The sequence below is a fragment of the Streptopelia decaocto genome, assembly GCF_964273445.1.
Source record: "Streptopelia decaocto genome assembly, chromosome: 20".
NCBI lineage: Eukaryota > Metazoa > Chordata > Aves > Columbiformes > Columbidae > Streptopelia > Streptopelia decaocto.
The window spans coordinates 1,247,517-1,308,464 of NC_138675.1; the positions used below are offsets into that span (position 1 = coordinate 1,247,517).

A 60,948-nucleotide genomic window follows, 5' to 3' on the forward strand; every position below is an offset into this window, starting at 1 on the left:
TTATTGACGATTTAGATGAGGGGATTGAGACCATCATCAGCAAATTAGCTGCTGACACCAAGTTGGGAGGGAGTGTCAACCTGCTGGTAGGCAGGAGGCTCTGCAGAGGGGTCTGGATAGACTGGAAAAATGGGCTGATTCCTATGGGATGAAGTTCAACAAGGCCAAGTGCCAGGTCCTGCCCTTTGGCCACAACACCCCCTGCAGCACTCCAGGCTGGGCACAGAGTGGCTGGAGAGCAGTCAGACAGAAAGGGACCTGGGGGACTAATGGACAGGAAGCTCAACAGGAGCCACCAGTGTGCCCAGGTGGCCAAGAAGGCCAATGGTGTCCTGTCCTGTATCCAAACCAGCGTGGTCAGCAGGACAACGGCAGTGATCCTTCCCCTGTGCTCTGCATTGGGGAGGCCACACCTGGAGTGTTGTGGTCAGTTTTGGGCCCCTCAGCTCAGGAAAGAGATTGAAGTGCTGGAGCGGGTCCAGAGAAGAGCAACAAGACTGGGGAAGGGACTGGAACACAAGCCCTATGGGGAGAGGCTGAGGGAGCTGGGCTTGTTCAGTCTGGAGAAGAGGAGGCTTAGAGCTGAGCTCAGCACTCTCTAGAACTACCTGAAGGGCAGTTCTAGCCAGGGGGGGATTGGGCTCTTCTCCCAGGCATCAGCAATAGGACAAGGGGCCATGGGCTTCAACTCTGCCAGGGGAAATTGAGGCTGGAGATGAGAAAGCAATTCTGTGCAGAGAGAGTGGTCAGGATTGGAATGGCTGCCCAGGGAGGTGCTGGACTCGCTGTCCCTGGAGGTGTTTAAACTGAGATTGGCCATGGCACTTAGTGCCATGATCTAGTCAATGGACTGGAGTTGGACCAAGGGTTGGACTGGATGATCTCTGAGGGCTTTTCCAACCCACTCCATTCTGTGATTCTGTGATCTTCCCTCCTATATCTACAGCTTCCACCAAAGGAACTCAAGAAACTCAGCATGCGATTTACAGCCTCGAAACCACAGCTTTTCTGCAGGAGAGAAAGTTAGTATATGGAAGTTTATCAGCAAATGCCTCTTGAACCAAGAATTAGAATTTTCAAAGGGAGTTTTCAGGCTGTTTCTGAAGACAACAGTTCAGGCACCCTGTTGGACTGCAGAAAAGTTGCTTGTCAAGCTACTGTCCAGGAAGGAAGTTGTGCAGAAGATTAAATGTGGCAGGATTATAGATGCCTTCGAACTTGAAACTTGGCTATAGAACAAGAGGTCCAAGAAAGACCACGGAAATACAGAACATGCTCAGAGCAGTGCCGGAGGTCAAGGCACTGTGGTTCATATGCGGCTCAGATGGAAGAGTGAAAGAAAAAAGGAACACAAATATTCGTGTTGCCTCGCAGAATTAGCAGGGGTAACAGACCTTGCACAGACAAGCCATCTGAGGCCAGCCACAGGTGACACCAGCTTGCAGCCACTTCCAAGGACACCATGAGATGTTCTGGAGTCTCTACCTGCAGCAGGACATTTAACTTATTTTGCACAGTAACAACACTCTCCAGCATGGAGGGCTACAGGAGATGCATCTCAGAAGGCTTGATGGTTCAGCTTTCTACTGTAGAGCGAAGTCCTCTCTCCAGAAATTCAGAGGCAGGTGAACTCAAGCACTTCATCTTTTGCTTCATTAGCAATGATCCACGCTTCCTTCCACCTGGTTTGCCTTGTTTTGGAGCAAAAGGCTTGTTACAGGTCCATCAGTAGACATCACTAGATCTGCGGTAATAAAACAAGTGGAGAAAGAGCATGGAAGAGGACATCTTTCAGCCCCAGGGCTGCAGAAGCTGGTGTGATGGTACCACATCTTTGCTGTTTCGCCGAAGCCAAGAGAAGACACCAGATATGGATGGGAAGCCGGATGAACAAGTAACCAACGGGGCAAAAGAAGGAAGACAACACACAACCCCCCACACAGCGAGGAGATCACACTCCAAAGGGGACTGCGACCACCGTGGGACAGACAGGACCCCCAGGATGCTCTTAAGAAGAACGAACGTGGAGGTGAACATGGGGAAAGGCAGAGCAGCCCAAGTGAAACAGCAGCAGTGGAAGCCCTGCAGCTCGCTCATTTGGGACTTGGCCTGGCGTAAGTGCTCTGCTTTCTGCGGCCAGCTGGAAAATCTGCAGCCGTTTCATTTCCACCAAAAACTCGGAACATCTGGGAGGGCCTCAGAGCTGAACTGGATGCAAAATAAATCAGTCCTTTGTGTCTTTTTTTCTCAATAAAGTCACTTTGCCATCTCAATTTTCCACGTGCTGCAGCTCGGAGAAGCCAGGCTGATAAAGAAGCTCGCTGGGGTGATGGTGGACGTCGGAGTCCTTGCTCTGGGCTGCCTGCAGATTCAGTATGTCAACACACCAGTTACACTCCATTCTTGGGCTTCTTCCTTTTATCTTCCCTTGGTTAGATAAGACTAGTGTAGATCATAGAAGCATAGAATCACAGGATAGTTTGGGTTGAAGGGACCTTCCCAGCTCCCCCAGTTCCCCCCTGACGTGAGCAGGGACATCTTCACCAGCTCAGGGTGCTCAGAGCCCCGTCCAGCCTGGCCTGGGATGTCTCCAGGGATGGTTCAGCCACCACCTCTCTGGCCAACCTGGGCCAGGCTCTCACCACCCTCAGGGCCAACAATTTCTTCTTGATGTCCAGCCTGAATCTCCCTCCTTTAGTTTAAAACCATCACCCCTTGTCCTATGACAACAGACGCTGCTCAAAAGTCTGTCCCCATCTTTCTTCTCGGTGTCTTTTAAGTATGAAAAGGCCACACTAAGGTCTCCCCAGAGCTTCTCTTCTCCATCCAAACCCCCCAACTCTCTCACCTGTCCCCCAGCAGAGCTGTTCCAGCCTCGGGTCATTGCTGTGGCTCCTCTGGCCCCTCTCCAGCAGCTCCATGTGTGTCTGTGCTGAGGACCCAGAGCTGGACCAGCACTGCAGGGGGTCTCACCAGAGCGGGGCAGAGGGGCAGATTCCCCCCAAACCTGCTGCCCACAGGGCTGGGGATGCAGCCCAGGGTATGATTGACTTTCTAGGCTGCAAACACAATTGTAGATTGTTGTACCTGCAGACCACGCAGAGGCTTGGACATCCCGGTCTGCTTGGTGAGCGTCAAAGGCACAGAAGCCCAGAGAAGACAGGGCAGCCATGCAATGGGAGGGGATCTTCCAATACCACAGCCACGAGAGAGCTGCCAACAGAAAGGCTTTAACAGATGAAGACACTGGAGGTGACAACGTGCCACCTAGAGGAGCAGCGACCAGGAAAAAGATGTGGCTGAGGAGGCAGATGGAGGTTTTGGAGCTGGGGAGCCTGTCCAGGCAGGAGGCTCAGGGCAGAGGCAGCAGAGGTGCTGCGACTTCCCCAAGCCCTCTCCGAGTTTCACAGCCAGCACAACCTGGAAACTTCCCAGACGCAGGCAAACAGCCCAGGAGAAGCTGAGCTGTGGACTAGTGAGGATGATGCCTGGAGATGAAGCCGAGGTTGTAAAAGCCAGTTAAGGGTGAGGGCAGCGGGACAAATCCACTTGAAATCGTCCTGCGTGGCTCTGCCACAGGCCAACAGCAGCTCGTTGGAGCTGCCCAAGCTCTCCCAGCAGAGCCATCTCCCAGCTGCATCCCCTGCATCTTATAGAATCACAGAATCATTTTGGTTGGAAAAGCCCCTCAAGATCATCGAGTCCAACCATTCCCCCACCCCTGGCACTACCCCATGTCCCCGACAACCTCAACTCCGTCTGTCCAACCCTCCAGGGATGGTGACTCCACCGCTGCCCTGGGCAGCCCATGGTATCAGGACCCATCTGCCTGTGTGCTTCCCCATGAAGAAGGTCCTCCAGCGCTATGGAGGCAAGAGCAGAAGCAGATGCTTGGCTGGGAAGGTGGAGAGCAGTTGTCTTGTTGCTCAGCCCATCAGAAGTTTGTGGGGAACTGATTCTGCCGTGGGGCTGAGGACCCGCAGCCCAGCACACTGGAGTAGGAAGGAATCACAGAACCACAGAACAGTTTGGGTTGGAAAGGACCTTCAAAGGCCATCTAAGGAAGGATCCCAGCGCTCGATCGCGGGTGGCACTGGGCGTTTCGCAGGTCTCCGAGCACAGCGGCCGTTTCCAGGGATGTTCTCAGCCAAGGTAACAGACTCTGCATGTTTTTCCAGCCAAACCAGCTCGGGAGGGTCTGTTCTGTGCTCTGATACAGCAGAGGCCCTGAGCTTAATTCTGAAAGTACAATAAAAATCCCCTCTGATAAACAAATTCACAACAGTCTTAATAATGCCAACCCCTTTTTTTTTCCTTTGTAGCAACCAATGGGGAAACCACCTCAAGCTGTTTTTTCCCCATCCTATTTCTGTCTCCATCTCCCATTTCCTTCTATCCAATATTACCTTCCAAATTCCAGCTCTGATCCTTGGATAATTCAAACATATTGCATTGCTTTACAAACTGTGTTATTTTATCCCTTTCACCTGCCACTTTTCTTTTAGATAAACACTCATAGCTCCCAACATATCACTTTAACTCTTTGACCGTCACTGGAAATTGAACCAGCCGAGACTTTCAAGGGGGAAATTCTTTCCTCTCCTTTTCTTCTCTGTTTTGTGTGTTAAGCCAAGAAAAAGCTCACCTGCCTTAGTACTGTCTTCAGATCATTTTACTTAAGCTCTGCCTAATAATTTCACCAACTTCTGGGGTTATTGTATCTGTCCAGGCCGGACTTGTGGTGTAAAGCTGTCTTAATCACAGCTCCTTGTTGACAGTTACTTATTTCCTGCCCCAACCACCACCTCTGAGGGTCTGAAGACCCCGGGCTGTGTGCAGGACACCAGATTTAGACACAGATGTGTCCCCGGCACAGCCGGGAGCTGACACATCTCACACCCGTTTCCCATCGCGATGCAATGGGCACGGACAGCACCGTGAGCAGGAGCTGAGCAAAACGCTCACAAATGAGGAGCATTTTCCTGGTGCCTCGTCCTCGCTGTTGAATTTGAGCTGGAAATTGCTCCAGCATCACCCCTTGCACATGGGCAGTGTCCTGGAGAGGCAGAAACAAGCCATGGTAGAGCTGGGGAGCAACAAAAACACGGGGCAAAGGTTGCAAGCTAGAAATCCCTTTTTCTCCTGCAAAACAAAAATCAGGAGCCCCTCACTCATCATCCTCATCATCCATCATCCAGGGATCCCTGTTCACCCCCCAGATCCACCTCTAGTAATCATGGGATCAGCTAAATCACCATCCTTAAAACACCTGATCTTCTAAGTCTTCCCTACTTTAGCCACCTGAAAATGCATTGCCTCTTCCCAAACTCCTTCCTTCAGGATGCTGGACAAAAGGGGTTTTGGTTGGAGTTTTCTGGGCAGCACCTCGCACAGGGCCCTGCAGAGCTCAGCGCCGACCGCGGCTCAGCTGTGCTGACAGGAGAACAGCATCAAACATCCCCAGCAGCTGGACCCACGCTGCGTCCTGCTGAGGATCCCTCCTTGGCCAAGTGCCCTCAGCGCTGGGCCAGCACGGCCTGGGCCTCTGACCCCACGGACCACCAGCGTGTCCTCTGCTGGGTGTCATCCCAGTCCAGATGGGCTATGGGCACATGTCGAGCATGGGGTGGGTGAGGTGGTGTGGAGAGAAGCTACTTGGAGCACAACTTCATTCCTCCTATGAGAAGGGATCTCCCGGTACTTACGGGTGGATGCAGTGCTTTCATGGAGTCACAGACTAGTCTGGGTTGAAGGGCCCTCCCCAGCTCCCCAGTGCCCCCCCTGCCATGAGCAGGGACATCTTCACCAGCTCAGGTTGCTCAGAGCCCCGTCCAGCCTGGCCTGGGATGTCTCCAGGGATGGTTCAGCCACCACCTCTCTGGCCAACCTGGGCCAGGCTCTCACCACCCTCAGGGACCACAGTTTCTTCCTCATGTCCAGCCTGAATCTCCCTCCTTTAGTTTAAAACCATCAGCCCTTGTCCTGTCACAACAGGCCCTGCTCAAAAGTCTGTCCCCATCTTTCTTCTCGGTGTCTTTTAAGTACGGAAAGGCCGCACTAAGGTCTTCCCAGAGTCTTCTCTTTCTCTCAGCTTCCTCCTGGGCCATCTTTACCATCCTTCAGACATCATTTTTGGGGAAAAGAGCCAAAACACGACTGTCTTGGGAGGTCCCACATGAACTCAGGCTGTCCTCCTGGCCCCAGCACTCCACCACGCACCCATGTTGCATCCCCTTCCCACCAGCACCACCCAAAAACAGAACTTGAGAGCCACCAGTGGGACCAGATGCAGTAAAGCTGGTTGCAAACACCTCACAGCTCAGGGGGGACCCTCAGCCCTCCCAAAACTGCTGCTGGCTCCCTCACCATGAGCTGCGGGAGGTGCCTGGGTTAACAGGGCTGCTCCATGGACACCCACCCGCTCGGCCCTGGGTCACAGCCCATCTGTGTCGCAACATCTCTCTGAGTCATCCCTTTCCTACTCGTCACCAAAAATGGCCTCAAAGTTTGCACAGATGGTGCTTAATCCCCATTTGGACAACGGGCGTTCGGGTTTTTAAAGCACAATTACTAAAGGAAAGCAGGGAATGGGGGGGGAGGGGGCCGGGCAGGATGGAGCCAGAAGTGCAGCAAGCCGGGCCATGCTCAGCACCCAGCAGGGATGTGGACGCTGGACAGGCAGCTTTGTTTAGCCCACAGAGGCTCAAAGCAACAGGCAACGCTGAATCTCAGAGGGATGAGGACCAGGGGACTGTGTCCACCCCAGGGACCTGGGGTTTCTTTCCCGGAAGTGGCCTCGAGCCCTGTCCCTGCATATCACCCCGGGGTTGCCATGGGTCAAGAGCATGGTCATGGCTGCATGAAAGGCAGTGGTAGGGTGGGTGGCCTCTTCCCAAGGCCAGGAGAGCATCTGGCAGGTCCTCCTTGCACCCTGGATCCCACCCACCTCTGAGAAAGGACACCCCATCCCACCACCGATGGACAGCTAATGCTGTGCTGAATGTGGCCTCTTTGACGGGGAGTGACGCTGGACGGCGCGGTGTCCAGCCTGCAAAGGGAAACCCCCAGCACCCTGCGACACGCACCCAGGGCTCGGGTGCGCGCACGGCCGGAGGTCCCAGAGACGCCCTGTAGAACACGCAGGATGGTGTTTTCCAGGCATCTCCTCCTGCCTGTGCCCGGCTGGACTCACATCGCAGGGGGGAAACGGAGCCCTTGGTGCCCCCATCCCAGCCCCATGGCTACAGCAGGACCAGGTACCGCCAAGGGACGGGGATGGAGGGGTCAGCCCATGCCTGAGCAAGAGAAGCCCTTCTGTGGGGCAAAATCCTCCCTTCCCACCATCGGTCCCGCCAGCTGGAGCACTGGGGGATCTACAATCAAGTGTGAGGGCAAACCTGAGCTGAGACAAGGCAGGGAGAGTCAGGGGGGCTCAGCTCAAGGATTTGGGGCAGGAAAAGCCAATTCCCCACCAATCCATAAAATCACAGAATGTCCCGAGTTTGAAGGGACCCATAGGATCACGGAGTCCAGCTCCTGTCCCTGCACAGGACACCCCACAGGTCACACCGTGTATCTGAAGACGTTGTCCAGTCTCTTCTTGAACACCGTCAGGTTGGGGCCGTGACACCTCCCTGGGGAGCCTGTTCAGTGTCCAGCACCTCTGGGTGAAGAACCTTTTCCTCATGTCCAACTGACCCTCCCTGGCACATCTTCTGCCGTTCCCTGGGCTCTGTCACTGTCACAGAGCAGAGCTCACCCTGCCCCTCCTGCTCCTGCTGAGGAACCTGCAGCCCATGAGCTCTGCCCTCAGTCTGCTCTGCTCCAGCTGAACAAACCCAGGGACTCCAGCCGCTGCTCATACACCTTCCCCTCCAAACCTTCACCCACCTCACAGCCTCTTCTGGACACTCTCCAGTAGCTTAATATCTTTTTTATACTGTGCCACCCAATTCCCTGTCTCCAACCCCAGAGAGATGATGTGGGGTGGATAAGGGGGTTGCTCTCTCTCCATCACATCTCAGTCCCAGGGCTCCCAAGCAACTGGGCGATGGCTGAAAACCCTCCACTCCCCACAGATGAATTGGGGCTGACGCAGCCAGGAGGGGCGAGATATCGAGTCTGGAGAGCCCCAAGCGAAACAGCAGAGCCAGCGGTCCTCAGCGGCTGCCCTCGCTGTCCCCAGCTCACGTCCGTGTCCATTTGACAGAGCCCCACGCTCCAGAAGCAATTAGCAGCTGAGTTGAACTAATTCCCCACGTGGCGGGTCCAACACAAACAGGGCGCTGGCCCACGCCCCACACCCCCGCGCGCATTCACCTCTGTTTCGGAGGGCCAGGGCATCCCTGCCAAGAGCAACACAAATAACCCGCCGCTTCTCCGGGTTAAGAGGCAGCCCTGGAGGGCTGGAGCTTGGTGGCCGGGGCCGCGCGCGCTGCTGCCGGCAGAAAAGCCGCCTCTGTTCCCGGCGGGGTCAGGATGGAGGCAGGCAACAAGGGTTTGTGTATGCGGTGCCCGTCCCGGGGGAGCAGAGGTGCGAGGTCTGGGGGCGGGCGGCGAGGGAGCCCCAAGCCGGGGAGCGGGGGCTTCGGGGTGGAGGGGAGAAGGTACTTGCAAACAGCACCTGCGGGGTGTTTGTCGGCCCCGCGGAGGCTCCGGCAGCTGAAATAACAATGTGGGGAAGGGGAGGGAAACGCTGCTGGGCCCCCTCACCCCAGCGTGGGTCCCTACCACTCGGCTCGGGCACCGCCGGCACACAGACCGATGGGATGGGCCACCACGGGGACTTCTGTGGCCAGGGATGTTCCTGGGCTTGATAACAGCCCCAGGCTGGGTTTTGGGACTCAGCCAAGGGCTCCAGCTCCTGTGTGAACATCACGATGCTGCAGCACGAGCAGGGCTGCCAGGCTTTTCTGAGGCACGTTGTGATGCTGGATGGAACTGGTTTGCAGAGTTAAAACAGGGCCCCGTCTTTCCAAGGAGAGAATGCAGGACGTATTTTGTGACAACGACAGAACCCAGGCTGCCCTCCGGGAGAAAAACCCACTGACAGCTGAAGACAGGAGGGGAGATGGCAGCAAATCCCCACCGTGGCACAGCAGCCTGTGCTGGGCCAGTGCTGCAGGGAGCCCTTTGGCACAGGACACCCTCTGCAACCCCACAGCCCTGAGCAGGACAGGTCTGACCCACCTCAAATCCTGGGGGCAGTTCTGGGCCCCTCACACCAAGAAAGGCCTTGAGGTGCTGGAGCGAGTGGAGAGAAGAGAACGGAGCTGGTGAGGGGCTGGAGCACAAGTGTGATGGAGCGGCTGAGGGACCTGGGGGGTTCAGCTGGAGAACAGGAGCTGAGGGGAGACCTTCTGAGCTCTGAACTGCCTGAAAGGAGCTTGGAGCCAGGGGGGTCGGGCTCTGCTCCCCAGGAACAAGCGCCAGGAGCAGAGGAAACGGCCTCAAGTTGCGCCAGGGGAGGTTGAGGTTGGATGTGGGAACAATTTCTTCCCCAAAGGGCTGTGGGGCATTGGAACAGGCTGCCCAGGGCAGTGCTGGAGTCACCATCCCTGGAGGGCTGGACAGACGGACATGAGGTTCTCAGGACATGGGGCAGGGACAGGGCTGCGTAAGAGTGGGACTCGATGGTCTTGAGGGTCTTTTCCAACCACAGTGATTCTGTGATTCTGCAAGCCCTGACACTGAGACAGCCCTGGGGCAGCCGCCCAGCACCCTCCAGGGTGTCGGGAACAGCCGGCCGGGTCACGGCAGCACCGAGCACCGTGTCTCAGCAGGTACAGGGGATCCCCAGTGGCATCACAGAGTCTGCGACCCCATGTGCCAGCTCAATGGTCACGGCTCCTGGAGCTGGGGACGTGTTTCTCCCACCCAGGACATGTCTGCGGTCACGCTGGGAGCACCCTCTGGAGGAGAGGAGGTGACAGCTGCGTCACTGAGCTTCCACTCCGAGCCCACAGCTCCCATGTGTGGCCAAACCGTGGGTCCCTTCAGGTGCACTGGGACATGCCCATCCTGCCCATACCCACCCAACCAGCCCCACAACCCAGCAGAGGGGTAACACATGCCACCTGTGGAAACCAGGCTCGCACAGTCTGTCCAGGCAGGGGGACGGACATCTAGAGTCACAGTGCACACACAAACCCTTGGCTCGGTCCCCTGCTGTGAGTGGACGCCTGTCCGGTCCCTGGTCTAACGCATGGCCGAAGACCCCCCCACGGAGCAACGCCTGGCTCCGGACACGTTCCCACATGCTCTGCAAAATCCCAGCGCTGCCCTGAGCAGGCGATGGAGAGGTCTTGGGGTCAAGCCATTAAGCCTCCGATCTGTTTAAACCCTTAAGCTGTGCTGTGATCTCGGCCAGGCAGCCCCGTGCGGGAGCCTGTGGTGGGGTGAGCACTCAACCAGCGACAGCTCCTGCACCCCTCCAGGGATGGTGACTCCAGCACTGCCCTGGGCAGCCTGTTCCAATGCCCCACAGCCCTTTGGGGAAGAAATTGTTCCCACATCCAACCTCAACCTCCCCTGGCACAATTTGAGGCCGTTTCCTCTGCTCCTGGCGCTTGTTCCTGGGGAGCAGAGCCCGACCCCCCTGGCTCCAAGCTCCTTTCAGGCAGTTCAGAGATCAGAAGGTCTCCCCTCAGCTCCTGTTCTCCAGCTGAACCCCCCAGGTCCCTCAGCCGCTCCATCACACTTGTGCTCCAGCCCCTCACCAGCCTTCTCAGCTGCTGCCACGTCCCCAGGGTCTCACGCTCAGCAGGGTGGGCAGGAGGAGGAAAGGAGCAGCCATAGAGCATGAAGCACACCCTGAGACAGGCCATACAGAGGCCACACCAGTGCTGGCTCAATTTGGGAACATCGTGGGGGCAGGAGAACTCCAAGGAGAACTCCGACCAGATCTCCACCCTACCCACACAGCATCTTCAGGGAGAAATAAAGAGTCGGGCCAAACCTCCAAAGGCCATGAATGAACAGAGCCTGACCAGAGCTCCATTCCCGCTGGGTCTGACCCAGCACCCTGTGCCAACAGCGCTGCGGCCGAGTAGACTGACCCCAGCACCGCCCAGCCTGCGGACACAACACGCCGAGTGTATTGTCATCCACTGATGTCCCTTGAAACCAGGGACCTGTCACAACCACTGTGCAGGCTCAGGAAAGCTTGGATATACCCAGGCTTCCATTTAGTCTTGGCTTCTGAGCTGCCAGCACTTCCCCAGAACAGCAGAGACCTCCCCAGATGGTCCTTTGTGAACCCAACACGCCAGGTCTGAGCCTCCAGTGGTAGCCGTGATGTGGATCTCTGGTCCTCCAAGCTCTGACAGCACCCAGAGTGGCCAAATCGACTCTGTTTTCCCTTGCAGCAACATCATGACAGATGTAAGCACTCGCTCTGCCCCATCTGTGCCTTTCCCAGCCCTCGGGAGGGACGCAGGCCAGGAGCCAGCGCTGGCACGCTACACCAGCAGGGTCAGGGGCTTTTTGGATGGGACAGTGTCAAAAGACCGACAGACCCAGCTGCATACCAGAGCCCGGGTTCTCCAACCTGCTCCCACGAGTGAAAACACCGTGACACAGACCTTCCCAAAACAGCACCTTGGCCCCAAGATGTCCCCATGGGTCACCAGAGCCAGCAGAAGCTCCTTCAGTGTGTTTGCTTTCATGTTCTGCTCTTCATCCTCATTCTCCAAGACTCCAGGTCCCAGTGCTGGACACACACACCACCCATGGGAAGCTGCAGGATTGCGTGGACACCCGGGGAGCAGCCCCGGTCCCCCCAGCTCTCCTGGGGTGCCACACGGAGCCTCGACACAGCTCCAGCGAGGTGGGACCCGCAGGGTGCACCGAGCTCCCTCCAAACCAACGTTTGCTGACTCCACCCGACACGGTAATAAAACGCATCTGGCACAGATGGGAAATAACACGGCTGCAGCTCTTGGGCTTCATTATCTGCACGCGATTAGATCTCCCTCCTTGAAGGCGGCTGAGGAAGGGGCTGACTTTGCTCACGACGCCTGCGCAGAATGAGCCTGGAGCAAGTCCTGGCTCTGGGGTTGGGCTGGGACTCTGGCTGGGCTCAGCAAGGCGGGAGCCAGGGTCACCTGCACCCCAAGGACCAACAGCTGCCCCAAGCACCACTGCATCGGCTACGCACACGGGCAAGTCCTTGTGCAGATGGGAAAGGTGCTGAATGCCCCCTCCCCTCACAGCAATGGCACCGCTGAGTGACCCAAAGTGACCCCAGAGACTGCCCAGAGCTCCACGGGACAGACACCCTGTCCCCCTTCCCACCCGCCACCCTGGGGCTCTGCGCTTTGGGAGGAGTGTCCCAAACCTGAGCTGACCCCACACCATGCCCCACAGCAGCCACGTCCGGCCCCATGGCCCCTGCGCCCTTTCGCAGGCGACTCCCGCGGGATCCGAGCAGCAGGTTGAACGAGCAACACGCATTTTGCAGGGTCCTGTGCTAATTTTTAAACACCGTGATAGTAAACTGAATTATTAGCAGGGCGGGAGCCTACCCCGTAAACTCAGTTATCTTCAGCAACCAAACCTGCAGTCTCCGCAGAGAATGAAATCAGGTCTGTCAGACCAGGACTATTGTTTTCGAACCCAACTTGCCGTGGGTCGCAGGAGGGGAGAGGAGGCAGAGATCCGAGATCACCCATTGTCTGAGCGTGTTTGTCAAAAAGAGTTTGACAGATTAACCCGTCCTGGAGCCAGAGCAAAACCAGGAGGGAGCAGAGTAAGGGGCAAACACTTAAAAGGAGGGAGGGGGAGGCAGAATCACGATGCAGAGGCGCCGTGCGCAGGGCAGGGACCTGCCGCAGGGTCCAGGAAGGACCTGGGCATAAAGGAGATGCCCGCAGCACGGGCTGAGGCTTTCCTGAGTCACGGCCAAGTTCAGCAGCGCACACCGGCGCTGTGTGCAGTGCAGGCACGTCCTGCTGTCACCGCGGGCACATCGCTCGGCCCAGAGCCTTCCCCGCTCCTCCTGGGGGGAGCAGGGACCCGGACACCCACCGCGTGGCAGCGGGCAGCCCCGGGCGAGTCACCCCCCATCACGTCTCCAGACGGGGCTCAGGAGCAGGACAGGCTTGGTCAGGGCACGGGGTCAGAGCTCACATTTCCAAAAGCCGCCTCGAGCAACACAGTCCCGTCTCCAAAAGCCACGCTGCTTTCTAGGCATGGCGGCTGAGCCCCGGACAGACACCACGGCCAGATTTACCAAGATATTTCAGCCTCTCAAGATACAGATTAAAGCCTTGGAGGGGTTTTCGGAGGCACCTCAGCACCTGCATCCATCAAGCTCCTGTATTACTGGGGCACCTGGGAAAAGTCTCCTTGGGCGGCCGCGTCCCCAGGTTCTCTGTGCTGCTGGGGCGGCTCTTCCACACCCATGAGACACGTCGGCCCGGCAGGTTCGAGCTCCCTCGCTCTCAGGACACAAAAGACGCTCCCACCGCTTCGCTGAACCCTCAAAAGAGAAGCCCCAGCGCACAAACCTGAGCAGCATCTTCCCTTAAAACAGAAGGTGAAAAGGTCCAGCAGCCAAAACTGGGCAGAGGCAGCAGCCCGGTGGTTGTGTCCTCCCTGGACAGGCTTGTCACATCCGCCTCCGCAGCTTCTTTCACCAAAGAGCCACAGAATAATTTTGGTTGGAAAAGCCCTTTAAGATCATCAAGTCCAACCATTAACAATCTCGCTGTGCAGCTGCTGGAAGGATGATGCCTGATCTCAGCAGAAAATGGTGGCTTTTGTCTGGAAAGCTTTTCACAACATTTTACACAAATTTAAATTCAATGTTTGCATGCTCACTAGTATGACATTTTAGAGCCCCTATTACGCAGAATATTTAAATTGCTTTTAACTTCACGATGCCAAGAACATTTAGAAGCGAGTATATTCATTAATATGAACTTCAGGATAGGCGAAACTACTTCATTTATCCACATTCAAACTGGAATTAAATTAGTAAAAGGAGACTCATAGGGACCTCATGCTAACAAAGAAGCAAAACCAGCCGAGGTTCCCCAAGGCTGAGAGGCCGGGGGGCACAGAGCAGCACTGAGGGGACATGGACAAAGCAGGATGGGGCGTCTGGGCAGCGTTGTGCTTGGTACAGGCTGCCCCAAAACCCAGAGCCGGGCACTGAGGGGCTCAGCGCTTCCCTGTGCAGGGACAGCTCAGGGCGCTTGGGCTGAGCTCAACGCTGAGCCAGGGACACGCAGGGAACCCAGTGCAGCCCGGCGGAGCCAACAAACCCCACGAGCCCCCTCGCCTCGCTCCTCGTCCTCCTCATCCTCTCAAGATCCACCCGGAGAAGCCAGACCCGCAGAGCCGGGTGCTCCGGCAGCCCAGCTGGACGCGGCTCATCCAGCCGTAAACAGCTCTGCAGTTTCTACGCTCCCCGGTACCGATGTTATACAAAGGAGCTGGAAATGTAAATGATCGCGCTGGACCTCCAGCCGGTGGCTGCTGGTGCAGACGGCCCCGGCAAATAAAAAACACGCTCTTTCCAGCCCACTCCCTGGCATGGAAACAAGGCCTGGCTCAGCCCTGAGCCGAGCAGCAAAGCTTTTACGTGTTTGCCATCTAGTGGGCTTGGGAAAGGCTGCAGAGAGGAGCTGCCCCATAACCCACAGCCTCACCGGGACCCGCACCAGACCCCTGGGGTTCAGGGAAGCCCAGGCTGGTCGGGCTGCAGGAGCTCTGCAGATCCCCAGCCCAGCCCTGCCAGCGCAGGGTCACAGAGCAGATCACACAGGTGGGTCCAGGGGGTTTGAATGTCTCAGAGAAGGAGACTCCACACCCGCTCTGGGCAGCCTGGGCCATAGAGTCACAGGATTATTTTGGTTGGAAGAGACCCTTGAGATTATTAAGTCCAACCATAACCTAAATCTAGCACCAACCCATGTCCTGAGAACCTCATGTCTGTCTGTCCAGCCCTCCAGGGATGGTGACTCCAGCACTGCCCTGGGCAGCCTGTTCCAATGCCCCACAGCCCTTTGGGGAAGAAATTGTTCCCAAATCCAACCTCAACCTCCCCTGGCGCAACTTGAGGCCGTTTCCTCTCATCCTGTTTCTTGCTGCTTGGGAGCAGAGACCAACACCCTCAAGGTACAGAAGTTTCTGCTCATGTTCAGATGGAGCCTCCTGTGTTTCAGTCTGTGCCCGTTGCCCCTCACCCTGGCGTTGGGCACCATGAACAGAGTCTGGTCCATCCTCTGACACCCACCCTGAGATATTGATCCATTGATCAGATCCCTCTCAGCTTCTCTTCTCCAGCTCAACAGCCCCAGCTCTCTCAGTGTCTCCTCATCACAAAGATGCTCCAGAGCCCTCAGCATCTTTGTAGCTCTCGCTGGTTCTTCTCACCCAGCCCAGCCTGGCCAGGTCTCTGATGGCAGCGCAGCCTCTGCTGTGTCAGCCCTTCCTCCCAGTTTGGTACCATCAGCAAACTGGCTGAGGGTTCACTCAGTGTCTTCATCCAGGTCACGACTCATCTCACTGTGCACTCATCCAGCCCAAACGGGTCTGTGTGCTCACCCTGCACCCCACGGATGCTCTGCCATGGTGCCGAGGCCGCGGGCTGGACCGGGACCTTGCGAACCACCCGCTGCTCAAAGACAAGACAACATCCATGGGGTGAGGGGTCGGTACCTACATGGAGCCTGGAATCCACCACAGGACACATCACGCAAAGGCAACGATACCGCCTGCGTTACATCTGCTTCGTCTGTTCACGGAAGAGGCTAAATACTATTTTTAGGAATAATATTTTCGTTTTGAAAATCAGCGGTTTCAAGGGAAAAGAGCTTAACATTTCCAGCATGCTCCCAGCCAGCTGGGCTGCTGGCTCCATTAAAAACCATTCGGGCTGTGTGGACCCACACGGGCCCGCTGCCCCATAGCCCACTCGAGCGCCTTTAGGATTGTAAAGAACAGGGGACATAGAAAGAAAGAAAAACACACGACACCGTGTAACGGCACTAACAAGTAAACTGTTTGAATTTTCACCCGAATAATAATTCCTAAAGAGGGAAAACAAAGTTTGTTCAGCTGTAGTTAAGGTTGAGCAAACATAACACTAATCACTTTTGCTTCGCCTCTTGGAAAAGGCTCTACAAGAGCAAAAATACAACAGTACCAACTCTCAGCCCCTGGGAAAGCCCCAAGGAACCAGTGCCCTTCACTCCCCGGGTTTAACCAGAGCACACGGCCAGCTCTCCCCACACCCGCTCCGGAGCCTGCAGCACATTTTCACCCTCCAAAAGGCTCCAACCATCCGAGAACCCCCAGGAATGGGGTGCACGACTGTTGGCCGAACCCACGTCACACTGAGACTGGTTGAGAAGGCTGGAGCACACGGGATCTGCTGCCCGGCCACGTCCTGATGGGACTCGCCAGCATCTCTCCACGTTGCTCCATCAAACAGGTCTCTCTGGGGACGGGGAGACCCGGGAAGAGGCAGCGCAGAGGGACCGAAGGCAAAATGGGGGAAGAGGAGGGAAGGAAGCTGTGGTGGGAGGGATCGATGGAAAGGGAGCAATTGCAGAGGGTATGAGATGGATGGAAGGGGCTAGAGGTGCAACAGAAGAGGAACAGGGTCAGAGGATACTCGGAAGACACATGAGGAACCACAACCTCAGTGATTTCGCAGACGACACCAAGTTGGGTGGGAGTGTTGATCTGCTCAAGGGTGGAAGGCCAAACAGAGGGATCTGCACCAGCTGGATCAAAGCACTGAAGCCACTTGTCTGAGGTCCAACAAGGCCGAGTGCCGGGTCCTGCACTTGGGTCACAACAACGCCATGAACGCTGCAGGTTCCTAGAGGAGCAGCTGGAAAAGGACCTGGGGGTGTTGGTGACAGCGGCTGAACATGAGCCAGCGTGTGCCCACGTGGCCAAAAAGGCCACCAGTGTCTTGGCTGGTGCCAGCACTGGTGTGGCCAGCAGGCCCAGGGCAGTGACCGTCCCTGTACCGGGCACAGTGAGGCCAAACTGTGAATCCTGGGGTCACTTTGGGGCCCTCACACCAGGAAAGGCCTTGAGGTGCTGGAGCGAGTGGAGAGAAGGGAACGGAGCTGGTGAGGGGCTGGAGCACAAGTGTGATGGAGCGGCTGAGGGACCTGGGGGGTTCAGCTGGAGAACAGGAGCTGAGGGGAGACCTTCTGATCTCTGACCTGCCTGAAAGGAGCTTGGAGCCAGGGGGGTCGGGCTCTGCTCCCCAGGAACAAGCGCCAGGAGCAGAGGAAACGGCCTCAAGTTGCGCCAGGGGAGGTTGAGGTTGGATCTGGGGAACAATTTCTTCCCCAAAGGGCTGTGGGGCATTGGAACAGGCTGCCCAGGGCAGTGCTGGAGTCACCATCCCTGGAGGGCTGGACAGACGGACATGAGGTTCTCAGGACATGGGGCAGGGACAGGGTGGGGAATGGTTGGACTCAATCTTGAGGGTCTTTTCCAACCAAAATGGTTCTGTGATTCTGTGACACAGGAGAAGGGAAGGCAGAGGGAGACCAGGAGGAGCTTTTGCCTCGTCCAGCCTCGCAGGGACCTCACACAGCGCTGGGCTCCCTGGGGACGAACCAGAGCAGTGACCCCTCCTCAGAAACACCAGACTGGGCCTAAACCGCAGCCCACAAGGCACAGGTGATGAGCATCCACAGAACGGGGGAACCTTGCCCACCCCTGCCCCGTAACTACCCCAGATATAACACCCCGTGCTTTATCCCCAGAGCACCCAGCCCCACTGGAGGCCGGGTCTGCACCACCACCCTGGGACCCCACTGCCCCGAGCCCCTTCCAGCTTCACCCCCAGCTCTGGTGACGGTGCTGCAGCCACCCCGCACACAACAGAACGTGAACAAGCATGGAAATGGAAAACCTCCATCCCAGATGCTGGATTTGACCCCAGGGAAAGTGATGAGCAGGGGCAGGGGACAGCACGGGGGCTGACGGGACAGCGCGGGGGCTGACGGGACAGCGCGGGGGCTTTGCTGCACGACCCCTGCGCTGAGCACCAGTGAGAAAACCCAGGCTGGGTCTTGCAGCCAACTCCATCCCCGCGTGTTCCCCCATCGCACGCAGGTGACAAATCACCAGCTTTGTTATTCGAGCACATACCAAATCAGGGTGATCAGTATTTGTCAAATAAAGGGAAGAAAAATATATTGCACAAAACATTTCAAGGTTTATTTTAACGGGGCTTTAAATATCAGTCAGTGCCAGGTTCATAAGCACCTCTTGGGATGGTTGGCTCTGGTTTGCCAGAAGAGACTTATTTTTCTTCTTTTTTTTCTTTTTTCTTTTTTTCCCCCTTCCCTTTTATTTCCTTTGAGTTAATGGAAAGAAAAAAGGGCTGCTGCCCCCAGGGGCACGAGCGAGGACGCCTGTCCCGTGGAGGACAACCCTGTGCTCAGCACCGCGGGGATGAGGCGGCACAGCCCGCGCTGCCCCCGAGCCCGACATGGCAGCCGCGGCTCAGTCCTGCGCACACACAGAGAGCAGCACCCCTGAACCCAACCACAGCACCCCTGAACCCCAACCACAGCACCCCTGAACCCAACCACAGCACCCCTGAACCACAGCACCCCTGAACCCCAACCACAGCACCCCTGAACCCAACCACAGCACCCCTGAACCACAGCACCCCTGAACCCAACCACAGCACCCCTGAACCCCAACCACAGCACCCCTGAACCCAACCACAGCACCCCTGAACCACAGCACCCCTGAACCCAACCACAGCACCCCTGAACCCAACCACAGCACCCCTGAACCACAGCACCCCTGAACCCAACCACAGCACCCCTGAACCACAGCACCCCTGAACCCAACCACAGCACCCCTGAACCACAGCACCCCTGAACCCAACCACAGCACCCCTGAACCCAACCACAGCACCCCTGAACCACAGCACCCCTGAACCACAGCACCCCTGAACCACAGCACCCCTGAACCCAACCACAGCACCCCTGAACCACAGCACCCCTGAACCCAACCACAGCACCCCTGAACCACAGCACCCCTGAACCACAGCACCCCTGAACCCAACCACAGCACCCCTGAACCACAGCACCCCTGAACCCAACCACAGCACCCCTGAACCACAGCACCCCTGAACCCAACCACAGCCCCCCTGAACCACAGCACCCCTGAACCCAACCACAGCACCCCTGAACCCAACCATAGCACCCCTGAACCACAGCACCCCTGAACCCAACCACAGCACCCCTGAACCCAACCACAGCACCCCTGAACCACAGCACCCCTGAACCCAACCACAGCACCCCTGAACCACAGCACCCCTGAACCCAACCACAGCACCCCTGAACCACAGCACCCCTGAACCCAACCACAGCACCCCTGAACCCCAACCACAGCACCCCTGAACCACAGCACCCTGAACCACAGCACCCCTGAACCCAACCACAGCACCCCTGAACCACAGCACCCTGAACCACAGCACCCCTGAACCCAACCACAGCCCCCCTGAACCACAGCACCCTGAACCACAGCACCCCTGAACCACAGCACCCCTGAACCCAACCACAGCACCCCTGAACCACAGCACCCCTGAACCCAACCACAGCACCCCTGAACCCCAACCACAGCACCCCTGAACCACAGCACCCTGAACCACAGCACCCCTGAACCCAACCACAGCCCCCCTGAACCACAGCACCCCTGAACCCCAACCACAGCACCCCTGAACCACAGCACCCCTGAACCACAGCACCCCTGAACCCAACCACAGCACCCCTGAACCCCAACCACAGCACCCCTGAACCACAGCACCCCTGAGCCCCAACCACAGCACCCCTGAACCACAGCACCCCTGAACCCCAACCACAGCACCCCTGAGCCCCAACCACAGCACCCCTGAACCACAGCACCCCTGAACCCAACCACAGCACCCCTGAACCACAGCACCCCTGAGCCCCAACCACAGCACCCCTGAACCCCAACCACAGCACCCCTGAGCCCCAACCACAGCACCTCTGAACCCAACCACAGCACCCCTGAACCCAACCACAGCACCCCTGAACCACAGCACCCCTGAACCCAACCACAGCACCCCTGAACCACAGCACCCCTGAACCCCAACCACAGCACCCCTGAACCCAACCACAGCACCCCTGAACCCAAACCACAGCACCCCTGAACCACAGCACCCCTGAACCCAACCACAGCACCCCTGAACCCAACCACAGCACCCCTGAGCCCAAACCACAGCACCCCTGAACCACAGCACCCCTGAACCCAACCACAGCACCCCTGAACCCAAACCACAGCACCCCTGAACCACAGCACCCCTGAACCCAACCACAACACCCCTGAACCACAGCAGCCCTGAACCACAGCACCCCTGAACCCAACCACAGCACCCCTGAGCCCAAACCACAGCACCCCTGAACCACAGCACCCCTGAACCCAACCACAGCACCCCTGAACCCCAACCACAGCACCTCTGAACCCCAACCACAGCACCCCTGAACCCAACCACAGCACCCCTGAACCACAGCACCCCTGAACCACAGCACCCCTGAACCCCAACCACAGCACCCCTGAACCCAACCACAGCACCCCTGAACCACAGCACCCCTGAACCCAACCACAGCACCCCTGAACCCAACCACAGCACCCCTGAACCACAGCACCCCTGAACCCAACCACAGCACCCCTGAACCACAGCACCTCTGAACCCAACCACAGCACCCCTGAACCCAACCACAGCACCCCTGAGCCCAAACCACAGCACCCCTGAACCACAGCACCCCTGAACCCAACCACAGCACCCCTGAACCCAAACCACAGCACCCCTGAACCACAGCACCCCTGAACCCAACCACAGCACCCCTGAACCCAAACCACAGCACCCCTGAACCACAGCACCCCTGAACCCAACCACAGCACCCCTGAACCCAAACCACAGCACCCCTGAACCCAAACCATGGCTCAGTCCTGTCCATGTATGGACAGCAGCACCCCTGAACCCCAACCACAGCACCCCTGAACCACAACCACAGCTCAGTCCTGTCCATGCATGGACAGCAGCACCCCCGAACCCCAACCACAGCACCTCTAAACCCAAACTGCAGCTCGTTCCTGCCCACGCATGGACGGCAGCACCCCTGAACCCAAACCATGGCTCAGTCCTGTCCACGCATGGACAGCAGCACCCGTGAACCCAAACCACAGCACCCCTGAGCCCCAACCACAGCACCCCTGAACCCAAACCATGGCTCAGTCCTGTCCACGCATGGACAGCAGCACCCGTGAACCCAAACCACAGCACCCCTGAACCCAAACCATGGCTCAGTCCTGTCCACGCATGGACAGCAGCACCCCTGAGCCCAAACCACAGCACCCCTGAACCACAACCACAGCACCCCTGAGCCCCAACCACAGCACCCCTGAACCCCAACCACAGCACCCCTGAGCCCCAACCACAGCACCCCTGAACCCCAACCACAGCACCCCTGAGCCCCAACCACAGCACCCCTGAGCCCAAACCACAGCACCTCTGAACCCCAACCACTGCTCACCTGCGCGGGCAGAGCTCCCGGAGGTGCCGTGCGCCCCGCGGACGCTCCCCATGCCCGGCAGAGCCGGCACCCGCGGTCGCCGTCACGGCCGCTGGCGTCGGGCGGACTCGCAGCGTCCCTGGAGCTCGGGTACCGACTGCAGACCCCGCACAGCCCCAGATTTATCTGCCCAAGATAAGCGCATGGCTGATCGTCCTCAGAAGAGGTTGGTGGGCTTGTCTCTTTGCTCTAAAATCAAAAAAACACCTTAAGTGCTCCCCGGTCCTGTAAAACTGCAACACTTGCCTGGTTTAGCCCCCAAGCCCCGCTCCTGATGTGGAACACGTGCAGAGGAATACGGCATCATGGAAAAGGCTTTTCCTTGTGCTTCAGAGCCAGATGTCTGGGTGCTGGAAGGCTGCGATTGCTGCTCCACACTCTGGTGAGTTAAGATTGAAGGCAACGCAACACGGGACAGGCTTCAGAGCCACCCACAGGCAAACCCTGAGGTGAGAAGAGGGTGTGATGTGTCCCAGCGCCACAGCAGCTGTGCCCACGGTGTCTCTGATTGACTCTAGAGGAGCCACCGAGCGTCCGGTCCCTGTCACACAGTGACGTCCGTGCCTGCGGAGCTCGGCAGACCCCATCCTGCCCGCCATCTGAGCCAGGACCCGCAGCTGGATCGATCCTCGTTCACTCGCCGTGTGCTGGCACAGGAGGCTCCAGCTCGGGCGCAGGGCTCAACGTCTCCAGGGATCTGCCACAAGCCCCTCCTGGGTCACCATCATCCGCCGCTCGGTGGGGACCTCAGCTGCCACCTGCGCGTCCCAGTATCTCCACCACTGGGATGAAGCCAGGGACGTTGTGTTCCAGGCCGGGCCAAACCAAACTGGATAAAAACAGAGAGCGGCGACCAGGCAACCATATCACAGCCCGTCCTGCCCACCAGCCCTTCTGCCTCCTCCTGCTTCTTTATTTCAGCAAGCGGAGCGGCTTTTCCTCTGCAGCCACGTTGCTCGGACACGGCCAGAGCTCCCGTCAGCGCAGGAGCACACCGGGGATCCGGCCCTCGCGTCTCCTTGCAGGGAACCAGCACCAGCTCTTGGCTGCCAGGACGATGCCTCAGCAGTTTCTAAAAGCGGTGCCCGAGTCAGACACTCCCCAGGGGAGAGGAAGAAGCCAGAGTGTGTTTAGAGGATGAGCCTTTCTCATGCTGTGAAAGCATCATATTCCCCCATGCCTGAGGGATGGGATCCATCCAGAGGGACCTGGACAAGCTGGAGAAGTGGGGCCACATGAACCTCCTGAGGTTCAACAAGGCCAAGTGCAAGGTCCTGCACCCCCAGCATCAACCTGGGGATGGAGGGATGTGGAGCAGCCCTGTGGGGGAAGGACTCGGAGGTGCTGGGGGCCGTGAGCCACCACGTGTGCTCACAGCCCAGAAGCCAATGGTGCCCTGGGCTGCACCCCCAGCCCCGTGGGCAGCAGGTTTGGGGGGATTCTGCCCCTCTGCCCCGCTCTGGTGAGACCCCCCTGCAGTGCTGGTCCAGCTCTGGGTCCTCAGCACAGGACACACATGGAGCTGCTGCAGAGGGGCCAGAGGAGCCCCAGGAATGACCCGAGGCTGGAACAGCTCTGCTGGGGACAGGTGAGAGAGTTGGGGGGTTTGGATGGAGAAGAGAAGCTCCAGGGAGACCTTAGTGTGGCCTTTCTGGACTTAAAAAGGGCTCATAAGAAAGACGGGGACAGACTTTTAGCAGGGCCTGTTGTGATAGGACAAGAGGTGATGGTTTTAAATTAAAGGAGGGAGATTCAGGCCAGACATGGGGAGGTCCCAGTTGGCCGGAAGTTGGTGAATGTGATGCTCATCTACAGGAAGGATCACGATGAGGATCTGGAAAATTACAGGCCTGTCTGTCTGACCTCTGAGAGGAGGCTGGAGGATGGAGGGTGCTGGTCTCCGCTCTCAAGTAGCAAGATACAGGAGCAGAGGAAACGGCCTCAAGTTGCGCCAGGGGAGGTTGAGGTTGGATCTGGGAACAATTTCTTCCCCAAAGGGCTGTGGGGCATTGGAACAGGCTGCCCAGGGCAGTGCTGGAGTCACCATCCCTGGAGGGTTGGACAGACGGACATGAGGTTCTCAGGACATGGGGCAGGGACGGGGCTGGGGAACGGTTGGACTCCGTGATCTTGAGGGGCTTTTCCAACCAAAACGATTCTATGATTTGTGGAGATGTCAGTACGGTACTTGCAGTTGTCCTGTATTTTCACACAGCTCACGCACTACAACGGCTCCCAGGGGAACACCAGCCCACCAGCCGTCTCTGCGGTCACCCTGGCAGGAATAAGCCACACAAACCTGCCCAGTGCCAGTCCAGCTCCAACCAGCGTCCCCAGTGCCTGTGCAGACAGGACCAGCTCCTTGTGCTGTGGGGTTCAGGCTTTTTACTCACCCGTGTACACCCTTCCCACGGGGTTTCTCTGCCCGAGAGGTGCGGCAGAGGCACGGCAGCGAGCGGACGTGCGCACACACGCTCCCCGTGTGTACCGGCAGGAACCCCGGCTGCCCGACACAACCCTCAGCAGGCTCCCAGCTCCTTCAAAACAAAGGAAAAGCTGGAAATTCACAACTGATAGAGGAATAAAGCCTAAAAGTCGGGAATTTAGTAAATATCTAGCTCATTTTTATGCTTATGTACAGGGTGTTACTGATGGTGAGGGATTAAAGGTGCCACTAAAGCTGTGCTCAGAGCTCAGGCCTTGCTCTTACCAGAGACGGTGCAGAAGTTCCTATGAGGCATTTACCCGCGTTTCCCTGCTCCACCACCTCATCCTGACACGTCCCGTCACCCCCCAGGCAGATGGCCTGTGTGACCTTTACAGCCCATTCATTTAGTCCTAATCAGGCTTAATTAGCAGCAACATGGCCCCAGCACCACTGCAGGTCACCCAGGAGGCTGCGGGAGTGGAGCCACCGCGTCCCACCCCACAGCTCGCCATGTCACCCACCGTGTCCCACCCTGTCACTCACCGTGTGGAGCATCTCCCGGGTGAGGAAAGGCTGAGGGAGCTGGGGCTCTGGAGCTGGACAAGAGGAGACTGAGGGGGGACTCATTCATGGGGATCAAGATGGAAAGGGGGAGTGTCAGGAGGATGGAGCCAGGCTCTTCTGGTGACAACCAGTGACAGGACAAGGGGTAATGGGTGCAAACTGGAACACAGGAGGTTCTGCTTAAATTTGAGAAGAAACTTGTTCCCGGTGAGGGTGGCAGAGCCTGGCCCAGGCTGCCCAGGGGGGTTGTGGAGTCTCCTTCTCTGCAGACATTCCAACCCGCCTGGACACCTTCCTGTGTAACCTCATCTGGGTGTTCCTGCTCCATGGGGGGATTGACCTGGATGAGCTTTCCAGGTCTCTTCCATTCCCTGTGATTCTGTGATGTCCCATTCCATTGCTCACCGTGTCCCGTCCTGTGACTCGTCATGTCCCACCCGCCGCTCTCACGTCACTCGGCTCCGGCAGCTCTCGGGTGCGATGCCGAGGGCGCTCGGTCGGTGATTTTCCGCAGAGTCTCTATCGAGCGGGTGACGTCAGTGACGCCGGATCTTCATCTCGGTCCTTCTGTCCCAAACCACCAGAGGGCAGCTTGAAACGCAACCATTTATGGCCTTCACCCTGGTAAATATTCCGTTTCTGGATGCCAACACCTGCCTGCCCAGCTACTGCCCCCGGGGAAGGTAAAAGCCGCCCAACCGCCTGCCCTCTGCCCTTTAAATGGGCTTCGAGCGTGCCGAGCTGAGCGTTACCAGCACAGGGTACCTTGTCCCTCCTGCCAAGCGGTCCCAGCTGCCCCGCACACAGCACGAGGCTCTGGGGGATCTGGTGCTCGCCTGTCATGTTGACCTTGACAATTCAGGCTCCTTGGGGTAAGGAACAGACTTGACTGATCTCCAGGGAGCACTGGATGAGGGGTGATAAGACAAATGCACCGTCTTTGTTGCTCCGGAGCCCTCGCAACGCTGAGGAGCAGGGAGAGGGCAGCAGCATCAGCCCAGATCTAAAAACAACATACAGAATCTGTACCCAAGAGAGTCCCCAATATCAGCCAGGAAGCAGCTGCAGCATCGGGAGGTCCCCCCGTGCTCATCGGCTCCCCGGGCTGAGCTAAAGCTCAGATGGCACCGTTCGCATGAAATCCCTATGAGCCTCCTTTCTGGTACTGATTTAATTCCAGCTTGAATGTGGATAAATGTAGTTTCACCTATGCTGACGTTCATATTAATGAATATACCCGCTTGCAAACATTCTCAGCATCATTAATTGAAAGCAAATCAAATATTCTGTGTAGTAGGGGCTCTGAAATTTAATACCAGTGTGCACACGAAGATGGAACTTAAATTTGCACTAAATGTTGTGAAAAGCTTTCCAGACAAAAGCCACCACGTTTTGTTGACATCAGGCATCATCCTTCCAGCAGCTGGATATGAAGACTGTTAATGGCTGGACTCGATTATACGAAAGGTCTTTTCCAACCAAAATGATTCTACGATTCTTGTTTATCCTGGTCTAAGCCCACAATAAGTGGTATTTTTGTCCCTGCGGTCAGGAGGTGGTTGGCTGGCTCAGCTCACCGGGGCAGCGGGAGGTCCTGGGCTCTGTGTCGGTGCCGGGCAGCAGATCTCAGTTATCTCTGGAGCAATAACCTGGCGCTGAGCTCCAGCCCGGCCCAGCTCCTCTTGCGCAACCCTGGACGAGTCATTCGGGGCCGGAGTTCACCGCAGTTTCTTTCTTCCCAGGCTGGGTTTCAGGAACTGATTCAGCTCCTGAGAGGGACAAATCATCACCGGGACCGAGGTGACAAACCCGGCAGAAACGCGCTGCCGGGAGCAGAGGCTGCTCCTTTCTCCAGCTAGAACTCAGTTAGTCTTAGTTTAACCACTTCACAGAATCACAGAATCCCAGAGTGTCAGGGGTTGAAGGGCCCTGGAAAGCTCATCCAGTGCAATCCCCCATGGAGCAGGAACACCCAGATGAGGTTACACAGGAAGGTGTCCAGGCGGGTTGGAATGTCTGCACAGAAGGAGACTCCACAACCCCCTGGGCAGCCTGGGCCAGGCTCTGCCACCCTCACCAGGAACAAGTTTCTTCTCCTCTTTCAGTGGAACCTCCTGTGTTCCAGTTTGCTCCCACTGCCCCTTGTCCTGTCACTGGTTGTCACCAGAAGAGCTTGGCTCCATCCTCCTGACACTCCCCCTTTCCATATTGATCCCCATGAATGAGTCCCCCCTCAGTCTCCTCTTGTCCAGCTCCAGAGCCCCAGCTCCCTCAGCCTTTCCTCACACGGGAGATGCTCCACTCCCTCCAGCATCTTAGTGCCTGCGCTGGACTCTCTCCAGCAGTTCCCTGTCCTGCTGGAACTGAGGGGCCACAACTGGACACAATATTCCAGGTGTTCAAAACTCCTTCTTAGTTTGTGAAGCAGCACTTTTATCTTTCCCGCTTGATCTTCTTGATTTGTTTAGGTCTCCAGGCACCCGAACGGTGACTCACGGTCCTCGGCCAGGGAGTTGGAGAGGAGCAAAGGGAGCAGAAGCAGCAGTTTGTGCAGCGAGGGAAGGCGAAGCAGCGTCTGTCCCCAGCACAGGACGCCAGGAACACCCCACAGAAAACAGCTGCATGGCGAGAGAGGCCGGTTGGTGTCAGCCGGGGCAGCGCTGACCCCCCAGCTCCAGCAAACCCCAAGGCTGGTTTTTAAAAGGAGGCAGCTGCTCCCAGGTGCAAAATGAGCCCGGGATGGTGGCCGAGTACCAGAGGACATCGCTGCCTCTTGGGAACAGGCCAAAATCATCAGGCTGTTTTTAGCAACCGCAGGAGAGGATCTGCCAAGTGAAACCAGACCCAGAGCAACACCGCGAGCTCTCAGGGGCCCTTCGGACCAACCCCAGCTGCGTCCGATGCCCCAAACTCCACCAGCTGCTGGAGAAGAATATCCATTGAAGTTTTACCTATCCAACTTCAGAAATCCAACCAGCACGCACCAAAAACCCTCCGAGATGTGAAATAGAGCATGTCAACTATGGACATCTTGGAGACTTGCACACTGATCCGACCTAAGAATGAAGTAAATTGTCAAATCTCCTTTCTGGGAGCCTCCGAGGGAAGAGCGAGCAGGGAGACACAACCCAGGCAGAGGGAGCGAAGGTGCTGAGGACCATGCCTGGGTCAGATGAGATGGCACACGGCCTGGAAAGCCTTTCAGCAACAGGCAGAGTTTGCCTGGGGCTGTACCACAGTTTGGGCAATGCCATGGAACAGTCTGGTGGCTCAGTGGTGCTGGTGAAGATGCTGTTGCTCCAAAACACTCCTTTTTCTTACCAAACATGCTCTTCTTTCCTTACCCGTGTTTTAATAAGGGCCACACATAGGGAAGTATAAAGCGCAGCGCTGATGGCAAGAACAAGCACGTTATTGGGAAGGAGAGGGGTGAAGAACACGGCTGAGCAAAGGCAGCCCGTCCCGGGACAGCCGCAGAGCTCAGTGTGTCCCACGGGGCTCCCAAATGTGACCCACCTGCGTCTGCTGTTCAGCAGCACCATTTCTTCCAAGGTGTAGCCGTTTCCCATCACCCCACAGGGAAACAGGCAAGGGAGAGCAGGAAAATGTCCCGTCTCCACCATGTTCCCCATGGCACAGCACAGGGAAGCTTGGAGAGAGAAAATAGCCACCAGTTTAACCCGATCTCAGCGCCAGTCTGAGACCGTGCCAGGAGCAACAGAAACCGCAGGGTGGGTTAGATCAGCTTATCCACACTGGGAAATTTCCACTTAAATTAAATTAGCAAGGGAGGGACTGAGCAAGAGAGTGTGAAGTTATCTCCTGCTCCTGCCCATCAGCAATCGGCCCTGGAGCCCAACCCCTTGGTTTGCATTTCTGACACAAGTACAACCCTTACCAGAGAGACAGGACTTTTCTTCCCATGAAGCACTCGTCTGTTTAGTTGACAGTCCTCCATTTCCATATTTCAGCTCTGTTGACAACAGCGCAGTGGGAAAACACACTGATTCATGCTATTTGTCATCCGTGAGTTTACCTGATACGGCTGAACTGGTCAGGCTGCGCCTGCTCCCACCTCCTCCCGCACCCTCCTGCCTCCTCCCTTGTGGGCATTTTGGCCTCAGCTTGGCCACAAAGAACAGGCGGCAGAGTCCACCGTTCAGCAGGAAAGCATCATGCAAGAGCTCACGTTTCCACGCAATGAGTGAACGCAAATGTCTCCCTGCAGAGCGATGGTGAAGGGTGGTGTGGGAACACGCAGCCAAGGCAGGAACGGGGACGGTCTCATCAGCTCATAGATACATGGAGCCACTTGTTCAGAGCAGCCGGAGGCTCCGCTCACTACCTGCTTTTAAGCAAAACTGATTTAGTTTGAGAACTGGAGGTTCACACATGAGCCGACCAAAACTCAGAAATCCCCTATTCCTTGTGCAGGAAGAAGCAGTTGTAGAAGAGTCACGTGAATAACTGCGTTAAGACATCGCTCTGCATCGCAGCCATTAAACAAGCAGTTGCTCTTTAGTTTCCACATGGCCTTCAGGCCCTGGAGCAGTTTTAATGTTCTCCTCAGCTGCCTTCCCAAAGGAGATTTTTGGCCCTTCAGGTGAGACCCCATTGACACGCGTAGCCGTTGGCAGCACCTGCAGCCAGGCGAGTCCTCGGGTGCACAATAAAAGCAGGAACACAAGGCAGCCCCAGCTCAACCACATGCTAGGGAAGTGCCAACTATTCCCACCTGCCTCCAGGCCCTTTCCTTGCAAACCTGCCATTTGATATGGGCAGGCCAGAAGGGGAAAAAGCCACATTTCTCCCTGCTTTTGCCCGTTTTGCATGTCTTCACACAGGGAAACAGTCAGCGGGGACCTCTGATAACCTGGAAATATCTCACACATCTGGCCTTAGAGATCCCTCACCGCTGAGCTCAAGAGAAAAGAGGCATGATGTGGAAAAGCCAACATTTACAGCAGCCCAGGCTGGTCGGGCTGCAGGAGCTCTGCAGATCCCCAGCCCAGCCCTGCCAGCGCAGGGTCACAGAGCAGATCACACAGGTGGGCCCAGGGGGTTTGAATGTCTCAGAGAAGGAGACTCCACACCCGCTCTGGGCAGCCTGGGCCAGGCTCTGGCACCTTCCAGCAAACAAGTTTCTGCTCATGTTCACATGGAGCCTCCTGTGTTTCAGTCTGTGCCCGTTGCCCCTCACCCTGGCGTTGGGCACCATGAACAGAGTCTGGTCCATCCTCTGACACCCACCCTGAGATATTGATCCATTGATCAGACCCCTCTCAGCTTCTCTTCTCCAGCTCAACAGCCCCAGCTCTCTCAGTGTCTCCTCGTCACAAAGATGCCCCAGACCCCTCAGCATCTTTGTAGCCCATTGCCGGTTTCAGGTTGTTTAACGAGTTCCAGTATCTTGTCCTCTCTCCATGTCCCAGCAGGTTCACAGGGCGATCTGACTTCTGTAAAGTGAATGCACCATTCCTTGAAAAGGATGGTTTTCCGTCATCCAGCACCTCCAGGATTCCCTCCAGAGCCGAGTTTAACCTTGTGGCACAGATTTAATAGAACAGACTTTCTTGCTTGGCCAAATGGACCCATGTGAAGGGCTGGCACAAATCACTGCTGTAAAAATGTACGTCTAGGGACCAGACAGCTCTAGGCAACCCCACATAAGGATGTAGCCAAGACAGCGCTTGACAAGGTAACCTTGGTACCTGAAGCACAAGTCCTGAAGGTTCTCCCTCCACTTCAGAGGTGGTTTTCCTGCCTCATTTCATGTAGGAAATCCCTTGGTCTCCTGTCACGCTGCTGGCTTTACACACATGGATCAGGTTTAGCTTGGTACAGAAGGTCAGTCATAGAATCACAGAACAGTCTGGGGTGGAAAGGACCTTACAGCTCCCCAGTGCCCCCCCTGCCATGACAGGGACATCTTCACCAGCTCAGGGTGCTCAGAGCCCCGTCCAGCCTGGCCTGGGATGTCTCCAGGGATGGTTCATCCACCATGTCTCTGGGGACCTGGGCCAGGCTCTCACCACCCTCAGGGGACACGGAGCAGCCACCAAGGCCCAGCTGTCACCAAACGTCACAAGCACCAGCAGGACTTTCAACTGCACATCACAGACCTGCAGCCAAACCCCCCACAGAGCCATTAGCAACTGAACCACAAACTTGAGCAGCAGCACTAATCGCTACGAAAAGTGACAAAGTGTACATTTTACCCTGAGCTTTTGCGTTACAGCACCCACAAAGCAGCTTCTTAAAATAAAAATGACCTTTAATGAGCCTCTTTGGAATGTGCTTTAATAATTAATACAAGTTATGCATCGACTTCACCGTTTCTTTGGACAATTAACCAAAAGTGTAACAAATCCTGTGCGTTTTTGGGATGGAGACAGGTATGATGTCATTTGGCCCTTCAGGGTTCTTCTATCTGCCCGTAAACAGGGAGCAACAGGAAACCCCCTCGAAGATTCAGCTCTTGACAGAAGAAGTGCAAGAGCCCAATAAGCCCCAAAAGTCAACCTTTAATATTTGGGAAGGTGCACAATGCCGAGTACTTCGTTAAGAGCCACACTCCAGCGCTGGGTGCGACAGCGAAGATCAGAGCGATCCCAAGAGAACAGAGGGGACGACACGAACCGACAGGATTAAGCATTAAGACCCAAACTAACTTGCAAGGAGGAGAGTGGGGCTCGCAGGGGATAAAAGGCGTATTTACAAGTGCTTCACGCTCCAGAGAAAGGCAGGGGAAATAACTACCCTCAGGCAGGCTTGTGAAGATACTTTATGTTTAATACATCTGAAAAGAATGCATATACAAAGAACTTAGACATGAAAAAGCATTGGTTCAACACTAATGAGTCTACAAGAAATCGGAATTTTGGAAGATGGAGAAGATTCCTTAAGTCTTAAAAAAACAAAAAAAAAAAAACCCCTTTGAATTTGCAAGCCAAACTGTATTTTTGGTAAAACCCCTACGACGCTGCAGCCGGTCCATATACAGACGCTGCGCACGATCCTCGGCGGCCGGAACCCACCTCCCAGGTTCAAGGTTACTTAAGGAGCAAAATGCAGAAGAAAGGGGATTCCCTCAGCTGGTCCCTCCGTGGGGCCAAACTCAAGGCCAGAACCCCCTCCTGGCGCAGGTCTGGCTTTCCACCCCATCCAGAGGAGACTGCACCACCAGGGCCAGCGCCGAGCTCAGCTCAACCCCCACCAGGGCCCCGCGGCGTCCGAGCAGCAGCGGCCGCGTGGCTCGTTGTAAGCGTTTCTCTGTTAATTAAGGATTGGCAGTTGGTTAAAAGCCGACTGCATCGTGCAGTTATTTCTAAAACACTTAACAAAAGCTGACGATGTCAAGATTAAAGAGAGTGGCAAGCTAGTTTCAAGTCTGATGGTGCATCCAGAGAAAAGGATTCTCCTGTTCCTAAGGCTTCATAACTTAGAGGATGGGGTAGAAATTTCTGACCTGCGCAGCAGAAAGCCAGGGGAAGAAACAAGGCAACTTCGGAGGAGGTGCAGATCCATGTTCTACACTCCTCCTTCGAGGAGCACCAGCTTGGGACATTTTGCTTTCCTGTATTTGTCTGCTCACAGCCAGGCTGCGTCTGGCTGCACAACAGCCCCACGAGTTCTTGAAACCAGAACCAAGTCTTGCCAGACTGGCCTAAGGGACAAGGCTTGAGTAAAACAGCCTCGAATTAGTCTGTTACAGAAAGAGTCATCACAAGCATGCCTGGATTTTAAACAAAAAATTAGAAACAGTAAACAAAATAAAAAACAACTAGTACTGATCAGTGTTTTCTGGTAATACATAATTACTCAAAATTAACTAGCTTAACTGAATTGAGGGGGCACCGGGGAATAAACGCTAACATTCTCATCTCACACAGGGGTCGTGTGGGGGAGACGGGAGTGCAGGGCATTCGTCATTATTGCAAAAACAAATTTTAAACTTTGTATCTTTAGTTTGATTTAAACATTGCTTTTTAGTACGACACCAAACACCAGCTTTGCAGAAGGGGCTCTGGAGGGACGTTCATAGCAGCACACACCTGCGAGTCTTCTTCGGCTCCGGGGGCTCCAGGGCGGCCAATATCGCTTCGTCAAATACATTCTTTAGGCCTTTCTGAAAAGGGGCAAAGAGAGAGAGGGGCGGTCTCATTTTTGAGTTTGCACACAAACAAAAGCACAGCAAACCAAGCGGCTGACGAACCGCGGGCCGGCGGGGCCGCCTGTGCCAGCCACAGCTCGGAGCCTCCGCGGCCGCCAGCGGCTCCTCGCACCGCGTCTCGTTCTCCGAGCAGGATCCTCTGAGACCACACCGGTCTAATCCACAAGAAGCAAAAGACACGTACCCAAGTCATTTCCTTACAGTACCTTTTGGCTATTAAGACATTTCACATGCTAATGACGAAGCGGAAAGTGCTGCGTTCATTCCAGGATCTGGAGCAGGTGTGTCAGGAGAGACAAGGCCAAGCATGCAACAAGAAATCCGGTTTATGGCCTGGTCAGGCTGCTGGTCCCGAGCGCCCGAGGGTTAAAGCAGCCGTGGGGTCAGAGAAGTGGGGACCAAGCGGGAACCGCACATCGCGTGGAGGGTTAAAGTGAAGCAGATGCAAATCGGAATAAAGCTTCATCAGTCGTTTATACAAACAACCGCAATTTTTAATTTCCAAATGTAAAGACAAGCTACAATTGATGTTTTCTCCTTGAAACAATAAAAATCAGAAGCATGAGAGTAAGAAGCAGCTTTACATCTTACAGTAACAGGCTTTACGGATCCATCACCGAAATGAAGAGCTCTACCATGTTAGCGAAAGCAGGAATTTTAACAGTTCATAAAGCAATAGCAAGTACATCGATATTTCCTTCCCCCCGAGGACTGACAAATACTCCACCACAGCACAGACAGCCAAAGCAACAGCGACAGAACAACATCTCACTGCACAAAGGAGAACCAGAAAACCCTTCACGTTACAGCGTCACTTGCAGGTCACCGTTTCATGTACTTTTTGTCATGCAAATACAGTTCACAAGAGTCACAAGTAGAAATTGGAAACAAAACGCGCATCGTTTCTTCCAGTCGGATTCTGGAAGATCAAACATCACGTCTTATTCTTTCGATCTTTCTTTAAATAGTGATGTAAGCAGCTCCTTTCCCCCAACAGCCTGAATTATAAAACTACCCGCATCTGGCAACCCAAGCAGCAGAGAGTTAAGCGAGTCCAGTTGGTGTTCCACGGTCACAACATTTTACTAAAGATCTTAAGTATGGTTTTCAGTCCAAGAGCTAATACAGAGGTTGCTCTAAGGTGGTAAGCAGACACAACAGCTTTCAGTCAAGGTTTTATTCATTTTATAACCAGGTTTCTACAGTAGTGGGACAGAGGAAGCAGCAGCGAGAGGGGAAGGAGAGAGTTTAGAATATACAGCATTTCCTTTTGGGCTGAGTTTCCGGAGGCTCGAGGGCAGCTAGGATAGCCTCATCAAACACATTCTTCAGACCTCTCTACAAGACAGAGGGGAGAGGAAAAAACAGCAGCCAGGTTAGAGGATTAGAGCAAAAACAAGCAGATACAAAGAGCATTCAGGATAGAGCAGGCTGAATTCACAGAGGCAGCAAACAGATTTACTTTGCAAAGAAGAAAAACAAAGTAGATCCCGGGAGGAAATGTCATTGAGATTGACCCAGAAGTCAATGGCAGAGACAGAACACGTGACGGAGCGAGTCGGACAAAATGAACACTCAGGAGGGCAGAGGCACAAACACAGCGGCGAGAACACGGGGGCGAGAGGGGCCACGCTAACGGTGGCGGTTCTCAATTTAACATTAACGGAGGAACAAACCCAGCGGAGAGCAGCTCACCCACCACCGGGATCCAAAAGGCCAGGGGGACCTTTTTAGTCACCCGCTGTGGATAAGCAGCCAACTCCATGTGCAGACTCAGCGCAGAACAAACAGCCCCTGTGCCCTGTGAATTCAGCCCTGAATAACTGAACATCTCCAGAAAGCAGCAGCTGGGACGGACACAGCGCCGCTCGGGAAGGTGCAGCCATCGGCATCTCCACACATCGGCCACTGGTCGATAAGCAGCGATGTGGCACCTTAACCAGCCAGGTGGCACCTTAACCAGCACCGAGCAGCACGCTTCAGTTATTCAGTTTGGCTCCCAAAGCGAACAGAACCGCTCACGGGAGGACAGAAACAGCGTCGGGGGGGAATCACTGAGCTGCGGGATCACAGAGGGGCAGGGTCGCGGTGCCGTGAGTGCCAGGGGGGGCAGCAGCACCAGTGTCACCAGTGTCACCGCTCCCCGGCACAGCCACGTCACACCCGGACACTGGGGACACCCACCCGGGTTTCTGCGACTGGACTCGCCTAAATCTACTGTCGTGAGCGCAACCTCCCTACAGTCAGAACTGCTTGATCCCCGCCAAAGAGAAAAACTGGAACTATTTCTTGTAAACAAGTGTAGCCTTTGCCGTTTCTCCCTCCCAGGTTAGGCTGGATTTATCCCTTTTCAAAAGCCTTTGAACTTGTTTTGCTGAAACACACACACGGGAGATCTCTAAGGCAATTCCACCTGGAAGCATTTAAGTCCATCATGTTACATGCAAGATTATACTTGAAAGAACAGAAGTGATGGAAATTACCACGTACAACTATTCTGTACTTCCTCCCTTCATTTTTTTAAATGAGTTGCAGCCCAGACTGACAAAAGAGCAAGAGACTTCAAATAAATAATGCCTATGTGAAGTCTGGGTACTAATTAGATTGTCTTTATCTGCAAGAATGAGGTTGTAGAATAAACTCAATTATGCAGTGTTAGATTAAGAACCCAGGCAGGGCGAGAATCAAGAAAACAGGTCTCCTTAATTCTCCTACTTGAGGACTCCTCTTTTGTCTTCCTGTTGCACAGGAGAAATTCATTTAAGAGAACAGAATTTAGGATTTGTTTTGAAGGATCTGGCAAAAAATTGGGATAAGAGGAGAAGAAATAGGAGACGGACAAAATTGTTGTGAAAATGGGACTGGGGCTGAAGGCCTGGATGATCCAAGAGCAACCACGCGAAGGGAGATGTGTTGGATACCACTGGCACACAGGCCTTGGTATTCTGGATAAAGTAACATGTCTCCTGTGCTGACGCTCCATTCACACGCAGTTTAATGCACTTTATAGATCTGTGTCAAAACTGTCGACCCAGCAGCAGGGGGGGAAAGGACCTGAATTCCAAGCTCTCCCTTGTTTTAGGTACCAACGCTGAACTTCAGAAAGTCCACTAAGACTTGTAACTCCTAAGTGTAACCGAAGCAATGCGCGTTTTACTTGTCATCTGTTTGCCGGTCACCCTTTCCTAACAGCAAAGTGTTCATCCACACTTTTTACAGTGGTGTTGGGAGGCTGAAGAAAGGCATTAAAAGTGTCTTCATCACAAAACAGCCTGAGGAAAGGAGGGACAGAAGCAACTCCTCACAGTGCAGAGCCACCCGGATTGGGAGGAGCAGATACTCTGTCTGTATGGAAAAAACTCAAACTCATCCTCTTAGGACTCACCAGGTACCTTCAGAGCATCAGCTCTTCCACATGGACAAGCAAATTGTGCCTCTCAGGGGAAAAACAACCACGCTCTCGCCCTGGGATTTAGTGCTTACTTGCTACTGCGGTGTCAAAGTCATTTGTAAATTATTTGGAAAGGAAAAACAACACACCCTGGATCGCTGAGATGAACTGAGCAGGCAGAAGCCACGGTAAAAAGAGACTGAAGCACCCAGCTGAGCCCAGCTTTAGCTGAAACCAGCTCCTAAAACAGGGCTTTGCAGGCAGGAAAACACCACTCGTGGCGAGGAACGGCAGCCGGAAACTTCAAACAGCCCCCTGCAGATCATCTGTGTTTCTGTCGGGCAGCTACAACAGGCTGAGAAAAGGGGTTTGTGAGGGGAGTCACCAGCAAAAGGAGAACAGAGCAGATACAAAGCGACCGGTCTTGCAGGTGAGGAGGCGTCGGAACCCCCGGCCCAGGTTACTCGGTTCCTAAAACCACCCACGTGTATGTACAAGCACTAGTGCCATGGTCAGGCCGAGCTTCCAAGTACATCGAGCTGTTCTCTGCAACAGATACAGTTCAGGCTGTCTGGAAATAAGAAAGATAAACACTGACATTCTTAATCATATCAGCTCTTACTCTGGTGACACTGAGTGCTTCCACGCCATCTGAGCAGACTAAACATGGCAAGTTTCAAGCTACAGAGGAAAGGGTCTCAGGACAAAAAGTCCTGGGATGTGTTTATCCAACAGCAGGTTCTGCAGCATTCAGGATGTGCCAGACACCACCTAAAGTGGTATTTTGGGGCTGAAGGGACCTAAGAGAATTAGAGCTCAAACACAAATAACCCTCAGCTTGTGTGTGGGCAGTAGGAAGCACAGCCAGGAGCACCTTTGGGCAGGGATGCCCAGTGCAGCTCCAGGGCTGGGGTCCCACACAACCCCATCCAAAGCCTTTTCCTGCTCAGCAAACACACGGCAAAGCTTCATTACATTTTAAAAAAGGCCTCAGGATCCCAAGTAGAAGAGTCAACACACAGTCTGGGCCAAAGCTGCAAGATATCAGCAGAACTTCAGGCTTGATGAAGTTTAGCAAGAAAGCTTTGTGCTCAAGATACAAGAAATGAATGCGCGACAAAACTGAAAAGAGCGCGAGACTTGACACCGTGCACATCAGGTGAGGGACAAATGCTTTACAGAGCAGCATGAAGGAAATTGTTGAAAGAGTCGCAGTCAGTTCTGCAAGATGAAGCTCTCAGGGCACCCAAAGCGAAGGCGACGCGCCGGCCGATGGCTCCCACCCTCGGATTCCTGCCTTCAAGGGAAAGGAAACCCGGTTTCCTGGCCTCAAATCAGCTATTTTAGTTGGCTTCAGACTCACGTTCACAAGTAAGTCCACACAACATCACCACGTTTATGTCTTAAGAACTATTTCATTGTTATTTTCTGCTTCAACAGAACTTCCATCTTCAGGCAGACACAGGAAACATTACTCACCACCAACAGCGCCGGAAGAGAAAGAAGTTTCTCAACTATGAAAACTTTAAGTCTTACGAGTACCAGAACTGATTTTTCTGAGTTTTTTTTGTCCCTCTTCCTGCTCTCTTTAGTAGTGAGCTGCATTCTGTGTCCCAGCCCTAACACACCTTCCAAGTCTCCAATAGCTGTCTTTCCTCCAACATGAAAGCAAACACAGCGATCCCGTCCTCCTCCGTCACCTCTCTATGTCTAATCTTCACAAGCTGATTCTCTTTGTACCACTGCCAAGTCCTTGTGCCTTACAATACGACAAAGTCACATTACCAACAGCAGAAACACACCTTATACCCTTCAACATCCATATTGAGCTGGTTGTCCCTGTAACTGCAAAGAATATAAGCGAGCAAAAACGGTCAAAGACCAACCCTCACCTGCGTGAGCGCAGAGCATTCCACGTATTTGACGGCCTTCAGGTCCCGGGCCAGTTTTTCAGCCGTCTCTGGAGTTATGGGCTTCTGCTTGTTCTTGGCAAGTTTCTCAATTGTTGAGGGATCATCCCTTAGATCGATTTGGGTCCCAACAAGCAGGAAAGGAGTCTTTGGACAGTGGTGAGTAATTTCAGGTACCCACTAAAGACAGAGAAGACACAATATTTGTTACTAAGCACCTAAGGTAAGTCCTGATGTATTTCCAGAAGCACTGCAGAGGCCAACCAACCTTTTCTTTCACATTTTCAAATGAAGAAGGAGACACCACTGAAAAACAGACCAGAAACACATCTGTCTGTGGATAGCTGAGGGGTCGTAATCTATCATAGTCTTCCTGACCTAGAACAGGAGAAAATTAACACAGTATTAGACCCAGACCATTAAATACTGCCCTTTACGGGGGGTTAGAATGCTTATCCCAGCACAACAGCATTGTTGTGATTAATCCTCACTCTTAAGCAAATACACATGCCCTGAACCCAAACATTTGAAGATCTGAGCTTTCAAATCCAGAATTCACTCGGTTGCTACGTAACAATGAGCTGCTTAAACCACAGAGAGCTGGGAAGCCTGACAGGAGTATGCTCTAATATATTTTTAGATTAAACACCTTCAGACTGCGTAACACTCTCCTCAATTTTGATGGAAGTTGCAGAACAGGGGTCTGGTTATAGATGAGGTCTTCTGTACCTAGTCCGTTTATTAAAAGTATTATGCCATCAAATTCTATCACCAGGTGAAAGGTTTGGAAAATAACAGAGCAGTTTTGTTCACCAGAATGTTCTGAGTTAGGCTTGTGAACGCTGTTAGCACTGACCCACCAGCCCAACTCTGCCTGAGCTCATTCTTAAACCTCCTATTCAACTCTAGAAAGCAAACCTGGCACTAAAGGAGCTGCTGTACTTATAGAACAGAATCGTAGAATTATAGGATTCTTTCGGTTGGAACAGACCCTCAGGATCATTGAGTCCAACCATAACTAACTCCAGTACTAAATCATGTCCATGAGAACGTCTAAATGCCTTTTAAACCCCTCTAGGGATGGCGACTCCATCACTGCCCTGGGCAGCCACAGAAACGCTTGTTCGAAAAGCAGATTTCAACAGATGCTCCCACACCTGCCGTACAGGGCAAAGGCCTCTGAGATCTTGAAGGAGACAACTCAACACCTGGGACACGTCAGCAGCAGCAGATCCACAGTTTGCAGACGGAGCTCTGACCCGCTTGTTGCAGCTCTCACGCTCGGCTGGACACAGAGAAGCCAAGCCCTGCCCAACACACCTTGTTGGGATTAACAGGCTGCTCCAAAAAGCTTTGTCTTCACAGGACAAGTTCAAAACAAATCCTCAAATCCATTTTTTTTTGTTAAATTTGCAGTTAGTAATAGGGGCTTTATCCATTGTAAAGTCTGTCACTTGTGCTGCCTACTATTTAGCAAAAAACCTTTAAAGAACAAAAGCTGCCACTTGAGTAGCCCAGCTCTGACAGCAAAGCCTTGGTACCCACAAGTGTGGTGTCACCAACACGCACTGACCCTCTTGGGAGGGTCTCGGCACTCCTGGCTGGGTTACTGAACCCACACTGATGGACGGCACCTGGACACTCGTATCTACACACGCAGCAGCTTCCAGAGGCCTGAACCCTCCACCAGTTTGCTGATGATACTGGGAGGAAGGGCTGACACAGCACAGGCTGCGCTGCCATCCAGACACCTGGCCAGGCTGGACTGGGCGAGAAGAACCTGATGAAGTTCAACAAGGGCAAGTGCAGGGTCCTGCACCTGGGCAGGAACAACCCCCGGCACCAGCACAGGTTGGGGGGACCTGCTGAAAGCAGCTCTGCAGAGAAGGACCTGGGACTTCTGGGGGACAACAGGGTGACCGTGAGTCACCAATGTGCCCGTGTGGCCAAGAGGCCAATGGGACCTGGGGTGTGTGAGGAACAGTGTGGGCAGCAGGTCAGGGAGGTTGTTCCTCCCCCTCTGCTCTGCCCTGGGGAGGCCCCATCTGCACAACTGGGGCCAGGTCTGGGCTCCCCAGTTTCAGAAGGACAAGGAATTACTGGAGAGAGTCCAGCGAGAGCTACAGAGATGCTGAGGGCTCTGGAGCATCTTTGTGATGAGGAGACACTGAGAGAGCTGGGGCTGTTGAGCTGGAGAAGAGAAGCTGAGAGGGATCTGATCAATGGATCAATATCTCAGGGTGGGTGTCAGAGGATGGACCAGACTCTGTTCAGTGGTGCCCAACGCCAGGGTGAGGGGCAACGGGCACAGACTGAAACACAGGAGGCTCCATCTGGACATGAGCAGAAACTTGTTTGCTGGGAGGTGCCAGAGCCTGGCCCAGGCTGCCCAGAGCGGGTGTGGAGTCTCCTTCTCTGAGACATTCAAACCGCCTGGGCCCACCTGTGTGATCTGCTCTGTGACCCTGCGCTGGCAGGGCTGGGCTGGGGATCTGCAGAGCTCCTGCAGCCCAACCAGCCTGGGCTTCTGTGGACCCAAAAGACCTCGGCCAGAGAAGGACCTAATGCAGCTTCTACCCCCACATCAAATGGTACCAGAAGGTCAGAGCTGAGAACCATCTCCACACTGGTCCCTCCAGCAGCTCCCCAGTGTCAGGAAGGAACCTCTATTCCGCACTTAACTGCTGATGAACTAAGAAGTTTGCAATAACTGATACACAAAACACATTTGGGAGAAGAACATGAAGAGCTAATTGAAGCTATAGTGTTTAACTGGAAGTGTAAGATCGTTTCATTAAACAAGACACTAATAATGCGTCTGTAAAAACAGAGAGGGAAAGAGCCAAACTACGTTCCATTGAGAAAATATTAGGTAACAGCTTAACTAAGTTCTCCAGGAGAGCTGACAATACCAGAGGCTGCCACACGACTTCAGTGTCATTGCAGGCTGGGGACGGGGTGACTGGCAGTTGAAGCAGTTTCTACCCTTTCTTGCTGAATTTTCACATGTGCAAAGCAACGTGTGCAGCTGTTGAATCACTGTGCACTTCTCCAACCAGCAACTGAGACACAGTCTAATAACCATCAACAAAGCAGCCTGCATGTTAAGAATGCAGAAACGTGCATCCAATATGCTCAAATGTTAGTCATTCTGTCTTGAGATTGGGTCAAAAACCAGGCTATTTACTAAACCAAAACCACACGCAATCCACATTTTATTCAACACAATTTTCTCCTTTGTTTAAAAACACAGAAACCTCTTCTCTTTCAAGTATCGCTTAGATTAGAGGTGAAAGTTCGAAAGTTGTCACCTGGCGTCACAAAAATCAAACAGCTCTACAAGAATTGGAAGGTTTTCTTGGTTTGCTTTTGTGGGTTTCGGTGTGGAGTTATTTTGGATTTTGTTATGTTGTTGCTGTTGTTTAGTTTTGTTTAAAATAAACTCAATTTAGCAACTCCCCAAAGCTCAGAAAAGAAGAATCAAGGAAGATTTATTTTAAAATAAAATAACCAACTGTGTATCTTCACGTTCAACGACATCTCAACTAAATCTTGAAACACGAACACTCGATTTCTCACCTGCGGTATCAAAGAGGCCCAGGGTGTAAGGCTCTCCTCCGATCATCACCGTTACAGCATAGTTATCGAAAACCTGGCAAGAAAAGAGAAATACGTTTCAGAGGATGTGAATAAACCATCTTTCAAACCACTGTCCTGCTCGCCTTGCCAGGTCACCTCCGATTTGTGTGAGAGTGTGTGAGAGTCACCAGCACAGGATCACAGAAACCATTAGGGTTACAAAGGTTGTTAACAGGAAAATGAAGCTTGGAATAGGGATGCAAGAGCTGTTTCCAGGACAATTCCATTAGGAACAGGGATGCAAGAGCTGCTTACAGAGGTACCCAGAGCACAGATACACAACCACATCCAACAAGGTAAAGCCACTGAGCAAAACACCTGCAGCAGCTCCTGCCTGTAATTGCAAAGAGGTTTCCCACACTGCCACAGGAATTCCAGCCTTCACAGCTGGTGTGACACAGTCGCCACATCCCCACAGAGACAGAACTGACCAGGGTGGGCCCTGCCCTGAGCTGCTGCTCACAGGACCGGGCTCCTCTCAAGTTCATCTTTCTGGACACCTGGGGGATTCAATAGTGCCTCTTTTCAATGGGAATTTATCCTCCATCTCCGAAGGAAACAGTAGAGTTGGTCAACATCAGTCTGGGTCAAATTCACTCTCTGTTTAAATGGAGAATCCAGCTCCAGAGGACCAAGTTATATTGTACAGCACCAGGCACAACAGCCCTGGTCTCAAGGGCAGACCCGCTACAAAGCTCAAGGGCCAACGCTACCAAAAACGCTTCCCCAGGAACTTGTTTACAAGACAACTGAGCCCAAGGCCCTGCCCCAAACCCGCTCCTTCAACACCCGCATGCTCAGCATTAAGGACTGTGCTGTCTGGGGTCTGTATCCATCATTTCAATAACCGTTTTATCTTCAGAACCGCAACAGATGGTAGTTCAGAAAGCACCTTTGCAAAAGAAAAAAGTCCTCCCCACTGCCAAAGAACAAAGCAGCTGTCCCTGCAGAGCGTGCTGCGCATTACCAGGGCGGCTGGGACCCGTAAATAAGGACACGGAAGCTGCTCCAACACAAAACCGGGGTCTGAGCAGCTCCCCCACTGAAATAAACTGCAATATGAGAGAGCCAGCGGTCGTCTCGAAAGCTTTCATGGGGTGAAGAAGGGAGGGACACAAAGAAATAAGCTGTCACATGCACCTATTAACAGGGCTTTAGTGGGAGCTCAGGTCCTTGGAAAAAATCCCTTTAAAAACTGAGATAAGACCAGCGGGACAGCACTTCAAAGCTGAACTACCAGGAGTCCAGACTGGTCATTTCCACCTGACTGGAAAAAGGCAATACCTGACAGCACACTCATTTTTTCAACCTGTCAAAACTCCGGTATCTAAGAAAGCAGCTATGGCCACAACATGCTGCATATATATCCCCAGGAGCACGAGCTAACGGCAGAAGTCTCTCTCATACTACTTCAGATTAGCATTCAAGATGTTCAGAGAAGCCCAGGCTGGTTGGGCTGCAGGAGCTCTGCAGATCCCCAGCCCAGCCCTGCCAGCGCAGGGTCACAGAGCAGATCACACAGGTGGGTCCAGGCGGTTTGAATGTCTCAGAGAAGGAGACTCCACACCCGCTCTGGGCAGCCTGGGCCAGGCTCTGGCACCTCCCAGCAAACAAGTGTCTGCTCATGTTCACATGGAGCCTCCTGTGTTTCAGCCCGTTGCCCCTCACCCTGGCATTGGGCACCATGAACAGAGTCTGGTCCATCCTCTGACACCCACCCTGAGATATTGATCCATTGATCAGATCCCTCTCAGCTTCTCTTCTCCAGCTCAACAGCCCCAGCTCTCTCAGTGTCTCCTCATCACAAAGATGCTCCAGAGCCCTCAGCATCTTTGTAGCTCTCGCTGGACTCTCTCCAGTAATTCCTTGTCCTTCTGAAACTGGGGAGCCCAGAGCTGGCCCCAGTTGTGCAGATGGGGCCTCCCCAGGGCAGAGCAGAGGGGGAGGAACAACCTCCCTGACCTGCTGCTCACACTGTTCCTCACACACCCCGGGTACCATCGGCCTTGCTGAACACCCCAGAAAGTGTCCGGCTGTTATACAAGTAAGATCTTCGGGCTGAAGGATGGTGGAAGGCATTTCAATTTGTGTATCAATACGCAACGACTACAACTTCAAGACTCCAAAGGACAGGTCAGTATGAGAACTCATCCATTGCGAGGTACAGGACAGGAAACTGAACGCTCCGTGTTGAAGGTCAGGGTGTTCACTCTGTCTGATGTTGGCAGTTTAATCCCCCAAGGACATCCCTTCATTTTCACCCAGTGGACAAGAAGTCGATGATACCACTTGCAGCTGCCCTTTGGGAGGATTAGCACGTGTTCTGCCTCATCACAAGCTGTTTTTTCAAGCTATCTGCTAAATGGGATTTTTTTTAATCAGGTATAGGCACTAGTAAAAGGCCCAGGGCTCAGGCCTAAGGAGGCCGGGATTACAAGGGCAGCCTTCAGATAGACCTGGCAGCTACAGTCCCACAGCATGATCTACAGACAATTTCAGCCTCAGTTGTGCCAAACGGGCTGAAAACCAGAGCAATATTAACCCGAGTTTCAATTCGTGCCAGTGCCGGACAGCCCGTTACAGCAGATGGCACGAGCCTGACTCACACCTGCTCTACCACTGCCCAAATGTCACCAGTGCCCTTCCACCGACGTGCTGGTTTTATCTGAGAATAGCAATGACATCAAAAACACGTAGGTGACAAACCAAGTGCAGTACCAGTATGAAACCCATCTCCCACTGGGAAATATCCTCAAAAAAAAAGAGAAAGAGCTGCCAAACACAGAGCCAAGTGAAAGAAACTGATCTATGACTCTGATCCGGTGTGTTCTCATGGATGTTTTGGCTGCTGCTGCAATCGTGGTGCACAAGCACAGCTATGCCAGGAGCAGCACAGCCCGTGTACGGCAGCCCCTGCGCTGCCTGCGCACACGGAGCAGCCCAGTGTGAGACCAGACGGGGACTGGTTTGCTAACACACCCCCACCTTCTGCCGACTGCTCTGTGCCGCTGGGTCCCTGAGGAAGATGAAGATGCTGAAGGCTCCGGAGCATCTTTATGATGAGGAGACACAGAGAGCTGGGGCTGTTGAGCTGGAGAAGAGAAGCTGAGAGGGATGTGATCAATATCTCAGGGTGGGTGGCAGAGGATGGACCAGACTCTGTTCATGGTGCCCAACGCCAGGGTGAGGGGCAACGGGCACAGACTGAAACACAGGAGGCTCCATCTGGACATGAGCAGAAACTTCTGTACTTTGAGGGTGTTGGTCTCTGCTCTCAAGCAGCAAGAAACAGGATGAGAGGAAACGGCCTCAAGTTGCGCCAGGGGAGGTTGAGGTTGGATGTGGGGAACAGTTTCTTCCCCAAAGGGCTGTGGGGCATTGGAACAGGCTGCCCAGGGCAGTGCTGGAGTCACCAGCCCTGGAGGGTTGGACAGACGGACATGAGGTTCTCAGGGACATGGGTTGGTGCTAGATTTAGGTTATGGTTGGACTTAATGATCTTAAGGGTCTCTTCCAACCAAAATATTCCTGTGACTCTATGGCCCAGGCTGCCCAGAGCGGGTGTGGAGTCTCCTTCTCTGAGACATTCAAACCCCCTGGGCCCACCTGTGTGATCTGCTCTGTGACCCTGCGCTGGCAGGGCTGGGCTGGGGATCTGCAGAGCTCCTGCAGCCCAACCAGCCTGGGATTTTGTTAAGCCAGGTGCCACCTTCCTCTCCAGAGACACTTTGCAGCAGCTGCTGCAGCTGGACTCTGGTGTTTGTGGGTATGCTGGCCTAGAGCTACCACCACCAGTATTGATCAGGTTCTCAAAATCCAACGTTTACCTCCAGGTTCTTTTCCTGCTTAAACATTTTTGTTAAGCAGTCAGAGTCCTGCCCATTTTTCTCTGGGTTCCTTACTCAGCAACAGGCATTCTGGGGATATTAAGTCTTGTTGACTCCCAGACAGCTCACTTGCATTTTGGGAACAATGCTGTGTTCTGTTTCTTTGCTGTTTGTCACTAGAAGCATTAGCCAGAATATCAGACCTTACTCATCAGTTTCCAGAGCTTGAAATACACCTCTAGTCCACACACAGAATTAGGAACAGGCCTGTGATATCCCCAGAACAGCAAGTTCCTCAAGCCATGAAGCTGAGAGGTAAATAATAACCCAGAGATGTGGCACAGTTTTAAAAGGCACTGTAGTAAGTGTCAGCACACCCTGAATGCACTTCACTGGCAAGTAACTTCTTTGAGAAGCTTTTCCATATTGCTTGTTAGCAGGGATTTACAGACAGTGCTACCACCTGCAGGACAGCAGACAAAGACACAAGGTTTCAAAATACACATTTTATAACATTTTTCAACATAATCCAGGGTCACTTCACTAAGGCTGAGTATAGAAACACCCACCGCATGAACTCACTGACCACTTGTTTCGTCCTGACCATCAAGAACAGCTTTGGGAGGACAAGCAGACAGCCACAGGATGTGGCTGTGCCAGGAGCGTCACAGCAGGACACCCGGCACCACCCTCAAAAACCCCAGAGCAGCAAAACACCGTTTCAAACACCATTTTCTACCAGCCCGTAGCGAGAGGGGCTGTGGGACATGAACTCAGGTCTCCACACCCACAGCACAACCCTCAGGTTCCCAACAGGGGTCACCTCATCACACTTGAACGCTGGTGGGTTCAGAAGTCCCTTCACCTTTAGCTCCCCCTCTACAAGCAAACACCACCATTGGCATTTTGTGGAAGTCTATCCTACTCTGAACAAACCTCCAAGGTGGTAAGCTGAAGATCTGTGCCTCAAAAGAGGCCCTGAAGTTCCCTGCACCTTCTTTTCCACAAAAATAGGCCATTTTTATTAAGAAGTAGCTATTCCAAAAGAGCCATCGGCTATCCTGGTATCTCACATGAGCTCTCTGTTCCTTTTAAGTTGCTTTGTAATAACAGAAATTATCAGTGGCCCTTTCACCAACAGGCATTCAACCTCTCTGCGATGCATTTGTGCATCCAAATTTGTTTGAGGTACCAAGGCAAACTCTTCAATTTGTGTATTAGTAGCTGATGGCCTTTTTGGGTCACTAAGAGAGCAAACTAGTAAAAAGAGCATCCAGATGTCAAAGTCTCCTGCAGGAACCTCACTAAAAACTGAACCCCTCAATGTCAGTACACTCATCATATGCAATATTATCAAGAAAAGCACTTTTCCTGTTACAAAGAAACCTAACGCTCCTCACAGGCAGTCAGCAAACTGCTCCCAGCTTGACCTTCAAATAAGTCAAGGGATTCAGTATCTCAGAAAACTGAGCCTGTAAAACTCAACAAGGTGACTGGGAATTAGGCAAACCCTACACACAAAGCTGGCGAGTGTTTGCAAGTACAAAGGAATGAAACCGCGCAGTCTAAATCCAAATGTGTTTCTCACGCTTAGCTGAAGTTAACTAGTCACACCTCACAGTTCACTGCACGGCCTCTGCATCTTTGAGCTGCAAAGCGAAAATGAGCATCAGAAAATGTTAACAGTAGTCACAGACCATTCTAGCAACATAAAATACCACTCTCCCTACAAATGAAGACGTAGCAAGAACAGAGAGCAGGCCTGAGAGCAGGTGTTCCTGCTGTTTGCTCTCCACTCGCAGTCCAAACAACTGCAAATGATTTTATTTACAGAATCCAGCCAGTGGCCACCAACAGCAGAGCGGAGCAGACACAGAAAGAGCGTCCCAGCACTGCCACGTGATGCCAGAGCGGTACGAGCAGTGTCCCAAACACACCGATCATCGCCGTTCTACCATGTTAATCTGTCTCCAACGGGAAAGCAGGACATAAGGATGAGTACAAGGTGTGCAGGCCACAAACGTTAGTTCGGAAGGGAACTCATGCTGTGCTGCCCCACTGTGCCCAAAGAACAACCGGAACCGTCCTCTCACTTACCGTTGGTACGTATTCCGATGGGAATTTATTTGTTGTGTACGAAATTAAGAGACAGGTTTTACCAACAGCACCATCACCCACGACTACACACTTGATCGTCTGCATAGCTGAAGTCTACTGGAATATCAACTCCAATGAGGACCTAGAAGAAAAAAAAACAAGAGAGATACACACATTTAGATGTTTCCGTTCTCATTAGATAGCAGTACGTGTCATTGATGAGCCTTGGTTGGAGCCCAAACCACTAACAGCGCGTATGGGATCTGAAAACAAGCCATTCCAGATGGGTCGGTAGATCTGTCTCTCCAGCACACGCAAGACAGGAAGCTGCTCATTTTCATAAATGCAAATACGTCCCACTGCACCTGATTGCTAAACACCAGCATAGAGGGTTTGCCACGGTTGCTTTGCTACGCTGGGTGAATTCAGTCACTAACACAGTGCAAATTTGGCCTGGTTACCTAGAGGTGGGCAAGACATTTTTAGGCTTTTCCAGACTGATTTTAATGCGTGGAAGCATCAAAGCTTAAATGAGCTGAAAGTGTAAGCTCAGGTCTGAGAGCTGCTCAGTGCCATTCGCTCATCCCAAGAGACGTGCCCTGCGGAGAACAGTTCAGTACAGAACGCTCAGCGTGGCAGTGGGAGCTCTGAAAGTAGTTTATGGGATAAAAATAAGTAGGTACAGAGAGAAATAAACATGATTAATTCCTCCTCCCCCTGCCTTCTTGGTTGGTTTGGGTTTGGGTTTTTTTCTGGAAGCCTACGCACAGTTCTATGATCTTTTGGTTCAAGTTGCTTATCCCCACTTTGAAGTGGTGAGCAGGGCACCCGCTCCGGGCAACCCAATCACCGAATCATTACAAAATCACAATGCACCAGCTGCTTCACCACTGACCCAGCACATGAACCAAATCAATACTTGCCATCAACTCCTCCTCCAAACACTCCTTAGCAACCTCCAGCACCGCACACAGCTGCTCTTCATTAATATATTGCTTTAATTAGAAAAGTACAAGACCTCCAGCCATTCATTCCCATGCAGGTGTGAAATCCTGACCCCAGCAACTGGTTCCAGCTCCCACTGGTTTTCAACATTTCTGTATTACTGGAAGTACTTTTATTTACAGCAACAAAGAGTTTGCAGGAGGCCGAGACACCTACCGCAACGGATTTACCCTCGGAAGGGTGGCAACGCTTCAGCCTCACAAGGATGTCACCCCAGCACCCAGTTCTGCACATCACACAGGCCGGACGCGGCTATATATACATCTTCATTCAACATATACACAGATGGTGCAGGATTTGCACAGGCATCAGGAATAATCACCAATCCTCTATTTGGTGCTGTATTTTAACATCAAAAGCTCTGAAATTTGACCCTGAAGCAAACACACATTCACTCAGAAGGACAAAGCAATAGTTTCCATTTCAAAAGCAATTTTCTGTATTCGGGTCAGCTCAATTTTTTAATATCTAAGGGATATTAGTCAATACTGCCTCAATCGCTAAGGCGCTCACACAGCTCTGCCTTGCCAGGCTGTGCCACCATCACAGGGAAAACGTCACATTTTAGAACATTCACCAGGATGAAAGCAGGAGATGGAACAGAGCAGCTCGGCCCAAATTAAGAAAGGCTTCATGCTCAAAAGCAAAGGTGGAAAGGGATGAGTCACTTGGTAAGTAAATTTTAAAAGGAAAACACATCAAAAGTGTGTTTGTGTCAGGCCTAGCTAGCCAACTCAAGCACACTCCAGCCTAAATCACCTCACTAGCTTGCCAGCCCTATCCATCAAATAAGGCACCATCATCTGCCTTTTGTTCAGGGATTGACCCAAACAGCCACCACACAGGTAGCAGCCCTGCTCAATTCCTTTCAGAGCTAAGAAATCATAGAACCACAGAATCATTTTGGTTGGAAAAGCCCCTCAAGATCAAGAGTCCAACCATAACCCACCCCTGTCCCTGCCCCATGTCCTGAGAACCTCATGTCCGTCTGTCCAACCCTCCAGGGATGGTGACTCCAGCACTGCCCTGGGCAGCCTGTTCCAATGCCCCACAGCCCTTTGGGGAAGAAATTGTTCCCCACATCCAACCTCAACCTCCCCTGGCGCAACTTGAGGCCGTTTCCTCTGCTCCTGGCGCTTGTTCCTGGGGAGCAGAGCCCGACCCCCCTGGCTCCAAGCTCCTTTCAGGCAGGTCAGAGATCAGAAGGTCTCCCCTCAGCTCCTGTTCTCCAGCTGAACCCCCCAGGTCCCTCAGCCGCTCCCATCACACTTGTGCTCCAGCTCCTCACCAGCTCCGTTCCCTTCTCTCCACTCGCTCCAGCACCTCAAGGCCTTTCTTGGTGTGAGGTGATCCCACCACCCCTCTGGCCGCCATTTTGTGCCCTGAGGTGATCTCGGTGCCGCCATTTTGAGCCCTGGGCTGAGGGGCTCAAAACTGCCCCCAGGACTCGCGGTTTGGCCTCCCCAGTGCCGACTACAAGGGGATGCTCACTTCCCTAGTCCTGCTGGCTACAGAACTCTCCACACTGGGTTTCCCAGCCACTTGTTGTGCACGCTTCCAGTTCCAACTAGAATTGATGGCACTGCCCAGCCAGACTCAGGAATCTCTGCTCCAGCCATCCAAGTGCTGTCGCAAGAGGAGGATCCCACCCACCTCCAGCAGCCCCTTCGGAGAATCCCACCCCGGCTCACACCTCCTCCTCCAGATTCCTCCCCTCCCTTCCTGCTCTCCCTCCCCTTCCACCCTCTTGCCCCAATTAGCTGGATTTCCTTGTTTACCTGTAATCTGGAGGTTACACATCTGCTGCAAGGCAGCCCTTCCAGAACCAGGAAAGCAAATGAGAGGAAAAATCCAGACTCTGAAGCACTTCCTATGCATTGCAACACACCAATCTGTACCTGGAGATCTTAAAATTCTCCATATGTAATTCTTCCCATGAGAGTCCTGCAAACCTTTGCCGTTTTCCTGTTCCCTCCTCTGGGAGAGAAGCTGCTGTATGTGCTGGGAAGGGCTCAGGTCAGAGACTCCAGATAACACAAAGCACAACGTGTACACACACAACATCATTGCCATAAAAGCAATTCTGCCTCTTGCAGCGAACAATCAACTTGATCTACATCATAACTCTCGGACCACAGCGAACACCAGCAGCTCTAATTCGGAGTATTTGTTATCAAAGCACTGCTGGCTCTCACCCTGCACCTCAAATTCACTCCTGAAGAGCCGGTACGGCGCACATCACCAACTCAAACATGAGCCACCCCACACGGGGCGGACGTGGGAGGCAAAGCCATGAACTCAAACCACACGTCACCTTTTCCCACCAGCCAGGATTATCCTTTTAACCTTCTGGCAGCAGGAACAAAACAGCACAAACAACCTGAGGCCTCACTCTGGAGCACAAAGCAGAACCCAAATCAGACAACACAGGACCTGGAAAACACAGGGAGGTTGTCGGGTTTTCTTAATTATTTCTAAAGCAATTAAAAAAAATTCACCATGAAAAATCCATTAGAAGGTCCCAATGTAACAAGTGACCACCAGGTCTCACACACTTGTTTAATTGCCCCCACCCCATCAGACACTGCAAAATGACATCTTTAAAGGACCAAAACGCATTCAAGCACATCTTTAGGTAAAGGGATTCCTTCACTTTTTTTTGTTTTAAATAGATGTATAACTTTATCTTTAAATACTGAGACAGTCTGAGTTAAACAGACTCCGAGTCTTAAGCACAGGCCTCCAAAGTCTTACCAGTGGGAAAGTGGAGCTGTTGAATAAGTTATTTTGCTCGGATTAGCAGCCTCTCTAGATTAGCTGGCTGAACTACTTTATGTTTTCCACTTCTAAGAGGTCCAGAGAACACAGCCGAGAACAAGCTCATTTTCACGGAGCTCAGATGCACCATCCTGGGACCTAATCTGCCACAGGAAAAGCTTTAGAGACGCGTCCATCACTGACTTGTGGTTTAAAAGTAATTAGTCCAATATGAGATACAACTGGAGAATAACTCATCCCCAGAGTTAAACACCGAGGGAGGGAGAAACAGAAGAGGTTTGGGTTTGTTCCTGCTCCAAAGCAGCCTAATAAAAGGAAGTCTACGTATACAACACCCAGCAGGACTGGAAAACGCTCCAAGTAGTTTTAAATATCTGACGGAATGGAAATGGACTGGAAAACGCTGAAGTCATCCCATTTTGAGTGCAGTGAGTGGCTTGTGAGCCATGTAACCATGAGAGCCCAGAGAGGAGAGCTGATAACAACTGGGCACGTCCTGCAAGTCACTGGGACTTGGTTCTGTCCTAAAGACCTAAAGACGACTTCAAAAACAAAACCACCGCAACACAGCATTGATTTAATTTCTCAAATCTCTCTGTATTGCAATCAAAAACCTTCAGTGCTTCAGCCAAGTGTGAAAGTGCATGTTAACCGGCTGACCTGCGTTTAGGATTCATCCCAAAAAGCGGTAACAGAGATGCAAGCGTTGCAATGAACTGCAGTCTCCAGTGGGATGTTGGGGAGATCAATAATCCTTCCTAGTGTACAAAAATATTCGGAATTCCGCATGTTCTGTACGCACAGCAAAAGGCACCAACAGAGCACGAGAGGCTGAGGAAATCCACAGTACCCACAGCAGGTTCCCACTCACTCACTAAGCACAACTTACAAGAAATCCTGTCCCAAACACACCCCGACACCGAGGGCCACAACCCCCTTGGAAAAGTCGCATTTTCCCATCTTAATGGCGAGCGCATGAAATGTGGCTTAAAAACTGCTCGTAATGCAATTGTAGCAGCAAGACCAACTACTGACCATGAAGAATTAAGTGAAATTTGTACGCCAAACCAAGAGGTAAGAACCTGCCTTATCTCGCCTTCGCTCTCGCTGTCCGTGCGATCTCAAGTACAAAACATAAGCCTTCAAGCTTAAGATTCCTCTTCTTTTTCAGCCTGTTTTCAGGTTAAAATGGGTTCGTTCTGCTCGCCAAAGGAAACGGAGCTGTCAAACCTGTCTACACATCCTGCCCCGGTTTCCTGCCCAGCCCCGGCAGCACCGCGGGTTCCTCTTTCCGGCGGCACCCAAACCGCTGCCATTTCAGCGCAGGTACGGCCGAGCGCGGCGCGCGAGGAACCGCCGCCTGCCCACCAAGAACCATTTTGCGATGCTCTTCTCCGCACCGTGAATTCACCCGTCGAAGCTTAACCAGCCCCTCACAGCCTCCAGATCCTGCTCCAGAGTCTGTTCCACACTGCAAGAAGAAAAAAGCCATTTCTGAAAACTAAGAATAAACCTTTTTTCCCCCCCCCCTCCTCCCCCATAAACAATGTAATTTTACAGTAAACAGGTTCCTCACCTAATTCCTGTGGGATCAAAGCGCTCAGGAGTCCAAAATGACAATATTCACAGGATTTTAGCCATGATCTCTGTTAACCACTTTTGCCCTTCCACACTGCTGCCATTTCATATCTTATAAAAACATACATTTCTAAACAAAGCATTTGGGTTTGCTATTTTTTCCTAGATTAATCACATCCATTTCAAGGCCCTTGTCCTCTGCCACCTCCTCCACCCCTACTATAAACTCACACCTTTGCTTTTCAAAGCGACAAATCTCCCAAATCAGGGGCAGCCAAGAGACATAATCAGCTACTAGACCCAAGGAATCAGGTTTTTCCCCACCAGAGATAGAACCAGCATTAAACGGAGTCTGTAATCCAGGCCTGCAATTATTAACAGGATCTTATGATTCTCTAAGACCCTATTAATAACTGCAGGCCTGGGTTCCAAAGCTGGCGCGGCAAACACCCCGTCGCAAAAATCCCTGTGTACGTCGCTCCGGTTCTCTACCAACATCACAAACAACGAAGAGACCGCACGAATCCGAGTGTCAACCGGAGAGTTAAAAGACCTCGGACCTCTTGGTACAGCGATATTGTCACAAACCTGTGATGCAGAATAACAGAAGCCACTCTCTGGTTGAGCTGAACTCCAGAAAGACGAACTGGCCCACAAGGCAAAACTGGTTTCAAGAGTGGTCTTCTCCTTAATCTTCCACCCAAAGCCCACCTTCCAGCCTGCTGGAAATGGTTTTAGCATGGACATCCCACCCCAGCACTAAACACATCTGCCGTTTCTACGCTAGTCATGTGGTAAATCACATTTTAAAGAATATATTACGCTCTTGGTGCCCAAGGTCACCTGCCTGTCCTCTGCTGCAGGCACACAAGGCATGTACAGAAACGCTTGTGCTCCCAAAGGTTCTGAGTTGAGCTTACAGACGGGTATTTAATGGCTTAAACTCGGCTTTAAAAGGCTGTTAAGCTACAAAGCAGCACAGGAGCTGCACTGCCTTAGAACAGGACAAATCATAAAGTTCAAGGCAAAATCTGCAAAAGGCAGAGGGGGTGGATTCAAGAAACAATCTTGCACCACATCAGTTCAGGATCTCACCAATTATATCTTTTTGAAGCATTAGGTGTTTTGTTTTGTTTTTTTAACTGTCACTACCAAGTCAGAGAACCCTTTAAACCCTGTCCCGGAATTTGTGCTCACAACAGAGAATTATCTTCAAAAACCACCATTGCTATTTAGTTTATATGAAAGGTGTCTAATTATGAGACAAAATTGGCTTCTATTATGGGCCTCTCTGTTCAAGACAGAGTACATGTGTGGGATCCTGGAGCAGCCCTAGGCCTGGCCTAGACAGAGCCTGAGGATCCCAACACCGCTCAGCTTCTGAAACCCCCATTTCTGGACAAGTTACTGTGAATGACCAAGGAAGAAGTAACAGACCTCAAAACGCAACTGAGATCAACCGCTGTTTTCTATACTTAACGAAACTTGCTTTTTCTAATTATGTTAGAGTTGAAAGTTACTTTGCACATATTCACAAAGGCTCCTCACAACAAACTGGTCAAGCAGACATACACAAGATGGGAGGTGAAGACAGCTGGGTGGGGAAATTTTAAAAGCCTGAACCTAAACTACCGGCATGTTTCAAGTTCTAGAACTTTAAAAAAAGAAGGAGAAAGCCATGACATCCCATTTGAGCGCTACATTCAAAGCAAGAAGCGGCCCATGCAGCCTGGTCGGATAAACTATAGCTCTGTGGGCTGGCACTTCAGCACAAATTCAACAGAGAGAAGCAAAAGTGTTGAAATCTCTGTTATCGCCCTGGTTAAGGTTCCACTGTCAAACCAGCATTGGGAAAACAGCCCCAGACTAAACACTGGGAAGCATGTGGGCTTACACTGAGTCCTTTTCCTCTTACATTGCTATTCTTCGCTGTCATGCTCTCCAGGAAGCTGTTCTACTCTGTTTTAACACAACCCTGTTCAGTATTTTAACATCACATTTTAAAACCTATTTTTATTAGCTTTGTTTCACACTGTTAGTATTTAAAAATACGATCTATACTCCTATTCACACACACTACCAAATCAGCGCACACCAGCTGTGATATTTCGCTGCTCAGACCCATGGCCAAATACACTGACCAGGGTAAAACCAACACGGGCAGAAGTTCCTCTATTTTCAGGCTCATTTTTGCATATGGGGAAGCACCCTGGGTGCACATGAGCCGCAATGGAACCTCCCTCGCTCCAATGTGCTCAGGGAGCAGGACGGCTGTGGGTGCTCCATGCACAGGCTGATGGGTGCCCTGAGGTTTGGGTGGGACAGCTCAGAAGCAACATATTGTCTGGGAGGAAGAGCTGACACAGCACAGGCTGCGCTGCCATCCAGACACCTGGCCAGGCTGGACTGGGAGAGAAGAACCTGATGAAGTTCAACAAGGGCAAGTGCAGGGTCCTGCACCTGGGCAGGAACAACCCCCGGCACCAGCACAGATTGGGGAGACCTGCTGAAAGCAGCTCTGCAGAGAAGGACCTGGGACTTCTGGGGGACAACAGGGTGACCGTGAGTCACCAATGTGCCCGTGTGGCCAAGAGGCCAATGGGACCTGGGGTGTGTGAGGAACAGTGTGAGCAGCAGGTCAGGGAGGTTGTTCCTCCCCCTCTGCTCTGCCCTGGGGAGGCCCCATCTGCACAACTGGGGCCAGGTCTGGGCTCCCCAGTTTCAGAAGGACAAGGAATTACTGCAGAGAGTCCAGCGAGAGCTACAGAGATGCTGAGGGCTCTGGAGCATCTTTGTGATGAGGAGACACTGAGAGAGCTGGGGCTGTTGAGCTGGAGAAGAGAAGCTGAGAGGGATCTGATCAATGGATCAATATCTCAGGGTGGGTGTCAGAGGATGGACCAGACTCTGTTCAGTGGTGCCCAACGCCAGGGTGAGGGGCAACGGGCACAGACTGAAACACAGGAGGCTCCATCTGGACATGAGCAGAAACTTGTTTGCTGGGAGGTGCCAGAGCCTGGCCCAGGCTGCCCAGAGCGGGTGTGGAGTCTCCTTCTCTGAGACATTCAAACCCCCTGGACCCACCTGTGTGATCTGCTCTGTGACCCTGCGCTGGCAGGGCTGGGCTGGGGATCTGCAGAGCTCCTGCAGCCCGACCAGCCTGGGCTTCTGTGACTGAAGAGACAAAGCTTTGTTAAAAAAAAAAAAAAACATTGCAAAAGTGACTTTTCCCAGCCACTGAGCTACCTCAGCGTTTCAATTAATACTAACAAACCTGCTGGAATGCTTGTTAATGCCAGGACTGAAGCAGGAGAGGTTGTCCTGCACCTCTCTAACCTGAAGAAGGGACCAGAGTGGCCGGAGCCACTTTCCTCGCCCGGCAGAGGATGAGCCGCCCGTGGCACCATGAGCACGGCCGGGGCAGCAGCACCAAGCTGGGCAATTGGCAGTTTCTCAGCAGTGGGTAAATGCAGAAGACGCTCAAGAAGAAGTAACAGCCCCATGATGTCTTCCAGTCCAGGACATGGAAGAGGATCCTTCCGAGGGGAACTAAGCCTTTAGCTCAGCAACACTTCACAAGCACTAACCTTGAGCTAACTGCTCAAACACACCAAGGTGAACCACAACCTGAGCACACCAACAAAAACCCAAGCCCAGCACACACCCCCCCACAACAACCCTTTTCCATCCAGCTGTTCACCAACCTCAGCCGCCCAACACAAGCGGCCACAGCAGATCATGAAGTGTCAGATGCCGCTTTCCTCCCATCCAAAGCTGCGGGAGCATCTTTGTCATTTCCCCCCCCCATCCCCAAATAAACAGAACACTCAGCATTGGCCATAAACACAGCACAGCATCTTTCAATTTGCGACGAGCTGAGTAATTCAAAACAGCTCATTGCAAAGCAGGACAATTCTGGCAGCCTTAGGCTGAGCCTGGCACCGCGGTGACAGCGACCGTCCCGCCGCACCCCCACAACCAGTTTAAATTTTGCTCTCAGGCTGTGTTAGCTCAGTAAAAACCTTCACCCCGCCACAGTCTGATCTACACTTAGAAACCACGCATCGATACCGCACAGTCTGAGAGTCTGAGCACAGAAGCCTGGATAAAGATGGGCTGCTATCTGCACAGCACCTCCAGACAGAACGGCTCAAATGAAGCCCCCGTGTTACTTTTTTAGAGGTTTTGATTTGCTTTTTCACAAGGCAAGAGAACAGTGCACAGAGCTCTCATGGTAGGAATTACGCCATAACATCCAGAAGCAATGGGGTGAATTAACAACACAAGAGCTTAAAATGGAACAATGTTTTTTAAAAGATGCTGCAAAACTATCTCTTTGTTTTCCCTTCATAAAACGTCGCTCGTTTGGAAGTCACTCCATCTCAAGAAAAGGACAACTGCTTTAGCCAGGAGAAAACACGCCAAACGGTATTTTTAAGCTTTATAACTCTTTAAAACAGAAGCCAATATCTGAAACTCAAAAGGGAGACTACCAAGATTAATTACACAACACTGAAACTCTGCTTCTCGTACTCATTATTTTAAGTTCATTGCACACCCAGGGCTGGACAAACAAACCCAGTTCTCCCACCCAACAACGACCCAGCTGATCCACCACTAGAAGCTGGGAATACTTGTCCTAACGCCACTTTTGTCACTTTTCTCAGGCACTTCCCTGCACAGCATTGCCAGCGAGCTCCTGTGGATGGATGGACAGACACACTCAGGGAGGGCAAACACTTTGTGCCAGCTTAAACCCCAGGAGATACCCGGAGAAAGGGTCTGACCTGTCATTTCTAGGGGTAGTTCTTTCCAATGGACACCCTCAGAAGTGCGGTGTAAGCTCTTTTAAGCCACGCTTGAAGGAAGACACTTAATTAAATGATAGGTTGTAGAAATGTAAAGATACTTTATTTGAAACTTCAGCATAAAAGCTTATTCAGTCAATTCGCTTTCTGTCCATATTAAATACTAAAAATAGGGGGGTTTTCACCTGCATTTAGCACAATGGGGTGAGAGGAGCCGAGGCAGCAGTCTGCAATACACCAAGTTCTATCCGGAGTACGAGAAACCGATTTTACATCCATTTAATTTGACAGCACCTTAATATTCTACAAAAATAAAAAAGGAATGAATCCTCAAGAGCCAAGGTAACTACACTCTCTCACAATTCCTCCTCACAGGCTCTTATTCTAGAAGCTCAGACCATTGAAATTCATGTGATCAAGCCTAAGGACAGGGTGAAGCTCGGTCGACCACAAGCACAGCAAAGAGAGGCCGAAAACGCACAGGCCTGCAGAAGACTATTCAAAGTTGTGAGCGTAAAACAGATTCCACACACCCAAACTGCAACGGCACATCTTCATTTATCGTACAAGTTCTCAGGAGCCAGAAGCGGCGCTGGAACCCAGCTACACCAATATATTAAGATTAAATTTGAAGCTTGTAGGGTGACGGCTATCCAAGAGATTTTAATTAAGATGTCTGGCTGTCTACGCTCATAAGACTTGGAAATTTTTTAGAAGTACAGCTGTATTTTAACCAGGAGGAACTTTTAGATCAGGATTAGCGGTCAACTGGGTGCTGCACGTCGGCCTTTCATACGCTTTACAGGAAAGTAAGAAAAGCCCATCTGCACACTCAGCAGGGACATCCTGAGGAGCTGCACATGGGCTCCATTACTGTTTACTATTGTTCCTTTAGTTGAAGATCTACACTTTCCATTTTAGATGCTCCAGACACTCTAAAACTTCAAGAACATTTCTATTAAACATCATAAACTTCCCAAAACTGGCCATCAGGTGCAGGCAAACAAACAGCTCCACAGCGGGTATATAACGAACCCAGAACATCAGTTGCAGGTCATGAATAACCAGGTTCAAAGTATGCAAATGTAATGATTAAAATTTCTGCCTAGAACACGTTACCAAACTGCAAACATGTTTTATCTTGCATCGCAATAGTTTTTATTCCTTGCCAAGACTTAAAAAATCCTTTTCCTCATTGCTACTGAAACGCACTGAACAGTTTAAACACTTCTACAGCCAGCAATATACTGATTCAAGCCTCACATGCGCCCATAAAACCCGTTTCAAATATACATTTGCCCATACTGCCTTCCCCATAACCCCACACTAACAAGAGGGAACAGTTTACAAAGCAGAACAACAGATTCTCCCCATACAGCCAGCCGAATACAAAGGCTTTCTATCTCAAGTTGGTTTTGCATAAGACCCTTTTGCTCACTGAAAGCAAGAAGCTTTAAGTGCTTCACTGAGTTATTCCAATTAGCAATATGAGGGGCTTGATCCGGGTTTTAAATACCCTTCCAAAAAAAAAAAAGAAGGACGTTTGGGGCACTGTGATTTAATGCTTTGGATACGGACAGCTAGCACGTCCTTTCCTAGGAGAGAAGCACAGATGAACACAAGACAAAGACAATCACAGATGGCCAGACTGAACTCCTTCTGACTACCCAGTTGTCATCTGACACGGCCTCCCCGGTACGGCCTCATCTGCCCCGGGCTTTTGTCAAAACAGGGGAGTAAAGCCACCCGGGCTCCACCGGCTGCAGTGCCCGCACGGACAGGGCAACAGCGAGCCCGAGCGTTTTGCAATTCTTCATTAAGCACGAGTTTCACAACACCGGTTGTTATGTTTGTATTTACCTGGTTATATGAACGTCTCCCACTGTTGCCAGCAGCTGCAAGTTCTACCCGCTTAGAGGAAAAAGCCCTAGATCACCAAAACGTTTAAAACACAGTGAGATGACATATGCTGCTGCAGTATACCCCTCTTGGTGAGGTTTCAAAGGAGAAAAAGAATGTGCCTACACCAACCACCAAAGCAGCACTGGCCCCTGTCCCAGCCAGACCAGTGACAACACTGGCCCCGTGTATCGAGAGCAACGGGACGGGCTTCGAGCAACCTCGCACCTCGGGAGGCAAAAGCCAAGAAGCGCCTCCCAACTCCTCCTGGTTCAGGACCGGACTCTGTGCAGCACACCCGGCTCCATCCTGACCCGCCACCCCACGAACTGACCCGGGGGGTCCCCGCAGCCCCCGGAGCAGCGGAGACCGCGGGCAGGGCTGGGCAGGGCTGGGCTGGGCCGCCCGGCGGGTTGCGAGGCCCCGGCCCCGCCACGGCCGGTGCCGCCGCCCCCCGCGCTGAGGGTCCGGCCGCGCCCCGCGACGGGAAGCGGGGGAGGGGAGGGAGGCTGCGCCCGGCACCGCCGCCCCCCGCCAGACCCGGCCCCACGAAGGCCGGGCCCCCCACAGCAGCCCCCGCGGCGGCTCCGCGCAGCCCGCGCCCCCCGCCCCGGAAGGGCCCCCCGCACCCCGCTGCCCGGGGAGGCCCCGCACACACACCGCGGGCCCCGGAAGGGCGGATCCCGCACGGCGGAGACACCGGCCGGCGGTGCGGAACCGGACAGCGGGGAGAGGAAGGGGTGTGTCGGCGGCGGAGGCCACCCGAGGGTCACCCCGGTGTTCTCCCGGTGCGGTCCCGGTGCCGGCCCCGCCGCGGGGCCGCGCTCACCTCAGAGTCTCCGCCGGGCGTTGGCAGCTGCGGGGTCTCCTCGGCTGAGGCGCAGGGGCACGCCGCCGCTGACGTCAGCACGCAGCGGCCGGCGGGCGGGGCGGGGAGGAGAGGCGCGGCCGGCAGGGGCGGGGCGGGGCGGGGGAGGCCGGCAGGGGGCGCTGGTGCGGCTGGCACGTCCCGCCCCCAGCGCGGCAGCGCGCGGCGCCCCCTGCAGGACGGAGCGGAGCGGGGCGGCGGGAGCGCGGGGGGACCGGGGGTCACGGCTGCCGGGCTCCGGCTCCGGGGAGCGCCCGAAACGCGGGGGGACCCTCCGTGCCAAGCACGGACCGCCCTGCATGCACCCAGGAACTGCGGCACCCTGCACCCCCTGCATGCACCCAGGGACTGCGGCACCCTGCACCCCCTGCATGCACCCAGGAACTGTGG

General features: G+C 53.2%; 1 protein-coding gene and 1 long non-coding RNA gene across 5 annotated transcripts; both read right to left on the minus strand.

Moving 5' to 3' along the window:
* Positions 1–18,176: 18,176 nt before the first annotated feature.
* LOC309448297 lies at positions 18,177–24,582 on the minus strand. 3 transcript variants are annotated; one of them, XR_014185776.1, is made up of 3 exons: positions 24,565–24,582; positions 21,555–24,130; positions 18,177–18,337 (listed from the first exon to the last, which is right to left on the minus strand). It is a non-coding gene; the product is annotated as an uncharacterized lncRNA (long non-coding RNA). The 3 variants fall into 3 exon arrangements; XR_014185777.1 differs by lacking the exon at positions 24,565–24,582 and having other exon boundaries at positions 21,555–23,868; positions 23,987–24,517; XR_014185778.1 differs by lacking the exon at positions 24,565–24,582 and having other exon boundaries at positions 21,555–24,517.
* A 6,774-nt stretch (positions 24,583–31,356) lies between these two features.
* On the minus strand, positions 31,357–60,608 carry CDC42 (cell division cycle 42). 2 transcript variants are annotated; one of them, XM_082069675.1, is made up of 6 exons: positions 60,520–60,608; positions 47,623–47,764; positions 41,639–41,711; positions 38,328–38,437; positions 38,042–38,239; positions 31,357–32,713 (listed from the first exon to the last, which is right to left on the minus strand). In XM_082069675.1, the coding sequence occupies exons 2-6, from the start codon at positions 47,725–47,727 to the stop codon at positions 32,624–32,626; spliced, it is 576 nt and encodes a 191-aa protein (XP_081925801.1). In that variant the 5' UTR covers positions 47,728–47,764; positions 60,520–60,608; the 3' UTR covers positions 31,357–32,623. The 2 variants fall into 2 exon arrangements, with proteins under 2 accessions (XP_081925801.1, XP_081925802.1); XM_082069676.1 differs by lacking the exon at positions 60,520–60,608 and adding an exon at positions 60,351–60,498.
* Positions 60,609–60,948: the final 340 nt, after the last annotated feature.

Bases quoted from the DNA above. Each gene is read 5' to 3' on its own strand.
- CDC42 (XM_082069675.1), bottom strand. From the start codon at position 47,727: ATGCAGACGATCAAGTGTGTAGTCGTGGGTGATGGTGCTGTTGGTAAA. The intron at 38,240-38,327 runs GTTGGTTGGCCT...CTCTGTCTTTAG, and splicing joins TTGAAAATGTGAAAGAAAAG to TGGGTACCTGAAATTACTCA. The intron at 32,714-38,041 runs GTGAGGGTTGGT...GCCCCTTTTCAG, and splicing joins AATGCTCTGCGCTCACGCAG to AAAGGCCTAAAGAATGTATT.